At 40.1% G+C, this 60,948-nt stretch overlaps 1 protein-coding gene across 3 annotated transcripts; it reads right to left on the bottom strand.

Annotated features, from left to right (window-relative positions):
- Positions 1–5,154: 5,154 nt before the first annotated feature.
- Casd1 (CAS1 domain sialic acid O acetyltransferase 1) lies at positions 5,155–45,840 on the bottom strand. 3 transcript variants are annotated; one of them, XM_075953919.1, is made up of 18 exons: positions 45,203–45,838; positions 38,580–38,676; positions 37,929–38,049; positions 33,871–33,915; positions 32,346–32,408; positions 28,512–28,556; positions 27,968–28,091; positions 26,621–26,835; positions 23,282–23,704; positions 22,204–22,293; positions 19,248–19,367; positions 17,944–18,100; positions 16,650–16,729; positions 14,304–14,405; positions 12,598–12,738; positions 12,025–12,102; positions 7,414–7,506; positions 5,155–6,570 (listed from the first exon to the last, which is right to left on the bottom strand). In XM_075953919.1, exons 1-18 carry the CDS (start codon positions 45,756–45,758, stop codon positions 6,313–6,315), a joined length of 2,808 nt encoding a protein of 935 aa, XP_075810034.1. In that variant the 5' UTR covers positions 45,759–45,838; the 3' UTR covers positions 5,155–6,312. The 3 variants fall into 3 exon arrangements, with proteins under 3 accessions (XP_075810034.1, XP_075810035.1, XP_075810036.1); XM_075953920.1 differs by lacking the exon at positions 28,512–28,556 and having other exon boundaries at positions 45,203–45,839; XM_075953921.1 differs by lacking the exons at positions 12,025–12,102; positions 12,598–12,738; positions 14,304–14,405 and having other exon boundaries at positions 6,161–6,570; positions 45,203–45,840.
- Positions 45,841–60,948: the final 15,108 nt, after the last annotated feature.

Raw genomic sequence — 60,948 nt, 5'->3', positions numbered from 1 at the left:
TGCAGGGTGAACTACAACGCAGATTATTGCCTTCAAATTCAAGGGACATCAGGGGCTTAGTAAGGAGTTGCTATCAAGATGATCTTTGCTGGGTTCTTGGTTAATATTCTGATGCAGTGTCCTGGTGAATTTTGTCTGTTTGATTGGATTAAGAAAGGCCTAGAGCATTAGCGAAGAGCACCTTAGAGTATATCCGTAAAGGGCACTCTGAGAGGTGACCTGAGTGGGGAAGGCCACCTTTGTTTTCTGTTTGTTTTTGTTTTGAGATAGGGTTGAAATAAGCACTGAGTGGCCTTGAGCTCCATCCCCCCTTTTTTGAGACAGGGGTGCTCTGTAGCTTTGAAACGAGCCCTAGAACTAGCTCTTGTATACCAGGCCTTGAACTCACACGTATGCACTGCTTCTGCCTCTCCAGTGCTAGGATTAAAGGCGTGCACCACCACCACCTGAACTCACTTTGTAGACCAGGCCAGTCTAAGACTCACAGAGATCTTCTTGTCTCTGTCTCCTTAGAGCTGGGATTAAAGTTATAGCCACCACACTCTGCAAAGACCCTGGTTTGAAAGTGGAAGACACTCTTCCTTGGAGGGCAGGGCTAGGGCACGGGGAGAAAGCCAACTGTGCAGTCAGCATGTTTCCTGGTCCACTGAATTGTGAGCAAGCAGCTACCCCAGGCCTGTTGGCAGGGAGTTCTTGCTGCCCTGCCTTCCCCGCCCCGTGATGGGCTGCATCTCAAAAGAGGAATCAAAAGGAGTGTCTCCTTTAACCAACCTACTTCTTTGATATTTAGTCACAATGACAAGAAAAAGGAAGTCGTACAGATACATTTTAAGGGACTGGATGAAGTAACAACATGAATATTCTTAACATCATATTACTAACGGTTTGCTACAGCCAAACCCGTATACAATTTGCACTACTATGTGGGATTCACTGGACTCTTTGCCTGGGGTTCAACAACCCCGGGGTTCCAGAGAAAAGTTCTTAAGATATTGGGCAGGAGCGACATCTTTTGGGGGAAACTTAGAGATTAATACTCTTGCGGTAGGCCAAGATTCTCCTTAGTAAGAAAAATAATATTGAATCTGTGCTCTCACATAGACAGATGGGCCATTTAGTTTCCAAATTTCTGCTAAATATAATCTAGTCTTAATTAATTTTAGTTTGGAAAAGGTTGAAGGAAGCATAAGAAAACACAGTGGTTATTAAGAAAAATTGCCCTTCTCGCCAGTTCCCAGAAGGATCCATAGAAAGACTGTATTTAGTATGCTGGTTTCCTGATGTTCTTCCAAGTTAAATTATTTGTGCAATATACATTAAGGCATGTGAATGAAGTGGCCTTCTGTCCAGAATTAGCAACCAACTGGAATCTAGAGACAACTTGGTATTTCTACACCAAAAGAGCCCTCTATATGCTCAGGGCATTAAATTTCTCTCAAATAGTCATGTTCTGCAAATTTATAGGTTGCATTTTTTTTTCTATTTACGTCTTTTGGCATGTTTCAGTTATAATTTCTTATGTAGTGGAATTTAGAATTAAGTTTTAAATTTTCATATACTAGAACGTAGTGATTCTGATTTTAACTTTTGGATTCCTTTCATGGCTCATTTTTCATTTAGAGACAGGAACTCTGAGGTTAGTCTTTATCGCCAACTGGACGGGCTTTGGAATCACCATGGAAATGGACCTCTGTGAGTATCTATGGGGCATTCCCAGAAGTTTGATGGAGGTGGGGAAACCCACTCTAACGTAGGTGGCGCCATCCCATGGGATGGGGGCGTGACCTCTGTTTCCTGACAAAGCTGCTCCTGTTCCTGCCCCTGCCACCATCCTTGTCCACTGTGGTGTGCTATACCCTCCAGCCATGAGTCACAATAAATGCTTTCCTTCTTTCAAAAGTAGCCATTGTCAGGCATTCTGTCACAGCCATGAGAAAAGTACCTCGTGTGAACTCATTTATTTGAATGTCCTTTAAATAAAGTAGACTTTTACATTGATCTATATATTTTTTCATTTTTTCCATATTGACATAATTGTAATTTAATAATGTGCTTAGATAACCAATTACGTAAGTCGTTGAACAGAGAAAGCAAATGCATATGTGAGTTTGAGTTCAGATAAACTATAAACTTCATAGTCCTTAGGATAGAGATGATTACTCAATCATGATATTGGGCAAGGGACGTGGAGAAGTGGGAATAAGGGGGTCAGATCTGGGTTTTGGGAAATGCAGTTTAGATGCTAAAGATGTGGAGAGGACCCCACACCAAGACTGGAGGAATGGCTCCTCAGATAGGAAGAAGACAAAAGCAGAAATGAGAGGTTTTATGACAGCAGCTGCCTGGGGACAGGAAAGATAAAGTCAGCAGTGATAATGGGATTTAGCAGGCAGGGGCTCCTTGCGTATCCCGACAAGAGCAGGTTGGGCTGTAAGAAAAGTGAGGGCCCCGTTCTGGGAGTGCAAGACAACAAGAGGAATCTTGCTTTAGGACGGGAGAAATAAGGCCTACTTGTCTTAGATAATGGCCACTGCTTTCTCTTATTCACTGCCCCCCCCCCCATGTTCACTGTCACTCCAGAGTTGCAACTTCTATGAAGTAACCGGAGCCTCGATGGTTAATGTGTAAAGAAAAGAAAGGATTTGGTCTCACGGTGATGTTTCCATTTCACTTATTAAAGGACTTAAGAGGTAGGCAAGCCAAAAGAATGAGAACAAGGCGACCTGCAGAAAAACAACAAGCATGGCTTTTCAGGTGCTAGGATTCGTACCTGAGAGATGGCGGCAGCGTGGAGTTTAAGGACTCAGTTTGTCCATGGGAGTTAAAATAATTCATCCATCTGCAATAATTCTAGAATTAAAAAAGTTTCTGTATTTTGAATAGTATTTTATGAGAAAAAAACGTGTAAACAATTTTTACTATAATTCTCTAAAATCCAAGCACCACTAGATATTAGTAATTGAAATCCTAATAGATGAGTTTTAAAAATAATTAGCTTTAAAGATTTTTGCCTGAAACGATATACTTCTAAATAATCACAAAATTATTTCTAGTTTTCTTTTAGTTATTCTATGTTTAGTGTTTGTGTGTGTGCACGCCTGCATGCACAGTTCTGTCCTACTGCTTGGGACCTCAGACATGGCCGCAAGCCCCTCACCTACTGACTCATCTTACCAGCCCCAAGCTTCTTTTTAAAATGTTTATTTGTCCCACTTTTACTTTTCAAAATTTAAGCAGATTACTAATTAATCCAATTAAGGGTTTTATAATAAATACCCTTATTTCTTTTGAAAAATAGTTCTATACTGTTTCATGGTTTTTCTAGGGAATTTAAGAGTATTTTTAATTCCTATCACACATAACACTACGATAAATTTTGTTGAATACAAATATTTACCACTGCTTTAAAAAAATGTATGTCTAAAGTTTCTACCAATCCTTACAAAACTACCCAAAATATGACCAAACTTATACATTCTGGAATAATTAATTATCAATATAAAATCTTCAGGTAACTAGAACCCATCTAGATCCTTAAAAACAAAGGAAGCTGTTAAGTTGGACAATAGGAAATAGCTATTTCTGTATGTCAAAAATATTAGTATATTAATATGCAATTTAACATTTAACATAAAAATGTCAATTTAGTTTTTCTAACATTTCCTAAATTGACAAAAATACTAACCTTCAAAGATGGGGAGAAGGGGTTCTCTCTGAGAAAATTGCAAGAACCTGTGATAATATTAACTCTTATTTAGTGTCTATCACATGAAGTTCTGTCCTCCTTCCCTCCCTCCCTCCCTTCATCCACCTATCTACCTAATCGTCACCATCCATCTAACCATCTACTTATAAAAAATCTGTAAAAGTTGAAAATACTGATATGCTTATTATTAAAGTTAACTTTATCACATCTAAAAGCTTTCTAGCCTTGAGAAAATAAAGAATTTATGGAGGAAAAAAATGTATCCATTAAAGAAATTGTAACGTTATGCTGTGATGGAATAGTGGCATATCAATATCATTTATTAACTCACAAAAACAAACAATCCATTCTAACACAGGGAGATGGGCCATGTGCTTGGATACAAGGGGAAGATTTGCCACAAGAAGCGGGGCGGGCATGGAAAATTGAGTAGCGAAGTAGCTTGGAGGCAGAATGGTTTCCTGCATGCGATTTTGACTAGAGACAATTTGAGTTTGAGAACTGTCCTCTCTATTTGTTAGCATACAGAAGCAGTTTTATGAAGATCGGCATGCCCAGCAAGTCAACATCTACACCAAGCAGAAAGAACACTTTCTTTAGCAAACACAGATGCCACCCTTGTGGCAGCTTCTGCAATGCCCCCTTATCCAGAAGACATGCTAAACCAAGTTAAATATGATGGATTTCAAGTATAAATATATATAAAAAACCCATTATGTTTTTATTATATTCTTACGTATAGTGCTATCTAAAAATGTCTTGCAACTTAAAAAATGCCATGAAGAAATAATACTTTTTCGCTTAAGTTTTCGGCTTGAGTTCAAACAGAAGAGAAAAACTTCGGCACCAGGCATTCTCTTGGGCATCATTACTGAAAGACATAGTCGCCTGCAAACCACAGAAAGAACTGGTCATCTTTCTCTTTCAATTGCTCCATCAGCAAGACTTCTTCAGGTGATAAAACGTACAAGCTAAATTAAAATGCTCTCTGCTCATTGGCAAGCTACATGAGCAAGAGGAATGTGAGCACAGTGCTGGGAAGGTTTTGATTTATAACTCTACGAGTCTCTGCTTACAAGGCTGCCGTCTAGGAGGCAGAGCAATGAATCATTACAATTGTCTATCTGGGAAATGTCAAAAGATTAAGGAAGGGCAGAAGAACAGAGAAACAGGGAAACACATTTCTGTCAAATAAATATTTCTCAGTTAGTGGGAATGTATCAATAGCATATAAAGTTGGAGAATTATGAAACTTTTAAATAAAACATAGAAATAAACCATAATTCTTAAATTTCCTGGTTGGAAGACAGATTGCCATCACAAGCCCTGATAACTAAATTATTCACACTCAGCTAGAACTTGGTGATTTATCTCTACATATAAAGGGGTTGGTAAAGAGGATAACTGAAATAAAAATCATTTTAAAAAAACACACCCAAGACTTGCTATTTTGCCAATACAAAAATAAGCATCCACTGAATGTTTATTTACTGTTTAAATTACTCCTTACTGTCACACATTGTGAACAGAAAATACATCTTACCACACACAGGAGAAAAGCAAATAAGTGCAATCTTTCATACATTAAAAATCATAATCAGATCTGTACAAGAGATAAATAAATGTATACGTTTAACAGTTAGGTTATAAAAAACCAACTGAACAAATCATTCATTATCCAGAGTCACTATGGTACTTACAATTCTAGGTCATACATTTCAGTCAAAGGACTTGAAACTTCACTATGCTGTACAGGTTCAGATTGATAAATATTTAAAAAAAATAGAAGGGAATAATAGGCAGTAACCAAAGGGCTATAAAGGACTTTCCAAAGATGGGAAATAATATACAATACTTAATTAGTGGCCAGCAAACATTTGTGGATACACAGGGTAGCTTGTTATCTTGTTAGAATTAAGGGAAAAGAGATAGAAGAGTCTCGGATTGGAAGGAACACTCGGCCTTTTTAAAAATAATGATGACCTCCACAATGACCAAACCTTGTCACCGATATTTAGAATTTAGAAGAGCAAAATGTACAGAGCTTTAGGCTTACACACCTGAAAACCACAGCTAGGAAAAAAGTCACATCTGAAACACACAGCAGATATGAATACAAACGAGTTAATGACATACTGATTCTCACTCCACATCACTGCAGGCGTGACAGAAAGGAACCCTGCGGGCCATTTCGGTACTAAGTTCCATGAGCACAGACACAGATGGGACAATTACTACAAATTTAGGGAATATCAAACACTCAGTGGCATCACTAAGCTAATTAAATTACATATATGTTTACTGGAAAATCGATCATTTCCCTGCCTTCATATGTCAACTATAATCACCTATGAACGGAGACACAGGTCCAGTAGAAAAGTCTTTCCTACATATACTCCTGTCTGATGCATCCTGGTTTCACACTGGATATATGCAGCGCTGATATGTACAATCACACGAAGTTAACAGACATCACAAAACTATCCCCTTGCCAAATGTTTATATTTACAGAGTCATTAATATTTCCAGACAGATGATTTCCCCTCCAGGCAGTTGCAAAGTAAGCCCAAAGAGTTTGGTGTCAGGATCTTAGGAGCCGAGAGTCTTCATTTGTCTTGAATGGAGGATAAGAGAAGTAGTCCACAGAAGAAGGCAACTGTACACGCCAGCCTTCTGAGGAGAGAGGGGTTGTCTTTAGGGATAAGGACCTGCGCTAGGTCAGTAGTGATTTGAGAAATTTCATGGGCCACACAAACAAAGATGAAAGTGCTGACAATGATGTTGAGAGTAGGGTTTCCAGGGATGAGTACCAAGATGCCCCTCGTGTCTGCGGCCAGCCAGATGTGATACTGACAGATAAACAGCTGGAAACAGAGCAGAGCAGAAACACTTGACGTTAGGTGTGCACAGAGCTTTAGTGAGCAAGTCACAAATGTCCCTAATTTAAACATGTGGTGATGCTTTACTCTCGGAGGCTTTTCTGACCCATCGGGTTCTCATAATGGCTCGGAAGCCTGATGTGCAGTTTGTTGCTTTATACCGTCCCTCTTCTAACGGAGACAACGGAAAATGAGAGAATCCTGACCAGGGAACTTGGAGAAACTTACCTGCCCTTTTTAAGAAGGTAACTCCATAAATATACTCTATGAAGTATCTATTATAGCTGTAATATGAATTGTGTAAAAGCATTTTATTTCAAATAACAAAATTCAGAATCTGCAGAGTGTGCTTCACACCCCGTGGCTTAAATTGATTTTGCAGATAATTTTATCTTTATAGCTCAGACTGTAATGAATCTGAATATCTTCCAACAGTGTCCAGTCATATAAGCCTTACATTTACTACAATAAACATTAGAGAGCTGAATTCCAGCAGTATTTAATTATGGAGAAGAACAAAAAGTCAAAATCTCCCTGGTGTGACTTGATTTCTATCTGGTTGATACTTTTCTGCTTACTTCTTACTTCTTAGTTGGACTGAAAAGCTTAGAGCAATGTGAAGATGTTCTGATAGTCACTGACCTCTAGTTACTGTTAAATAAGACTTAAAAGCATCCCAAATGCTTTATGATTGTTCAAATTTATGTTCAAATACATGGGACATAACTCTGATCTAAAAGGAGTACATCAGATTTGCACATTCACACACACATATATGTACATGTACACTTGATTGTTTGTGATAAAGCAAAATATTAGAGTACCAACCTCTAGTGAAATTTTTCCAAACCAAGCAAAAAATGAACTGTAAACAGAACGAGCATATCCAGGGATGTTCCTTATCAGGATGAAGGCTACAATCTATAAAAGAAAACCAAAAAGGTAAATATCATTGCATGTTTATTTAAAAGAATAAAGTGATGACTTCATTGTTTATATTCTTGAATTTGATATATAGTTTTAATTGATAAATATTGGCAGGATATTTTGGTTAGAGTGCATACAACCTGGGTTTCTCAACACTTGATCTGTACACTGAAGCGTAGTGATGGTTTGAGGTAATGTAAGACAGAAATGTTTTACTTTATGCATAACAGAAACATATTAACCCTTTGCTCCCCACCACCAGATTCTCTATGGTAAGTTGATGTACTTTTGCTCTATTCATAAAGTATCTGCCAGGTCCATGGCCACTCTTTTTCTTTGGATATGAAGTCCTAAAATGGACTGACTCACCGATGAGCTCATGGCTGGGGCCTGCATGGAGGAAGTAGGTCAATGAGGATATGAAGAGTAAACCTTGTCCCTGAACCTTCCTCTCTATTTCTGCTTCCTAGCCACCCCGGGGCAAGCAACTTTGACAGACCACATTCATTCCGTGGTGCTCTGCCTCATCACAGCCCAGAAATGCTCAGGCCCACAAACTCCACTGAAACCTATTAAGCCACGAAGCAAAGCACGTCTTGCCTCCTTTAAGTTGGTTTTCTTGAGTATTTTGTCACAGTGAATACGATCCTTCCTGCTCTGCCAGGGATGTGTGTATGGGAGCAGCAGGGCCATGAAAACCATCAGGTGGCCTCCACAAGGCCTGATAGGTGACATCTCACACAGCATTCCCACGCAGTAGCTTTCTCTCTGGATTGTTACTCCAAAACAATCTCCGGTTTGGAGGCTTCTAGCTGACACCCTTTCCTGCATCTTTTATGTGCAAGGGGGAAGAGCCTTGCATTTTTGAAACTTCCAAATCACAGTCCTATAACCAACCAGTTTATTAAGTACTATCCTTAAAATTCATCTTCCTTTCAAAGAAGCAAGACAGTATGCTTTTTCAAAAAAAGAGAGATTACATTTTCATCATTATCTTTTAAAAATTTACTCTTTCTTTTAAAGATTTATTTATTCATTAGATATACATGGTTCTTCAGGCAAGAAGGGGGCACCAGACTTTACTACAGATGGTTGTGAGCCACCGTGTGGTTGCTGGGAATTGAACTCAGGACCTTTGGAACAGCAGGCAGTGCTCTTAACCACTGAGAGCTATCTCTCCAACCCCTCAAAATTTTACTCTTATAAAAGGGTTGGGACATCCATTTAAACTTCAGAAAAGAACTCCTATTGAGTGATGTTTATCCCATGCCTCTGTCAAAGGATGCAGACATTCTCTGGAGAGATAAGAATAAGGAAGTGAAAGGAGGTATTTGGTTATCTGGCCAGAAGAGACTCTCAGGCATTTAGCTGCAGGATACTTGGGCAATAGCATCAGAGAGCTACCAACAGGGCCTGTTTGTGCCAGTTCTAGGACTTGAGAAAAGGCACCTAATGCTTCATCAGCAACACAAATGGGGAGGAGCTTTAAAAAGGAGACATAAGCATTAATATGAAAACATGCATGGGTGTTTATTGAGGCACTCACTGGAGATCTTTAAAAAAGCTTTCTACAGGGTTAACAGCATTGCACATTCAGAGGTAAAGTGCCATTATAACTAGCTGTCATGTAAAGTACTGGACATATGGATGCATATGTATGCAGTCCCTTAGGCTGCACAACTGGACATCCGGGAAGAGCATTTTCTCTCCTTTGATCTAGGATCCACCATTCCCAACATTTACTACATCCCTTTGTCCTACAGAAATGCTGTACTTTATCATGTTTGATAAATAAGGAAAATAGAAAAGTCAATGAAATAATCACCATGGAGAGCACAGTTGAAGTTTGGGAAGTCATTATTAATGTCAAGTGAATATAATAATGTTTAAATTTGGGTTAACATTAAAACTTCCTGTTTGCTATTATAATCATTTTTATACATTCTTTATGATTAATTACCTGTTCCATAGCTAGTCACAGCTGAAAATTCCTATCAAGGATGACGGGCAAAACCACAAAGCTCAGATTCAAAGATTGGCACAGGCTGGGGTTACATTCAATGGTGATGTACTTGTCTGGTGCCTGCCAGACCACACACACACATTCTCTCTCTCTCTCTAATAACATACTCACACAAATTCTCTCTCTCTATATATATATGCACATATATACATATATATAAATATATGTATAGAATGAGAGGAAAGGAGGTAGAGAGAGAAGGACAGAGAAATAGACAGAGGGAGGACAGAGAGAGAGAGAGAAATGAGGAAAGAAAAACTCATGAGTTAGGCTGAGAAATATTTTAAATCAAATACTAGGAATTGTTGATGTGGCTAAAATCTTAAAATAATCCCCTTAGACATAATGTATGTACTTAATGATTATCTATTTATCTCTCTGTCTGTCACCTGTCATTCTCCCAGTTTCCCATGAGACACATACATAGATCCTCTGTCCACATCTAAGGAACAAGCATGCAGTCTGGTCAGAAGAACGTTGCTATAGCATCTGAATTTCTTAGATGCTGTTGACATTTACGGTGTGGAACAAATATCCTTAAAAAGAAGCAGTCAATAAAACTAATGTTTGCTTTAATTTATATTCCTAGTCCACTCTTCTAGCCTACCAGGGAGAAGCTCGGCTCTCACAACAAAGGTAACCAAATAGACAAGCATGAGGGGGCGGCTAAGTAGGAAGGAGCTGATGTTATTCTGCTTGCAGCCACTCTCTGATTTCTCTCTCTAAACTGTTCTGCCTGGTATATTATGAGTGTTAATGTTCCTCTCATCCGGTGAGTCACAGCACTGACATTTCATAAGTTGTACAAAGAGCTATCGGTAAGCAGTCCTCTTGTCTGCAGAAGCGATAGAAATGCCAGTCAAAGACAGCGTTGGAAACTTGATTACCAATCATGCCTAGAGACTCTCTCACCTATTTGGTGCTACAGAATACACAGAAGCTGAGAATAAATCCAACAGTCCCTACACTGAAGAACACTTGGGATCCAGGAGAAGACACTCCAAAAACTCTCCATGCCTCTCCGTGCTAGACTACTTATTCTTCAAAGTTTAAGACGATTTCCTTCAAAAACCTTGCCCTTACATCAGTGAAAGTTAGGAAGAACGCCCACACTTTCAAAGCAATCTATACCTACTGTCCCCACACTGATGATCATGCCCTATGATGACCTGCAACTGACCATTTGCTTTGTAGAGCCGGCTTGAGTCTTCGCCAGACTCTGCTCCCCTTACAGGCACTATTCCCCACGTTTCTACATCTTGGCTCTCTGAGTTCCAGGCCCAATGGCCTGTTTTATGTCCCTTCACTGTGCCTCACTAGAGGGCCTGCCCAGCTGTTTGTTCCGTCTATTTTCAGGGAAATGATCCATGATCCATGATCCCTGACCCCATTTGTTTGTCTTCCAGCTATGCCATATACAACCCTCTATTAAATTCTCATAAAGTATGAGATACTTGCACTCATTATTAATTATATATACATATAATATAACATAATTTGTTATAGAATATTATCCCCGCCATAAGAGTAGAAAATGTGCTGGATCTTGTCATCACTGGAATATCTAACATGCAGAATCAAAAGATTATTAAATGAATATAAAACATTGCTAAATAAATGAATTAATGTTTACTGATCCACATCTCCATCAAACCGTACATTTCTTGAGGAAGGGTGTCATCATATTTAATACTGAATCATTAATTATCAATAAGGTATTTAGCAAGTAGGCAATAAATAAAATTAAATAAATTCAAGTAAATATTAATAAACGCAGTTATGAGCAGAGAATTAAAATGTTTTGTATATGATGTGCATTTTTGCAAATATGAATATGTGTGTGCATGGGAAAGAGGTTGAAATTGGGTGTGTTGCTCAACTGCTCTTCATTTTCTTCTTATGAGATATGTGTCTCACTGAACATGGAGCTCACCAATTTGGTTAGACATGCTGGCCAGTAAGGCCCAGGGATCCTCTAGCCTCCGCTGCCCAGAGCTGGGATTTTAAGCACATGTTGTTACATCTGACCTTTTACATGGTGCTGGGGACTGAACTCAAATCTTTGTGCTTTGTACGGTAAGCATTTTACCAACTGAGCCATTGCCCTATTCCTGGAATTAACATTTTCCAATTACAAATGCTTGGCTGTATAATTTTCAAACATGAGATATAATAAGACTTTGATAGTGATTTTAATATCTCTATTACTGTAAAGGAAGATAAAATTCAGATGGTTAGGTAATTTCCCTGAATTTTCTGGGGTTTGAACTTTCATCTCTTCACTTCTGAAGACTATATTTGCACAAAAACTTTGAAGTGAAAAGTTCTCTAATCAAGATAATTCTTGGGAGTGGAGTGTGAAAGCCATGATTTTATCACCTGGGAGACCGAGGCAAGAGGGTCATGAGTTTGAGGCCAGTATGGGCTATAGAGAAAAATCTCTAGAGAAAAAAAAATCTGTCTAGAGAAAAATCAAAAAAGATAATTACCTGTACCACAGAAACAGAAGGGTGGAGCTCATTACACTCGGCTTTGTTTTTACAACTGCTAGCCCAGATGGAATAGGTCTAAAACAAGAATGTACAGGTCAAATCACAAAATAGCTGACCCTTAAAAGACACAAAACAACATAGCAGCTCCCTATGTGATAAAGAAAATCATTAGAAGTTTTCTGTAGGCTTTCTTCGTTTGTTTCAGGAGGACCAACTGTCTAAGCATGAGAACATGCCTAAGAGACAGGACAGAGATTTGGCGCATCTGGGAATCCGGCCGTCACCAGACAGTGCTGGCTTTTCACATCACAGAGAAGATGATATAAGTTTTCCTAAACTGATTGTAGCTTTTGAATTCCAATCTAACTAGACTCAGCTACTGCCCATACTTTACTTATATATGTACATTATATTTAGAACTTATATCCAATTCAAAACAACACAGTAAAAAATTTTAGTTTTTATTTAAATCAGTTGATTATATTTCTTTAAGGTTTTTCTATCAGCCAATTTTCCCTATCCTATCTATTAATAATTTAGATAATTAGAAACTTACATTTTGAAACTTACCAAGAAAGAGACTACTGAAATAAACAATAGAAAGTTGGAAATTTTGTTTGAAAACAAAGGCTCCCCCTTCCCTTCAGAAAGTATTTGTCGTCTCTGCAAAGCCAGATAAATGAAAGCAAACAGCATCCCATGGAACACCACCTGCAAACAACACAGGGGAAAGTTGCTTTGAAGAGTCACTTCTCAAACACTAGCAACAATGCCTGGTTATTTAAAATGTATTTATAGAAGTAGGTGGGCTAGAAGCTGACAACTTTAAAGTTGCCATGAAGAGCTTAAACTGTAAGAACAAACTTTGACAGTCAAATAAAGCCAGGACTGCTCAAAATGCAAACAGGAGAGCAAGCAGCCTAGGCAGCGGGGAGGGAAGACCACTGATCTTTTCAAGTGTTGGAGACTGAGTCCAGCGCCTTTTACGTGAGGAACACAATCTGTTCCACTGGCCTACACCCCTAACCTCAACAATTTAAACATACTAAGCCCATACAGTCTCCAAAACATTGAAATACACTGTCCACAGCTTCCTTTAATCAAACCCAGCAACACCACTGCTAAATCTTAAGCTTAAAAGGAAACTACTCTCAGAACCCAACATGGTGGAGCAGAAAGCACAAGCTTTCAAAAACAAGACATAACTAGGCATAATGTGACTTGTCACTGAAGTGGCCTGGTCTTTGCATTCCTCTGCTGCCTCCCACCCCCATGTCCCACATAACAAAACCCTCTTAAATGTCGAAAATGAATTCCTATGTGGAGTTTGGCATTTGAAGTGAGTATGTGGAAAGCAGTCAGGACATAAGGGTGCAACCTTTATGAGTGGGATTAGTGCTTTTAAGAGACCCCAGGGAGCATTCCTAGGGAGGGCTGCCCATGGCCCTCACCCAGCACTAAATCTGCCATCACCATGAACTTGGATTTGGCTGTCTCTGGAACTATAAGAAGTATGCTTTGTTGTTCAGCAGTCACCCAGGCTATCGTGTTCTGCTTTAGTTGACAAAACAGACGAAGATAAGCACATCTGAGCAGATTGCATTGGAGACTTCAGCGGAGACGCAATAAACGACAGATGTTAGAAACCAAGCATTGCACTGAATAGTTATCGAGAGAGCATATTGAAAGATGGCGAAAGAGAGAGAAAAAAAAGCAAAGGGTAAAGTAATTACCATCGACTGAGTGCTCTGCTAGACGGTCTGCACTTTCTTTCCAGGTTAAGGGCATGGAATAGGCCAGTATGTTGTGGTTGCTGCTTTAATGTCTATCACCAAATCTATACTGCACAACTTTGTATAATATAACCAACCCCATTGTATAACAGTAATCTTAGATTTGAGAGTGGATTGAAAACTCTTGGCAGCTCAGGGTATGTCCTTCTCTAACACACACTTCCCAAAATCAACATTTCATGAAACTTAGGAATGAATACTGTTCTGATGCTGGAATATATATGTGTGTGTGTGTGTGTGTGTGTGTGTGTGTGTGTGTGTGTGTGTGAACAACTGTCAGTCAAAGGCTACTTTACAGACAACAATGAAAATATTTTACATGCATGTGTGTAGTCTACTTTAACTTACTCTCAACGTGTTTCTTTGTTCTAAAACTAAGCAGAAATAAACAGAAGCACAACTAATTTCCTAACAGTATCATTTGAGGCAGAAAGATATCATAAAGTAGATACATACGAAAGATATCATAAAGTAGATACATACGTAACGGTCTAACCTCCATCTGAACCACCATTCATACACATTCCCATTCAGCTCAAAACATTTGGAAAGTGGCCAAAGAGAAAAGATCTTCTCAAATGCACCCTATGAAAAGGAATCCAGACAGTTAAGACAATGCAAATCAATGTCTGCTCTGCAATTTCACTGAAAGATACAGATTTGTTGATAGAGTTGCACAAAGCACATGTACATTTGAAACTTCTGTTCAATTTATTTCTAAAATACGGCTTCATTTGAAATTCACTTAATAAATTTACTTTAGCTATGGCAAATAAATATTATTTAATTAGTTCCAAATTTATTTGTCCTTCACATGAAAGCTACTAAAAAACAAAATTTTGAAAAAACCAAAAACTAGTAATTAGAAAACCATTTTATTGGGGAGTTAGGATTTAATACACAAAAATGCTCATATTTACTAGTCAGACACAAAAATACAAAATGTTTTAGCCAATATGATATGAATAACCAAAAGAATGGTTAAAGTGAAAATATAATTAATTTTCCTCTAGCTGTCCCTAATTATGTCTAACGATTAGAACAGAAACAGTCCCCTGGATTGCTCACTCAGTCAGTTATCCCAATGCTATTACCGCCTTTGAAACACAGTTTCAAGTTTTACTCTGTCCAGTTATTGAATGGCACCCTCTTATTAATCTGACAGCCAGGAAAATCTGGGACTGAAGGGGCAAAAGTCTTTAGGTACATTCCTGCACACTAATGAAGCCCTTCAAAGAGAACAAATCCTCGGTATTGACTAAAGAATGCCAGCACCCTCTACTAAGGAATGTCCTATTACTAGACCTACTGCAACAGCACAAAAAATGATTACTGAAAAATAATTACTAAAACCCAAAGAAAAACATCAAGAATTTCTTTACTTTAACAAAATGCAACTGTTTCCATCTTAAGCACAACTTCAACTGCACATAAAACAGAGTTGTATCAAAATCTACTCTGCAGACAATGTTGGTTCATTCTTATCAAAAGTTGATAAATAAAGCCTCCTGGATTATACATATATATAAACACATATATAGATAAGAGCAGATAAATAACATAACATACTAAATAAAAAACATATGATCTTGGCCACCTCATATAAGAAGGATATCTATATATAAATGCATTTGTAAATTAAAATTTTACAAATAAATTGAAATTTATTATTTAATCACCAATAAAGAAGTTTTATTGGGTATTGACATTCTGTGAAGATTTTTTTCTTTTTTCTTGTTCCGGAGTCAACACTGACCCAGAGCTGGGGAGGTTTCATTATTCTCACTAACTATTTAATAATGAGTCAGCTCCCTTTTTTTCCATTTGAACGTACATATAGAATACTGGGTATTTGTTGGTACGTATTTCTTTATGCATTTCCCCATTGTTTTATTATTTTATTTATCTCACATGGAAAAGAAATCTGGATGCCATGCCAAAAAAAAAAAAAAAGTCTCAAATGCTTCTAAGTATGACAGTATGAATAGAAGACCTAACAACCCTGCTCCAACCCCGCCCCCAAAGGCTCTGCAGAACCAGCTCACAGAGCACTCCACACACAACAAAGACACCTAACGGGAATTTGCACTTAACATAGCTTTATGCAAAACCTAGCACCGTGAGTCAACTGCAGCTTATGTCAAAACTATAGACATTCAAATTAAGATATTTTATTCTGAGTATCATGCTACCCAAATAAAATGTCTGCCTGAAGGATTTAACCAGCAGAAAACACTGCCATTCTGCTGAATCTACAGAAAATCTAAACCGTGAGTTTGAGACCAGCCTGGTCTACAGAGCTAGTTCCAGGACAGGCTCCAAAGCCACAGAGAAACCCTGTCTCGAAAAACAAACAAACAAAAAAAAAAAATCTAAACCATCAAAATATAAAGTCAGATGTATAAAAATGACCAAAATCTTTTAAATTAAATACACAAAACATCGCAAACCCTCTACACCCAAGTTCATTTTATTAACTGTCTCAAACTTACTTTGTTCATTTACAGAAAAATCCAGTTGCAGTGTGGTACAATGAAGAATGCACAAACCAAGCTGCATATTCCTTCCAGAGAATCATCGTGTAGAGTATGTCTCATAAGAGGTATTCAATAAACATTTGATTGATCAAAGTCAAGGTAAATGGACCTTGAACGATTGCTCTTAAAACAAAGTAGGTGGGGGCTCAGAAGAACGCCACTGAGCAGTCAGACACAGAGTGACACTTTCATTCCAGTCATTAAAAACAAAGCTTAAGAAAGGCTCTAACCCTGTTCACACACTTTGGTAGACTTAAACTCTAAATCTACAAGCTGAGAAGACTGTACAAACCTGAGAATATGCCAAGAAGCAGATGCACAGCAGCAAAAAAGCTAGTTTCAACAACAAGCCGAGATGCCACAGACAATTTCCTAAAAGAAAATATGCAACATGCAAAACAATATAATTTCTGTTAACAAACTTTAATGTTCTTGTATCCTGCATGTTCCTCAAAATAACCCTTGCATATAGTATATCTAAATGTTTCTAGGGGCACTAATGAAAGGTAGAGCAAAGGGGATCAGCGGAGGATTGCTGTGAGGAACGGGGCTGCAGTGTGTGGCTGACCGCGCACACGCCTGCCACGTGTCTGCTATAGATACATGCGTAGAGGTGCCTCTTGGATGCATTTACATCCGTTCGCTACTGGATGTTTCAACAGGGCATAAAACTACGTTCAACACAATGCTCAAACCCATGTTAAATACTAGCTTAAGGAACTCTGCTTAATCATAAAGTTCCAAGAAGTATAAGCTCCCTAATGGACTAGGATTAACATAAAAGATATGCATACTTCAAAGTACATGTTCACGTCTATGCATTTTCATAAATGGCTTAAGTTTTGTAGGGAAATTGAACTCTAAATCTACAGAGTGTCCAAAGACACTTATGAATTTTAAAATGGTTCCACTGAAACTTCCCTGGGCACTTATTTAACAGAAGTCAATGAGAAAATATTTAAGTTGGAAGTCAGATACAGATTTAATATTAAAAAATTCTTTATTAAAGGAACAGAAGATTTCCCTTGAATGAGCTGGTCCTGGGAAAGAACTAGGGGAATATCTGTGCCTTACTTGAACAATCAGTAAGAGTCTGTGAGAGTTGGGAAACGACAATCTTACAGGGAAGTAACTGGGTCCTTTACATGTACAATCGGTTGATGATAATTCCTAAACAGTTGTGTAGAAGACAAACTATAAACTTTGACATATGAGGCTTTTGCAAGTAAATGTTTGCTCAAACTGTCCACAGATGTAAGAAACCACACAAAACAGGGTTGCCAGTATTGAAGTAGAACGTGGGAGGAGTCCGCAGCCCCAGGTGACTGCTCTGCCTCCCTTACATTCCTGCCGCTCTGTTGTTTGAAAACTGCCTTACTACGAGAGGGAAATACACAACAGAAATGTAAACTAGTATTCGGCAGTGTTAGAGCCTACCACGAGCTACCTGCCTGTATTATTATAGAAATAGTTTTAAAACAAAGATGCTAAAACCACACATAAGTTTAATGATCTACAGTCTTCAATAGGAAATGCAGTGCACTGAAAGAACATATTTATTAACATCGGTAAGACAGTCTATTTACCATTTGCCTTTTTTTGGATGATTTGTGGCCACAGGGCTAATGTGACGTATATGACCATGAACCACACGGTGACCAAGGGGACAAAGTAATAGAATTGATAAGGTCGATCCATTACGATACATAACACCACAACCAGGAAATTGAGACGAAATAAGACCTAGGAAAATGGAGAAGAAAACGGTTTTCATTCCCAATATACATGAAAAGCAAAGACAGACTTCCCTGAGTACAGTAATACAGCTAAGACTCAGTAACGACTATACCAGTATATTTTATCAATCCCCAAGGTTTATTTGTCCAGAAGTCACTGAAGAGTTTAATATAAAAAGCTATGCATTATTTTTTATTTTTATTTTTTGGTTTTTCGAGACAGAGTTTCTCTGTGGTTTTGGAGCCTGTCCTGGAACTAGCTCTTGTAGACCAGGCTGGTCTCGAACTCACAGAGATCCGCCTACCTCTGCCTCCCGAGTGCTGGGATTAAAGGCGTGCGCCACCACCGCCCGGCAAACCTATGCATTATTACACTAACAAAATTCCAGGAAAAAAACCAGCCTGCACTATCCTGTAACTATAGTTGTCATCTTTTTAAATAAAGGGAAAGAAATCATACACCAGCCTCTTAGGGATATAGGCAGAGATAGGATTGCCTCGAGAAAAAGGTGTCCATTCATCTCCTGCCTGATGCTGATTTACCCATTTGGGAAAAGATGGATAGGTGTCAGAGGCACAAAGCAGAATCATTTAAGCTTTAAAAAGTCCCTGTGACTTTCATTAGAACCATGTCAAATATGAGTTTCAATTCCCTAACAACATGTAGACTGAGCAGGCTCTCAGGAGTCCTGTGCCACTGACTCGATGACCCTGTGCAGAGCACTGGCCTCCAGAGCCTCTGTTCCCACCTATGATCATGAAAAATGGTATCTCAGGGTTGCAATAGCAGTAAGTAATGCTTAGGAACTGCTTAGCACAAAGCAGAAGGTCTGTAAGTATTAATCCTCTTCTCAGGCAGGGGAAAAAAGCACGTTCATTTCAGCTCAGTCGGTACGGCTCTACCAAACTGAAGAAGTCCACCACTGGGACCCTCTGATCACTGATGCTATTATATGTGCTTCTAGGTTGTATTTTCCTTCCATCACGATTAAATTACCTCAAATTACTACACAGCGAACACAGAAAAACAACCTGAAAGTGATATTTCATAAATCCGTATGATTCATGATCTCATAATGACCATATTTATATTTCTTAACAGGCAGACAGAAAAGGATGCTGAGTCGAAAGAAGAGAACTGACTGCATTCTTACCTGACAAACTCTATGGATTCCAAAGTCTCCTTTGACCCAAAAGTAAGAGAAATGCCCATATCCTGTCTGAAACAGATATGCAGCAACTAGAACCCGAATGTGCATGTACACCGGCAGGAACTGTGGACAGAACAAACAGGGAGAGTGTGTGATGGCGCAGCACGCCCGTCGAGACGGGATGCTCGGAAGTAAACAAGACAAACCCCTTACCCTTGGCAACGGCTAAAGCACTACTTATAATATTTAGTTTACTTAGCTAAACAATTAGATTAGACATGAAATCGTGACTAGAGCCTATCTATCTCTCACCACCCATCTTTGGAAAGTGTCTGTTTGAACTCCCTGCCACCCTCATCGCCGCCCTCTTCATCATGCCCAAGTCCTGGAGGTGCTCACGATGCATTGTTTTCGGAGAACTACATCTTCACACTAAAATACTGCGATGGGGTATCTGTCAGTCAATTATCCTTAAGAGGCGGGACCAAGCTAGGGCGTGGCTTTCTGGGTGCCTGGAGAAAAATGCCCTGTGGCCCTGCTGCGCTCTCTCTCTCTGTCTCTCTCTCTGACTCTGTCTCTCTGTCTCTGTCTCTGTCTCTGTCTCTGTCTCTCTCTCTCTGACCCCCTACCGCTTTCCACTCTACACAGCTGAGCTTGGACTTCTCGTTCCTGTTTCATGAGCTTGCCCCTTATAATAAAGAAAAATATAATCGCTCTATCTTTTAGCTAAGCTGGTTATTTTTGACCCAAGATAATTCAATAGCACTGCACATTTTCACCACAGGAAATGTTACCATATTTCCAAGTATTTAGGAACCTAACTTTACACTGCCATTCCACCTTTAGGAGTGCAACTCCTATGGCTACGATATAACCAGTGCATTCCTTGACAGTCCTTAAACCCACTAAACGTCACGAGCTCGATTTTACAGCCACCTGATAACTCTGCAACTATCCAGCCTTAACAACGGAGAGAGCCATTGCAGGACAATGTGAATTTCCCAAGTGATTCTGTGGGGAATGAAATAACTTACATGTATACCTTAAGGAGACTTCAGAGCCTAAAATGCATGCATTTTGGAATGTATCTCTTTCCTTCATAAAGGCTACTTTACTTGAGAACAAAGCCTAGATCAAACCTTCGAACCTACAATCTATCATATACACTTCTGCAGAGCCTCTACTCTAACCGAACTGACAGAGACTCTCCCTAAAACTGGTCTTGTCTATGCTTCCTTGTCTCCTATCTTCTGTTGCCTGTCAGTACATCCCTCAGCTCTCCCTCTAAATGTGTATAGCAGAACAGGGACACACAATTAATCATCACAAATGATCTGCTAATCTAAAGTATGTCCTTCCAGAGCAGCGTGGGCTTTTTTTTTTTTTAATTGTGAATGAGAATGTGTTGAGAGGCAGGTTAAAAAGATGTATTAAATGTTGGGTTGCTAAACGATTACATGAGAATGCCAAATTGCCTTCATCTTTTCACAATCTAATTCCTTTCTGAAGTCACTGAATTGAGGAATTTAATCTGCCATGAATTTTTCCTACCTAATTTCTTAGATAGAAATATCACCATTTAATATGTCAGCAATTAATTATGTCTGTAAATGGCATGTTCTTAAAACAAGCCCCTACTCCCACTTTTAACTAAGTCCTTATTCACAGGCCAGAGGTATTTCTAGGTTCCTTTTTATTTCCAGAGAATTCATGGATTTATGCCACAAGTCCTAAGCCATCTCCCCTGACTGAATTTCTTTCTCGCTCTCAGCTTCACTATCTGCAGCTCGAACTTGCATTGGCAGGGACCACAGGAATCTCACCACTGGTACAAGCTTATAGCACAGCCAGAGAATTCCTGAAAGGAGCACAGTTTCATTCCTTTGCTCTGTGCCTTCAAATAAAACATCCATAACTTTCAAAAATACAAGATAAGGAAGAATACAGCTTTTTCTTTTTGAGAAAAAGATCTAGTAATACTACTTACATTACTAATTGCTGCTGTGCAATCTTAAAAATACATCTCTCAGAGCACTCTCCTCTTGTCTGAATTTACCATCATTCAAACACTGAATATTTACAGATGAGTTTTGTGTAAGCAAAGGAGCAATGAAACAACGTGGTACTTCACAGATTACGAATGAATTCCCAACTTTAAATCTTCATACGCTTTTCATGTGAGTCGGACTCCTCACTCTGAGAACCTCTATGACAAGGCCCTGTCAGGCTTGCCCAGGAAGGCTATAGCTGGAAGGTTAAGACACAGGAGAACTAGAGTTTTTCTTAACTCTCCCATATCCGAGGCAGTCTAGATCATAAAAATTCCTGAGAAGAAGGAAAAAACTAGAGCCAAAAAGTTCTAAGTTTTGAAGTATTTTAAATATAAAACTCGTAGGGGCTGGAGAGATGTCTCCGTGACTGAGAGCACTTGCTGCTCTCGCAGAGGACCTGCGTTTGTCCCCAGCACCCACATCAGGCAGCTGTAACTGTAACGGCAACTCCTGGGGACCCAAGTCCTCTGGCTCCCACAGGTGCTTACACTCATGTGCACGTGCCCAAACACAAACACACAGCTAGACGTGGTTAAAAATAAATGTTGAAAATTACTTTAAAAATGCAACACTAGTTAATTAAAACACTGTGAAGGACAGACCACAAATTTGATTTCTTTTCATAGTCATTAACCTATTCTAAATTCTTTGCCTTTTACAAAGCTTCCTGACAACTTCAAATTAGCGATTCAATAAGATAATGGAAGATATCGGCTATTTCTAAAGAACTTAGTGTAAATAAATACAAAAATCAATCATTGCTTCATCTTTTTCAAAGAAGATTGATTTTGCTTTTAAAATGAAAGATTTTCAAAAGACCTGGGGGAAGCACGAGGAGGCTGGGTAGGAAATGAGAAGGGCGCTTAGGCAACACCACTATCTATATGCTTTGAAGGTAGATTACTTACTGTACTCGCTCCCGAGATGTGATAAATCAGAATCACAAGCTGCATCCAGCCTTTCCACTCATCGGTTTGTTCTCTATTTAATACTTTAGTCTGCATAAAGGAACCAAAGACTGCTTTAAAACCCATTGGGAAGTCATTATTTGAGCGGGACATATGAAGAATGTAACATCTTTCTGACAGTATTTAAAGCTAATGTCCCTGTCAGAGACCCATGGTTGGGGTAAACAGCCTCTATTTCTCACTAAAAGACACAGTAAAACTATCCTAAACGTGACATCAACTTGAAAGACAACTATAATGAGATCTTGAGGGGTTCGGGTGGTCCTTCCGGTTCTAAATGGCACAGAAACGACGACAGATCTATTTATAGGTCTAAAAGTGGCATCCACAATCTTCTTTACAAAATTTTAGTATTTCAGAATTAAAAAAAAAGATCTCACGGTTCTTTTACACTTCACTGACAGAAAATGTTCTATTATTAGAACTTACTTCCCTAAGCACACTCTCACAGTATGATGAAGAAATGACTGGTCATCCTCATAAAGGAGCTGTCTTTATCAGAAGGTTTCAAATAATATACTTTTGTGGAAAACTTAAGACATAATCCTGAACAATGGACACACTTCTAAATCAGAAAACCCAGAATGCCATGCGCAAAAGCCACACCATTATAGAAGCCCTAGTATGTGTGCACACATCCAATAAGTACATAAATATAAAACAGTTCTCTCATAATAGAAGCATTTCCTTATATATATTTACATTGGAATTGACAATAAATAGCATCTAGTACTTGAAGGAATCATTCTACTTTCCCTAGCCACAAGCAGGCAAAACCAACGTGAGTCATGAAACCTTTTCCCGGGGCAAGCTTCCATCTCTTGGCCTGCTGATGTTTCACTGTGTTTCAAAGGGGTGGTTAAGAGTCTGGTAAGTGAACTGCAGGGCCTTTTTTCCTCATCTGTGAACATGCTTGTAAACTCTGGCTTACAAACAGTAAATCAGTGACAATAGCTCTTTAATGCAGGTTCTGTAACGAGACAGGAGGATAACATGGGCTAACATAAACGATTCTTACCTCTTTTGTATTTTCATTGTAAAATATTCCCAAAACCAATATGTAGATAATAGGAATAAAGAATGATGAGTGTGTATAAAATTTGTTTTCCTTCATAAACAAGTTTGCACGGTCACACATATAGAAATAAGCCATAATCAGGCCAAGTTTGCAGAAAGACTGTAAAAGTGTCTCTAATGAAGACACAGGAGTATTGAGAAGAGTCTTCTTTTCCTCACCACTTTCCAAGTCAGTACATGGCTTGTTCTTCCGGTGAGCATTACGATGAATGGCGTAGAAAATTAAATACCCAATAATGGATAAGGTGAAGAAACAAGCAGCTAGCTTCTGTATGAGCGTGAGAGGAGGCCGAGGTTGACAACAGGAACCGTCCACAGGCTTCAGAACTTTATTACAATACACATTCATGAGGATCATTGCACTCTGTGAACAGACCAGTTCCTTCGGTTATTATCTTGTTCGTGACACATTTCATACTCCACTTTCTGCTGTGAACACTGCTGAGATTTTGACATTGAAACCCAAATCTCTTGTATTTTTTAGACTCCCTTCCCAGACACACATGCAAGTGATGGTATTCCTGCACTCTGTAGGAGCTAGTTTGGGTGTCTAAAACTTCTCTGGTTATGGTCATAGGACGAAGCTTGTTTTATTATGTGACCCATGGCACTTGGGAAGCAACACTGTCTTGCTATTTATAATGCACTAACACGGTTTTGTTCTTTTAGAGAACAACAACAAAAAACAATGAAAAATAGCAAAAACTCACAGATTCAATGACTGCTAGTAGATCAACTAAAAAAAAAAGGAATACTGACAGATAAAATATACCAAAGAATTTTAATTAGCAGACTTCCAAAACCAGAATAGTTAGGATCAAGTTTCAGTCTTGACATAAGAATGCAATATAACTACTACTGAAAAAAATAATAATTCTTAGCTAACAATATTGGCAATGTGCCTTTTTATTTAATTCACAGCTTATAGATAATTTGAGTACAATTTTAAGATATCTATTGCTAATAAAATTGAAATGCTCAACAGTTTGATTATAATAAACTTATTGAGGCGAGCCATCAAGATTATGTCTAGTTAAAAGATTGGTCAAACTCTAGGTTTACAGTGTGGGCATCTGAGCGACTCAGATGCTGGCACAGAGCATAAGCTGTCAGAGGATTCAAGTGTTTAGAAAATCCTATCAGTTTAGCCTTTGGACCAAGGAAGTTCTCTAGTTGGTGCTCTCAGGAACCCTGGTCCACAGATTCTCTTACAAGGTCTGCAACTCTCTCCAAGTCTTCAAAGACCATTATATATATATATAAAGAAATGGGGTTATGCAAACACAGGCATTTTCCTGCAGAAGGACGGTTACCACAACATTTGACATGAGCCCTTTTGATACCTGATAAAAAGTGCCTTTGCAACCTAATCCTAAAGGGAAGAAAAGAGGCTTCATAGCTACACTACATCCAGTTCATGGACTAAAAAAAGGAACATGAGTTATTTTTTTCCTTAAAATTTAAATTCTTCCTTACAAACACATTTAAGCTTATGGAACTCCTTGCTAGATCTTGCTAAAATAAAATAATCATCTAATGCCAAAACTTTTCAATTATAAGAGTATGGCAAGATAAGTATGTGATTAATTCTTCTCATATACCCACACACCCCTGAGATCCACTACTTTTTAGAAACTCAGAAGCCCTTCAAGGGTGGGTCCCTATTGCTGAAGACAATACACACTTAGGCACAAGACTCTGAAGATTCAGCTGAACCTGACCCTCAAGCCTCTCTCCTGTAGTCTAGCCTGTATGGTACCTGAAAATACAACACAATCTGCCAAGAGAGGGAAACAACCAAACAGTTCTACCCACCTGCAACATCTGGGAACCATGACAATGACCAGCATGGCGAGGTAACTAACTGTAAAGGTGCATGCACTAAGTGGCCTTCACATGTTGGTGCTAACCAACAGCTGTATAATTGGTTGTAAGCCTTCTCAACAGAAGGGAAATCATGACTGGTACTGAAACTAAGCCAACTTCCCAAAGCTAGTAAGGTCATGGTCCTTAAAAAAAGAATCTACTACTAGCACTTTGGTAGACCAGCATAATTCCTTAGTACATTCTAAATCTTATCCTCCATACCCGCAGATAAGTGTAGCTCCCACCCCTCACCAAAGAGGCCTCTCTTTACAGAGAGGATGTAAATGGAACAGACGGAGACCATGACAGAAAACCACAACTGGACACACTTCAGAGATGCTTGAATCGTAGGGAGTCCAACTACAATGGACACATCACTGCCCCTACACCTATGGTTCTGGCAACGTTGTGGAAGAAGGGGTAGAAAGGTTGTAAGAGACAGACTACCAGGAAATCTGCTTGGGGAACAATCTTTTCTTGAAAATGTGGTACAAACAAGACCGGACCAAATCAATGGACATATTGATGTGGAAGGGTGAAAATTTCGTGGGGTCCCATTCCTAGACAAAGAACTACAGATAATGATTGCTGATAGAAGGAGAATTAAGTCTCTTCCAGGGATGAGCCTTCTTATTGGTTGTCAGCCCTGAAAACATATATACGTATATATACACAAACAATAAAACAGACTTTGCAGGTTGTATTTATATATTTGTGCGCATACACGCATCCATTTATGTGTGTGTGTGTGTGTGTGTGTGTGTGTATGTGTGTAGCAGTAACAATAAAGAAAAAGAGGCTACCGACTTTGAAGTGGGGGCATATGGGAAGGGCTGGAGGTGGCTCCTGGGAGGGGCCACAGGGAAGAAAGGGAAGAAGGAAACTGATGTAATTCTATTTCAATTGAAGACATATATTTTTTTTAAAAAAAAGAAATCACTCTAAATCTTTGGTTCCAGCATACAAAGTGATTACTTACAAAGTTTTTCTTCTCACTTAAAGTTTCTACGTCAGGCACCCTAATCTGTACCTTGAATAATGCAGTACAAGAACCATAAGGTTATAAAAATGATTTTGTATCTGAAAATGTGTGCTCCCCACTGCAGTTGAGTCTGCATAAGGGATGGAGAACATAAAGCAGTCCTCTGTGCATGCTAAGAACTCAGAGCTTCTCAACTGTGACTGGCACGCTAGAGGAGGATTCATTTTCTCTATTACAGCAGCGGAGTCTTCAAGTTTTGGAGTATAAGACACTTCTTACTTACTCGAGCCTCATCTAGATAACAGAAAGCAAAATTATTTCTACATGTACATTTAGACAGCATGAGTAATTAGGACTGTAATCCTGTTTTATGACTCATGGGTGTTAGCAATTGAATTCAGTCTCTCCTCCTGTCATCTAGGTAACTCTTACAGTTTCTCTGCTGGATTCGGGAAGGTGTAAGCCATCCAAAGACTCCATGATGGTTTCTTGAGCAATTAGTTTGGAAACACTGAACAACTTGACATTGGACTTGGAGTTTCTGGCACTGCTGTTCAGAATGCTGACTGCAACTTCATTGTAGGCATCTATCTTCTCATTCGTGATCATTTTCCTGTTTTCACTCAAGAGATCCTCATAAACGGGATCTGCACATGGGAAACACATTTCAAAGTAACACACTTCAAAGCTTCTTAGTGGTAAAAGCAGGCCACACATGCTACTTAGTCCACATTCCATAGTCTGTTCTTAAACTCGAGGTAGGACCAGGTACTTAGTAAATTACTTCTACATAAAGCTGGCTGAAATTGGCAATGATTTCCTATCTTCCATTCAACGTCTGAGCCAATATCGTGCTCAATTTATAAACCTTTTATCACTTCCCCACGTATACTGTTTAGGGAAAACGTTTTCGTGTTGCAGTATGGCCCAAGAGTTTAAAGTTCTTGATGCAGATGATAAGAAACTACAACTGGATGATGGAAGGATGTCTAATAAGGAACAATAACCAGTCTGCTTCTGTGGTCCCCGTGCAATTCCGGGAAGTCTGTTCAGGCAATCTGGAAGTAATACACAGGCCCAGGTCTGTCCATTTCCATCAACTATTATCTGTTAATTCTTTCTCATTTTCATGAGAGAAAGGTTTGTCATGAGTCTATAAGTTGAACAAAGATGGTGCAACAGTTCCTTACTACACTTTCTTATCCCTTCCAATTTGGAAATAAACGTAAGAGTTTTTGACAAAGATATTGAATTGCTAAAATATCCAAGGCATTTCATATTGTGTGGAACATTAAATAATGGGCACTCAATAAATTCCTGAAATGAGCTGACTTAATGTGACTTTCATACCCAGTATAAACTAGATGATGTCAATTTAAAGACAGGGCGGTTTCCAAATATCTTTACTTCTAATGATTACAATATTATACAAAGAGGGTCAATATTTTCCCTGCATTTCTTTAGCAGTGAATGTGCTCTGCAGAAAGGAAAACAGTTGACAAGAAACCTCATTTGCCTTCAGGGTTTATCTCTTCACTGCATTTTGAAGCCACTCTACTGGTTGGAGGATATTTTTTATTTATTTTATGCTTTCTATATTTATAGGTTTATTCCTTAAATTTAAAAAAGAAAGCAAGACCCTCTAGTTTATTCTAATCTTGCAAACATTATTTCAAAATTCACTCTCAGAAAATAGCAATTTTGTCTCTTGAAAGAGGATATAAAACCTATATCTTAGAATATATATAAAATGACATTTTTTCATTATTCATTCCTTACCTTGTAAGACCCAATAAACATCGCTAGTCTTTGCCAGCTTTTCTAAGAGTGGCGCTATGGAGGTGACGTTCATTCTGTACTGCGTCAGCGCTTCCTCGCTACCATTGTGAATCTTGATGGACCACTAAGAAGCAGCGGAAGGCAAGCATTAAGACGGCACTTAGCACAGAAAAGTAAAGTGTATAATGCACCTATTGTAACAATAATTTTAACACAATTCTCGTTTTAGCTAATACTAGAATTTAGTCAAATTATTTAATGAAATACATGCTCACAATTATAAAAATTCACTATAAAACAGTCTTTGAATGTCTAACACTCAATATAATTCTAGATAGAAAATAATACTGCGATTTAACATTAAATTTACTCAGTTCATTCAGACCTTTTTATTAAAATTCATCAGTCTGGTTAATTATAATAGAAATGGGAATTAAAATATAAACACAATCAAGAACTGTATTTAATGTAAATCAGCTTTCTCTTAGCATGTACGTAAGAGAGAAGAAAAGGTCCCGCTGTAAGAATGCAGACAAGAACTTACTGTGGCTGCGCCTGCGACAATCACATGGGGCTTCGCGACCGAGTCCTAAAGGAGGAAAGCTTTATAGCCACACTACATCCAGGTCATAGACCGAGCACAAGCAACACCAGCTACGGTCTTCCTTATACACCCGTGTCCCTTACTTTACGTCTACGGAGGCCCTTGCTGGAGTACTTTTACTACATGATAGATCTCTAACAGCTAAAAGCCTACATGGCTACATGGTTACACTGCATGGAAAGATACTTACGTAGTTAATTCTTTATAGTGTTCTTAGAAATACACACACACAGATGCACACCCACACACACATGCACACACCCCCCACACGCACACACACACACACGCACAAACACACACACATATGCACACACACACATGCACACCCCCCACACGCACACACACACGCACACACACACACGCACAAACACACACACACGCACACACACATGCACACACGCACACACGCATGCACACACGCACACACACATGCACACACACATGCACAAACACACACATGCACACACAAGCACACACATGCACAAACACACACACATGCACAAACACACACACACACTACTGAAGCTGAACATGACCTGCTATCATTCTGAACTCTGAATAAATTGCTTAGAGTGAAGCCCCATTGCATTACGTCAGTCAGTGAGGAGGTGTTCACAGAAGCTACAGGGCACACAGTGCATGAGAGAAACAAAACACAGGGCCAGTGCTCTAAGCAAATGCAATCTGTTGGGAAGGCTAACTCTAACATGAATTTAACAAAATATGCTGTTAACTATTAAAGATCACATGTGGGAAAGAAGGAAAACTCTCTAGAAACAGTCACTGGCTGTGAGGTGCACTATCTGTAAAAGTTACGTCATGTATTAGTGCAATGGAGTCGACAACATATACATAGTACTGAGTTTTAGTATCTTCTCTTAAAACATTTCATTTTAAAATACAGTCTTAGTGCCTTGTGATAGGCAGGGATGATATTGAACTTGTGCAGTAAGGGCCCATTAAAAAAAATAGTAAGTTATTTCTCAGCTTGGCAGGAACAGTCAAAATGCCATTTTTCTAAGTTTTGGGTTTGATGCATCTTTAGAAAGATGAAAATAAGCACTATACTAAAATCCTCCTATAGAACAGACAACTGTTACTTCTCATCATGACGCTGACGCAGGCTGAGAGGGCTCTCCCTTCAGGTAGACAAGCCCATTTCTCACGCGTTTCCTTTTACAGCACCATACTTCTTAGAATCATTCTTTCCTTCTCTCTCCCCTAGGTAGCTCCCTTTTTTGGTCTTAGAGCAGTGATCCTGAGTCTTACATTCTTCCAGCTCATCCTCTTGCCCTCTTCAACATATAGTTTGACCCTCCAACTTCATTCAGAAATAAGAACACACAACCCCCCAGCCCACGTCCACAGCTCCAACTTCATCTCCATATTTCCCTCGCCAATCTTCCTCTGAGGAGCAAGTCCAGAAATGGACTTCCATTTCTCAACCCTAGCCTCATATTCTTTTCTTGACTGAGTTCCCTTCTCACTTCTATAGCTCTGATCCATGCATGAGTCATCTCCTTCAAAACTCATAATAGCATTCCTGTCCTGTTTCACCTTTCTTCCTTCAACCTGCAAGTATCAAGTCATCTTTATTCTCCAAACCATCTTCCAGCCCCATCTCCCATCCCCCAACCTCCTGTACTTAAAAGCAAACACTTACTTGGGAGTATAGTCTTTCCTCAGCAGGACAGTTTCTCTCTCTTGTTTAAATCTCATGTTACAGGGTTTTAAGTCTGAACATGGTCCATCCATTTCAACTGTTTTAGTGCCCAGTGATGAAGTCTGAACTGACAAGTCTGCAGTTTCATTCATTAATTACCTAGTTAGACTTAACTAACTAGGTTAAGCCTGTCTGCCTGTGAAGACTCCTCCTTGCAGTTCAGCCCCTTCTCTCTTGCTTTTCTTCCTTCCCCTTCTCCTGCCACTTCCAGATAATTCTATTTCCCACAAATTTTCGTCTAGTCTCTCAATTTCCTACTTATTCAATTTCTTCTGTGCAAACCTCTTCTCTCCACCTTAATCCACACCAGAACTTTCCCAAACTACCCAGGTAGTTTCAGCTTGGCTTTCCACTCACCTAAGGAATCCAGTGTAAACAGACAGTTTCTTCAGTTTAGGCCACTTCCCTAGCCTTCTCCACTATACCTCAGCAATCGACTGTTTACCAGTTTCAATAGATGTCTACTACCCTCAAGACATAGAATACATTCAATCCAGTGTCCTTACCTTTTGGAAATCCACTCTAAAGTATTTAAAAGTAGTTTATTTTAAAAATAAAGTTAATGTAGTTTATACTACTACTCTTCTAGTATCAACTTACCCTATGTATTAGCAAGTCTCCCCCAAGAAAAGAACTAACACCAAACACACATAAAGAAGTACTCACAACTGAGCTCCAGACACACTAAAATTGCTGCTGCCCCCTGACCATTCTTGGTACTATTCTTAGGTACCCTGAGTTGCTACTGGTCCCCTGTAACCGTTCTCAGCTGCAGTCCATACATCTGAACACCTACCTTAAACAAATGAATTATAAATGGTGACTAGGTTCCAACATGACCCTAAAAATGCATATCTCATCCAAAATGTGGTGTAGACAGAAGTTCCTGTCCCATCTAGACCTGAGGTCATACAGTCCCAAATCAACACACAGATATTAATTATAAGCTGTTTGGCATATTACTCAGGCTTATTTCTAACTAGCTCTTAATACTTAAGTTTACCTATAATTCTTGCCTATGTTTAGCCATGTGACTTGGTACCTTTTCTCAGTAGGGCATTCTCATCTTGCTTCCTCTGCATTTGGCTGGTGACTGACTCTCTGCCTTTCCTAGTTCCAGAGTTCTCCTAGTCTGATTGTACTGCCTAGACTTCCTGCCTGCTACTGGCCCATCAGTGTTTTATTGAATTAGTATGAGTGACAAATCTTTACAGTGCATAAGAGCATTATCCCACAGCAGTGTGGTTCATTTTTAAACATAATACTGAACAGTGTTTTGTTCATGCCAATGCAGATGCCTCTGGGAAATGAAGGCTTCATCCAAAGCCTGGTATTAACTTTGTGGAGAATACTGCAGAGACTGTAAGATGGACTTACAAGAGTCTTGAGATTCTCTGACATCAAGAATATACTTGCTCTTCTAATTAATGTACACATATTATAGGCTAGAACATACTACTCCTATCTATTACGTCATACACGCAATGATAAAAAGAAAGTCTTTGAATGTAAAACCAAGAATGTCCCCTTTAGTGCCTGTTTATGAATAAGAAACCCCAGAAAAGTATCAAGAGAGTATGTGTTATTCTGTGTGATTTGTGTTTATTTATCTTCAAGATGAGGGCTCACTACATAGCTTAGCCTTGTACTAAATCAATCAATCTCAATCTCAACGGATGTTACTATCCTCTCTCCCTCTCCCCCCCGCCCCACACATTCACACACGATCTGAACTCAGTGCCTAACCCATGCTAGGCAAGTTCCTGGCCCCTGACTTACATGCCCAGTCTCTGGCTTCATGTTCTTGAACCTTCTTTCTTATGTGCGTCACCCTCTGAGTTTGAATTACCTAAGTGAGAGCAGCAACAGAGGACCCTATACAAGGAGAGTCTAAGTATTACCTACCTGTTGATAATGGGGCAGGGATATTTAATAACAGTTACTCATCATCCAAGTACACAAATCAGTCCCACACCGATAAGGAAAAACAATGTTCTCAATGGCTTGTTAAATTTGCTTATAGACACAAAAGACTGTTTTCAGATACAGACCTCAGTCCACACCTTGATACACTGTTTCATAGAACCATTAACTTCTGGATGCCAAAGAAAATCCTGGGAGAAATGTTAGAAATAAAGAAAAAGCAAAAAAAACAAAACAAAAATAGACTTTTATTTCCATCATTCCAAATAAAAATCAACATTTTCTTACAGAGCGCTTAAAAGTAAAATGTCAGGTTGCCTAGGACTTCTTTTGTTATTTCCGTCTAGCCAAGCATTTCATGACAGTTCTTGTATCCATTCATCTCCTCTGCTCCCCACATTTGAGCAGAAAAATCCTTACTCAAACCCCAGAACTGTCCTCAGAATAAAATGTGGAATCCCTTGCACTTGTTGAGAAGACACAGACTGTGGCCTCTACCAGCCCCTCTGCCTTTCCCTCTGCTGCTCCCACCCTTTCTCTCCAGGACCCTCTTGGTTCCCTGTCAGCCCCAGAAGGCACCTGTGTGCTCCACGTCAAGGGTTTTTGCACATGATGCTTTTTCCCTGGGCACGGCTCATCCTCCTTATCCTTGAGGCCTTGATGAAAGCACCATTTGTCCATAAGGAAAACTACTTTCAGCTCCTTCCTTTGGACAGGACTTCTATCCCACTCTTTCCTTGCAATTACCCTACCCCACTCTCATTTATGTAGGACTAGAATGTCCTGGAACTTTCTAAAGCTAAGAACATGTTTTTCCTGAATCCCCAATTAATTCTCACTGTGATTGAGAATTCAGAAAACGTCCATATGTCTTTTTAAAGTATGTGATATTAATAATTTATTAATTTTAAATTACGAAGCAAAACACAATAAAGCTAAAGTGTCGCCCTCTTTCAAACATATCTATTTTTCAAAGGCACAGTTTTACTTTTCATCCCAGGCTAGCTTTGAAATTCATCCTCTGCAAGGCTGGGATCCCAAGCATGAGCCTCTAGCTTGGCTCCCAGAATTTCCTGATGCTTATATTGAAACCGATTCACTTTATCTTCAAAGCTCGATGTGACAAAAGACATTCTCTACAAGAGGCTCCAATCATCTTGGGTAGACACTGTCTCCTCCATCTTTACTGTGCATGAGGAAGCTGAGTCTTTTCACCTCTCTGAGGCTGTGTGGGTCTGATTCTCGACTCTATGGAAGACACAAAGGTCTGTGATCCCTGCCCCCCTTTATTAAAAAGGTATTTTTTCTTACATAATCTATCCTGATTATTTCTCCTCATGTACTTTTCCCAATTCCTCCCCACCTCCCTACATATATTTATTAATGGACATTAATCCTAAATTCACACTGGTTTCAAATTACTATACAAGATTATTGTTTCCTGGATAAAAATTTGAAAGACCAAAATTTTCCATTTTATTACATAAAAATATCCACAGACATTCATTCTACTACTTTGCTATCTGTACATATTTTAAAGAATACACTGAAATCTATTTACTATGGATAAAATGGACAGACTATTAGTTGATCTCCAAATAAATTTGCCTTTGATATAGCTTCAACATTTGACTCATTGGTACATGAACTTACCACTTTAACTGATGCAGTCTTGTCTTCAAAAGGAATGTTTTCATGCTGCCACAGGAAGGAGACAGCAGAGAAACATTAGTTTCTAAATTCATCATCTATCTCCTCAGTGTGCAGTTTGTTTCTTATGTATAGAACTTTTCCCTACATTGAGGTAATAAAGATATTCTCCTATTATTTTTTCCAAAGTTTTAACGTGTTGATCATTCTAAATTCACCTAGAAATTATTTTATTTGATGGTATGAGGTAGGGATCTAATTTCAGTTTTTCCCATGCATATTAGCAAGTACTTCCGCAAAATTAATTAAACAGACCTTATTTTATCCAGGACTCTTGAGCAGTGTGTGTGAGTGTGTGTGTGTGTGCTCTACTACCTATTAGTCTCTTTCTATGCTAGTTTGGCTCTACTCCATTATAGCATTACCCTTATTACTACAGTTAAGATAAAGCTTTATATTAAACAACAGATCCTTATTCTGAAGATTTGCTGGCATTACTGGTGGTATGTTGCCCTTCTTTATAAAATGTAAAATCAATCCAGCAGTTCCACAACAAATTCGATCAGGACTGATATTGAACCTATGGATCAAGCTGCTTAAAGCTGACAACTTTATACTAGGAGTCATCTCACCAAGGACACATCTACCACTGAGTCAGAGCTGTTTCTCTGTGTAACAACCCTAGGTGTGCTGGAACTTACTTTGTAGACCCAGGCTGGATTCAAACTCACAGATATCTTCCTGTTTCTGCTTTCCAAACTCTGGGATAAAAGGCATGCACCACGATGCTTGGCAAGTTATACTAGCTTAAGAATGTTTTTCAGCAAAGTTTTATAGTTCTTCTGCATACTAATATCCCATATTTACTGGTTGGTCTTTGTTCTTTTTGGTAGTTCATATAGTATAACTTTTAAAGTTCTAGCTCCAGATTACTGTTCTGTAGACCATAATTGAATTTGAATACCTTTGAGTTGTGCAAGTAATATTTATATATCCATCCTATCACGAGCTCCCCTCCTTTGTCCAAGTAACTGTGCCATGTGAACTCCTGAGTTTTCTTCTCTCCAAACCTTACATTTTTACAGTTTTTTTCAACTAGTACTACTAATAAAATGAGTAATGTGGAGTGACGTGGAGTAATGTGGAGTAACGTGGAGTAACATGGAGCAACGTGGAGTAACGTGGAGTAACGTGGAGTGACGTGGAGTAACGTGGAGTAACATGGAGTAACGTGGAGTAACGTGGAGCAACGTGGAGTAATGTGGAGTAACGTGGAATAACGTGGAGTAATGTGGAGCAACGTGGAGTAACGTGGAGCAACGTGGAGTAACGTGGAGCAACGTGGAGTAATGTGGAGTAACGTGGAATAACGTGGAGTAATGTGGAGCAACGTGGAGTAACGTGGAGCAACGTGGAGTAACGTGGAGCAACGTGGCTAAAACCAGCCATAGACTCTCCACAGTGGCCATCTAAGTTGAGGCTAAAACACTGCAAAAGTCAAGAATGTCCACAGCTCAGCCAGGTTTGCTAGTTTTGTTTGCTTGTCCCTCCTTCATTGAGAGCAATGAGAAAGTTTTCAATTATAACACACCTCACAGTTTTTAAATCTTCTTAGTGATTTGACCATTTGTCATTAGAAAGCAACTTTCTGTGTTGGTAATGTTTTTGCCTAAATATTTATTTTCTCTTGTTTTAATATAGCTTATTTTCTTCAGCAGGCATGCACTGACTACTCTTTTTGTAACTCAAAGTCTTCCCGTTCTTTATTTTAGGTACACTTTCCTAACTAGGAAAGTGTTCTTTTCAGAAAGAAATCTGGACATCTGTGCTCAGTTTAAATTTTTGGGTTACTTGTATTTATTTTTATTTTAAATAGTTTTACCATCTTGCTTGGTTTCTACCTTCTGTACATATAAGTTTTTAATGTATGAACAATCTTTGTAAAAACATATTTTTTTTTTAGTTTTTAGTGATGGTGGTATATGCCTTTAATCCTAGCACTTGGGAGACAGAGGTAAGCAGACCTCTTTGAGTTTGAGGCCATCCTGATATACAAAGCATGTTCCAGGACAGCCAGGGCTACATAGAGAAACCCTGTCTTGAAAACCAAAAAAAAAAAAAAAAAAAAAAACCCCACCAAACAAACAAACAAAACTCCCAAAAACTCAAAAACATTTTTACATATACACATAAGTGATGTATTTATGTGTATGTTACATCTGAGTATGTATGTACACATATGTGTATAAAATACATACTTTGCACCAGACTTGGGGAGATGTTCTTTGCTTAACTGTTTCTCTGCTGTTCTTTATTTTAGGTGTACTTTCCTATTTTCAGAAAGAAATCTGGAAATCTGTGCTCAGTTTAAATTTTTGGGTTACTTGTATTTGGAATTGGAATTTATACCTCTTAACTCTATTCAACAACAACAAACACAGGATAGGCAACGTCTGCCTCTGTGGTGTGTGGGAAAAGGGAATATACAAAATATAATCTGGCAAAGGTTTGCTCAGAAGTTGGAACGAGTTGTTTCCTTGATATCTGTATCTTTAGAACTGGGACACACTGTCTTTTCTTGCTTCTTTTAAAAATGTATTTAAGTTAAAATGCATCTTGTTTGATAATTTACAGAATGACTGGGTATCCTTAGAAAAATGCTGCAAACTTAAGTATTCCACTAGGAAATAAAACATTTCATATTGTATATCATTTTATGTGTGTAGAGTAAGCCATTGTAGTTTTCTCAATAACTGACAAGCTCAATATACTGACTTCCAGAAGGAATTCTAAACCTATAAATATTAAACTGTTTCTTTGAAATCAAATTTTGTGTGTATAAATATTAATGGAATATATGTTTACAAACACCAAACAATATATAGGTAATGTCACTGTTTCCTGTTATTCTTATGAGGAACAGTTTCTAAGGATACAGGACCCACTTTGTCACCACTCTGTGGACATCTCCCATTTCTCAGTTCTGCACCACCAGGAAAGTTCACGTGACAGGCAGATTCCCATGGCAAAGTCATGAGCTGCTCCTGTTGGTCTGCACCGTGAACCTGCATTATCCACCCTCTGCCACCCGCTCTCCCTGGATGGAACCACACGGTTTGAAGACAGGATAGAAAGACATATAATAGAAGGAGGTAGCGGAATAGCTCACTCCCCCCAAATTAGCTAATTAGTCCATGGGAGGATAGTAATCCTTGTCAGTTTTCACGGCAAGGTCTATTTTTAAAATGAGAAAGTCCTCATCAAAAAAGCAGAGATATATGCACTACTGTCTCTGTTGAGAGTTTAATACCAGTGTCAGGAGGGCTGCAGAAGGCAAGATGCCAGTGTGCACTGCTAACTACAGTATATACTGAAACACTGGAGCAAGAATAAATAACACTGAATGTTTAAAGTCTTTCACTCAATATTTGCATTATTCTACACTAAAATTTTTAAGGAGTTTTTACTCAACAAAGTAAGTGGAAATGCCTTTTCTTAGTTCAAAAAAATTAAGAAAACTAGAAAATCTAAAAAAAAAAAAAAATGGGGTCAATACCTGGAATTACATATAGCCACTCAGTAATATGTGGCTTCTAAAGACAGTTAAGTTGATACCCAGTAATATGGTGAACTGTGGTAAGCAGTGGGAGAAAGCAAGATATGAAATTATACTTTGAAAGATTATGATATATTAAATACACTAAAAACAAAAATATATTAATTAAACATTAGTTAATAATTCAAAACATATTAAATAGTTAAAATATGTTAAAAGCTAAAAGGAACTGTGTCAGGGTACTAACAAGGGTTGAGGTACTTCCTCCTTGTTTCCTTACTAAGAGGTTTCACTAACTTTCCATGAGAAAAACTGATTCTTGAGAAGAGTCTTGACAATACCTGAGCTGCCATGCCCCCCCCCCCATTACAGCAAATGCTCCTCGTTCCCAGCATCAAATAAGAAGGGTCATCTCCCCACTATCAGTTAGCACGCTCCTCCTGTAGATACCCACTTGATAGTGTCTGAACCAGCATGGGGAAGGCACGGGATGAGGGGGAGTTACCTTATTTCCTTCTTCTTTAAACTGGGGGTTAATTATTTTTACAAAAGAATAAAATAATTGACGGATTCTGGAATCTCCGATAAATGCAATGTGTTTATCTACAAGGCAAGTCTTTGCTTCACTGAAATTGAGAAAAAAAAAACATTAATTAAAACAAAGTCAACCTAACTGAAGTTGAAAGAACATGGTTTAATGTAAAACAAAAAACAAATAAAACAGAAAAGCAGCACAAACTGTTAGACAGCCAATCACACAACTTTAGAATTAGGTAGCCAAGTCTGTTTAACTTGCTAGCCTATGTCCTCATTACCAACTAACTCAATAAGACCCCATGCGTTAAACATCCGAGAAGCACCCTAACTCTACTGGCCTTTGTCCCATTGCTCTGTGCTGAGGGCTCAGGAATCCAGGTTACAGAACACATCCGCTCCTGACACATTCTGCCCTCATTACCTGTTATCTCAGATAAAGCTATTTGGTCCAAGCCCTTCCTCTAAAGCTGTGGGGCAGCTCCAGGCCAGGCCAGGCCAGCTCTCTCTCAGGAAGTCTCCACCCACCTGCAAAGCACTGTATCACCTTCATGTTTGCTTCTCACTACATATTAAGAATTATGCAAGGAAAAAAAAACCAAGCAATATGAAGACATTTTACCTCATTTTGTATTTATGCATCATACAACTGTGAGGTTGCCAAACTTTGTCTCCAAGAAATCTGCCACTTGAGAGAAGGTATTCACACGAATCATTGCCTATAACGGTAAAACACCATGGTGTTGTAAACATTAGTTCACTTATTTTTTTATAGTTTGCATATTCTGGTCTTATTCAGAGTCCTTGAAGTCAGGAAGTAAAGTTTTCTAGACTTCCTTATGCCTCCCAAAGGCACACAAGTGTTTCACAGAAGCATGGTACACATCAACATATCAACAAGCTAGAGGAAAAGAGCCACTTTAGCATTCCCACTTCCTGTAAGGGACTTCTTTTCTGTCTGTTGAAAATAATTCTTCTCTCATACAACACATTCCAACCGGTTTCCCTTCCTCCCCTCCTCCTAGTTCTACCACCACCACCCCTCTCCCCTAGATCTACTCCTCCTTCCTTTCCTCTTCAGAAAAGAGTAGGCCTCCAAGAGATGACAGCCAGACAGGACAAAATAAAATACAACAAGCTAAGGCAAAATCCCTCATATTGAGGCTGCACCAGGCAACCCAATAGGAGAACAAGAGTTTCCAAAGCAGGAAAGAAGGTCAGAGACACATCTTCTCGCACTGTTCGGAGTTCCACAGAAACACCAAGCTAACAGCCACAACATGTATGTAGAGAACCTGGTGCACAGCCATGCAGGCCCCATGCTTGCTGCCTCAGTCTCTGTGAGCCCAGATGAGCTCTGCTTAGTTGATTCAGTGGGCCCTGTTTCCTGGGTGTCCTCCATCCCATCTGACTTCTACAGTCTTTCCTCTTCTCTTCCACAGTGTTCCCTGATTTCAGAGGAGAGGGACCAGTTTAGACTCTCTGACTGTGGGTCCCTGCATCACTTCATCCGCTGCAGGAGGAAGCCTCGCTGGTGCCTACTAAGGACTTCTAACCCCTAGATGCTGTGGTCACCGTTTTGATGGTTTCTTCTAGCTCCACTTTCTTTCCTCAGACATCAACTCAATCTGAAATAAGTTTTAGGGCATTTTATCAATTTGTTTCTGACTGAGAAAAATAAAGCATAAAGGCTAAAAGAAAGCCTTTGGAAATGACTCCCGTTACAACTACACTTCTGCATTAGCATCTAGAAACCTGGTTAAAACCTAGGGTTAGAGTTCCTGGCTAGGATCCCTCTGGCTCTGTGTAAACTGGGAGAACCGTTCTACATCCTTTGGCCATTTTATTTTACCTTAACCAAAGACCCAGGACCCAAAGGATGAAAGGGGAGATATTTGCATTAACTGCAGAGTATAGGAAAATAGGAGTTAAAGTTATCTCTAGTTTCTTATTAACAGTTAACAGCACGCTAAAGTTGGTTTAATCATGTTAGGTCAGGCTAAGTACTCCAATAAAAGGACCAGTGCAGAGCTGACAAACACTCAGTATGGAGGCACTCGGGGTAAGGCTCAAGGAGCTCAAAGATGGCTGCTGTTTCTGTTTCCTTGGAGACTGGATCCACCCAGGGCTCCTGCACAGCACAGGAGCAGTCCACCGCTGGACTACAGCTTCGCCCTCTCACCTCTTTTTCTGTCTAGTATTCATTTGCCTCGACTGCCATAATACACAGCAGAAGGACAAACAGTCAACACAAACGCAGAAGGACAAACAGTCAACACAAACGCAGAAGGACAAACAGTCAACACAAACGCAGAAGGACAAACGGTCAACACAAACGTGCTGTTGCTACAGTGTCCTGAACACAACAGAAGGGAGAACTCCCAACGCTGCCATCTTCCTGGTGAAAACTGGAGCAAGTGCAGGATACCAATGCTGAGTTTTTCTAGTTGCAAATGTACCTTCAGCAAGTTTTTTATTTCAAAGATTCTAACAAGCTATACTAGAGATAAATAGTTCTTAATTCATTCCAATTTTTAAAATCTAGTTCTAGATACCCCCCCCCCAATTAAAGCACACAAATAACCAAAAATGAATAAAGGAAGGATTACAGAAAAACACAATTAAGCTATTTTCCTAAAAACATTCTTCTGCATGTATTATTTTATGATAAGCCTACAGCAAAACTATTATAAATTATAGTATGTTTAAAATGAGAACAAAAAATTGATATTTATTGCATTTCTACCTTTTCAGATATACATACAAAACCAACTTGTGAGTTAGTAACAACTACTTTTTAGAAAATATGAGTTGCAAAAGTGAGGTATCAAATCTGTGGGTATTCCCACCCTTCTATTTTTTAATAAAAGCCTAAACAAAAACAGTCGTTTTGATCAACTCTTGGTGTCTCCATGTGTGCAGATGGAAGTGACGTGCCCATAGCTTAAAATAGTTCATTTCTTCTCCAGAAATGCTTGACATGCAGAGTTCTTTTCATTCTTGGTACAACTGCCAACATTTGGCTCCTTGGGCCATCTACTGAAAAACAACAGGTCTAATGTCCTGAACCCATTTTAGAAAAATCCTATAGCAAAGGGAACTTGAAGAGATCAGTAACCAAGCTCTACCAACACGGTACTCCAGAGACACAGTCTCTCAGGGAACAGCGTTCTTTCATATGCCAGTGAAAGCCAGTTGGTGGTTGACGTTGCTAAATGTGTAAGAGTGGCCTTTTCACATTTAACAAAATAAAAATATCAGGAATAAGTACTCACACACCTAATTAAAAATAAATTAACATGATTTACAAACTTCTCTAAAACTCCCTACTCTAAAGCACATTCTCTTAGGAAGGAAATGCTTTCAGATGAAATTAGTAAATGTATACACAGTTGTTAAAATAAGACAATGTATTACTTTTTTATTTTTACAATATGCAAACCCCTTTCAACTATATCAAAAGCAAAAAAGGAATCTCTAATTGCTATTTTCAACTGTCTAATATAAATCTGATAGTTATTTTAATATAACCAACTTAGACTACAAAGAACTTGGAGAAATCAAAGTAGTAATACAACTTTTAAAGACAATTCCCAAAGAGCTGGCTCCCATGCTCAAACTATCTAGATGAATGGCTATCTTCTTCCTTTCTCTGTTATGCTTGGTATAATCTTTCTGGTTAGTGAATACAGACACTCCAATTCTTATGCATGGTATTTCCCAACAACAGAAAGGAAAGCAAGAACAAACCGAATAAATAAGCACACCAAGAAACTAAAAACGCCAGTAACAACTGAAGAAAATCTCCAATAGGCTTCAGAAGTAACAAGTTGCTTTTCAGACTGAGTCGCCGTACAGTTGTGTTGCCTGCCATCAACCCTAAAAGCGCCAGCTCATACAGCATGCGTTCATTACGTTCCATAGAAGAATACGTCTAAGATCCAGCAAGTTGATTCTGTGCTGAAAGCATCACTTAAATTTTTCTTTAGAGAGCTGAGCATCCTAATCCTAACATTTGAAAGCAGAGGCAGGGAGATATTTAATGTTGACATTTCATATGCTTAGTGATGGAAAGAAAATCAATTTCAAAAAACTTAAGACATTGAAGTACATTAATTTTACCACTTTAAAGCTTTCCCAGCCTCTGGTCAGAAATCATGTGTTTACTCCAGAACCACACAATAACAGACATTTTAAAGAATATATTTTAAAAACTCATTCAAACATATCATAAGACATATTAATAATTCAAAAAAACTCTTCTTCCTAAAGTTGAGATTAGAGCACAAAATTTACTTAGAATCACAACTGAACCAAATGCAGAAAAAAAATAAGAGAAAATAAATTTTGGATGTCTACTCACCAAATAGGTGTTTATGGAGTTCCTACTGTGTGTTAGGTTCTGGCTATTTAAAAACAGTTAAGATACACTTGGAAGCTCAGTGTGTGTGTGGAAGAGAACAACATCAAGTCTTGTAAGTACAACACGGTAACCATGTACAAGTTGCTCTGGAAGAGACTGGTTCCTCCTTATTCCTAGTACTGTGAAGGTAACGTTTGAGTCAAGCATTGAAAAAAGGCCCCGAGAATTGTAATTTAAGGGAAGAGGGGCTATTGCAGGTAGAGAAAAGCAGCAAAAGCAAGAGTACTTTGACACTGTAAGCTTAAAGCTTAGGAAGAATGGGGAGGATATTAGGTAACAAAAGCAAGCCTTTTGAAGTTCTATACTGCAACTTCAATATTATCACTTGGTCGGAAAAAGAAAAACAATGGGGAAACTCTTTACTGGTAGTAAATTAGTACTTTTAAATTATCTAGCATTAGTATTTTAAATTAACGTCATCTTCCCTAAACCTTCCACCAAGCTCCCAGAAAGGCAGACTATAACATAATGGCACCAGGCTCTCTAACTAGTCCTAAATCATAGCTCAGCCACTGACAAGTCGTATATTCTCAGGCAATTTACTTAACTTCTCTGGTTTCGTCTTTAAAATGTAAATAATTCTCTAATTCACAGAATTTATGACACATTTTTTCATAGCAGGAAAAAATGTTACCAATTAAACTTTGACATGCCATCAAAGTTTTAAAGACTCTTCTTGATTAGAGAAATGTTAAGGGGGGGGAGATGAAATACTGTACCTCATAGACGCTGTAGAGATGAAATGAAGTATGAAAACCTTAAACATTACCTGCATACAGTAAGTGCTCAATTTAATGCACAGAACTGGGAAGCTTTACTTTCCAAAATGTGTAATTCTTTTATGTTGAATAACTTTCAAACCAAGAGGTGTGTGTATGTACGTGAGTGTGCATGTGAACTCATTCTACCTAGATGTGTAATTCTTTTATGTTGAATAACTTTCAAACCAAGGGGTGTGTGTATGTGAGTGTGCGTGTGAACTCATTCTACCTAGATGCATGTTCACACCCACACACCTAAGACCCTGATGTGGACTATACCTCCACCATCCATCTAAGATAGGAAGCCGTTTCTTGTTCCAAAGATTTCTATGTGGTTCAAGCGCATGTTTATATGTGAAAGGCACTGCATCTGACATGGGTTTGGCACTGCCAAGACATGGGTGGCTAATATGGTCCTGGTAAGACGTTAATTTTTCCCAAACGGACTCTGGTTCAAGTTCTTGATACTGAGTCTGCGCAAGTGCCCAAGCCAGGGGTACTGCTTCCCATTCAAGGCAGCGGGGAGGCCATGAGCCCCTGCTGCAGGAGGCTTTCCAGTCTCAGATCGCTACATTGACTCAAAGGGCCCATCCTACATTCTAGTTTCTCTGCTGATGGCAGATCTTGATAAGATGCAGTATTAAAAATTAGTATTCCACGTGATCGAAGACAACAAGGAAAAACTGTACGCAAGCTAGCTGTTTCTACTTAGGACAGCAGCGAGGAACCTCAGCTCTGCCGGCGTCACAAGCACAACCTGAGCCGGACTACAGTCAGCTCATACCAAACCAGCATAAAATGGCTTATCATATTTAAAAGAAACTTGTTTTCCAAGTTATCAAAAGTCAGTGCATCAACACTCTTAAGTGTATTTTATATATGAAAACGTAGCGTTCTTGATGGCGGCTGTAGACGAACCAAGGCTTTCCCAGGTCATCTGCTAGAACTCTGTAGAGGACTGGATGAGAATGGCCCCAAGAATATTTATAACATAGCAATCCAGTTATGGCGCTAAAGTATAGGATCTGATAGACTCAAGAGCAGACAGAAACACAGCACTGAGTTTCACCAAAATGGCCTCTACTTTCAGAGACTGCCTGAGACGAGGAAGGAGCTCAGATTCTAGGACCCCAGTGACTGCAGAGTTTGCCAAAAGGGTTGTACAGTATAAATGGGTACACCTATCCACACTTGACTAATTATGTCGGTCACCAAGAGCTGTCCAGATAATGGCTTTGGTGGTACCAAGTGTCAAAAATAAAAGACCCTATATTTCCCTCCTTCTCTTACTGTCTGTCCTGGTGGCATTTTTCATAAGGGTGGGGGGTGGTCAATCAAAAAGACAAGCAAGTATCTCTTAATAAATGAAGAATAATAGTTCCTTTCCAGCTTGCTACCACTCTCTAGACCCATATTGAAGGCCTGCTTTCAAAAACTTTACTACTTGCTTCGACTGCCCGTGTCTTGTCAACTCCCAACTTCTTCAAACAAACAAGCAAGCAAACAACAACAAAAAACCCAAAACCCTTGCCTCAGTGCCTTTTATTTGTAAAAAGTGTGCAACCCAAACTCTTGAAAAAAAAAAAGTGTATGGAAGGCTGGTGACACCTCCCCTTTAGCCAGAGTGGCTCCTCTGACAAGGACAAGCAGGGCTGCCCAGGCAGCTGGGTCCAACCCTTGGGACCGGAGGCTGCAGGCAGGGCAGCAGCCAGACCCCGTGGGCGCCCGGTGTGCGACCCCAGCGTCCCGGAGGCGGCGCCGCGGGCTGGTCCGGGGGGCCCCGCGCCCGGCCTCCCCCGCCTGAGCGCGGGGCCGGGCGCGGCTCCAGGTCCCAGCCCCCAGGGCGGGCAGCTGGGGGCCGAGGGCCGCACGGCCCGGCCTGGCCCTGCCCCGGCCCCGGCCCGCGGGGGTCGCGCGGGGCACGTGGGGCGCCGAGGGCCCGCGGGAGGCCGCAGGCGCGTGGGCGTGCTGCGGCGGGGGGCGGCCTCCCGCGCGCGCTCCGCTCGGGGCCGCGGCGCCGCCTCCCCCGGCCGGCCCGGGGCAGGGGGAGGGTCGGCTCACCTCGGTAGCGGCGGGACGCGAGGTGGCACGCGGCGAGCAGCAGCGCGGCCACCAGCGCCAGCAGCTTGGCGCTCCTCACGCTGAAGTAGTGGTTGATCTCCCGCTTGCCCAGGGTGTAGGCCAGAGCCGCCATCTTGGTTCCTCCATGACAACAGTGCGCGGCGGAGCGGGGAAGGGGCGCCGCGCAGGGGCAGCACCGGGGCGGCCGGCGCGGGAGCCAGCCGAGCAGAGGCCGCAGGCTGCCTGGCCCGTCGTCGCCCTCGCCGCCGCCCGCCGGGGAGCCCGAGCCCGTGGCGTCGGCGCGGCCGGCCTCGCCCGGGCCCTCGTCGGCCTCCCCCCAGCCCCGCCGCCGCTGCTCCGCCGTGCCGGTGCCCCAGGCGCCCCGGCCGCCTGTCTCCTCCCCTTCCTCCTCCCCGGTAGCCTCCTGCCTTAAGAGCGGCTGCGCCTGGCAGGGGGGTCCGGATGCCCGGGGCTCCGGGGTCACCGGGCCCGCGCGGGCCTCCGGGGTCACGGGGTCACGGGCGCCGGCGGGCGGCGGCGGCGGCTGCACAGACATGGGGGGTGTCGGCTCTGGGGCTGCCTCCTGGGGCACTGGCCGCTACCTGAGCCCAGGTTGGGGCAATGGAAGTGTTGTTCCGGAAAGTACACTCCCTACTTCCCTATCACACCCCTTTTCTGAACTTGCTGCTCCCGGGGCCCGCCCAGAGTCGTGGGGGCTTTAAAGCCACGCGCGCGACCAACCTGGCCAGTTCCCCTGGACCTCAGATGGAACACTCAACCCAAGAGTAGGGGGCCTCCCCTTCACGATTTGCTCCCCCACTGCCATGGCTCGGCCCTCTGGAAACTTTCATTGACCCATTGGTCCCCTTGCAGTGGGTGTAGATGCTTAAGTTAGTGCAGGTGTCCTTAGGAGAGCCCCGTTCTCCTTCCTGTTTACACAGAAACTGGCCAGGGTGGCAGATTGGTTTGTCCTGGTTCCTAAAACTTGGTTAATGTTTCGTGATGGTCCATAAAAAAACCAACGTCTCGAGATGCGTTGCGGGCCAGAATGGCTGTTGACATTGTGGTTAGCAGGAGAGCCAGTCAAGTCGGAGGTGTTCTCTCCCGTGTTCGTTAGCCATTCTGAAACTTGCGCTCAGAGGCCCCTCTGTGAGCATTCTAGAATATGGAAGAGAGAAGGGACTTACAGACCCCGTCGACACATTCCCCTTCTCCACTGAAGGATCTTTCGAATTATATTTCCAGCCACCCGAGTTTCGTATCGTGAAAGATTCTTGTCGCTTAAATGAAACCGCATACATCACTGTCGTAGGTATGATGTTAATAAGCAGTAAGGTTAAAGAAGTGCACAAACATTTAGGCACTGTTCGCTGCAAATGGCCGCTTAATTTTGGCTGTCTTTCTTCTGATCTGAGCTTGATCACATGCTGGCAGAATTGAATCAGATACGGTAACAAACCAGATAACTGGGCTAACAATATGGGGCCTGCCAGTCACACCCTAGACAATTCTATGATGTCATCAACAGTAGATGAGAGTTTCTGAACCACCTTCAATAGCCAGCGTTAGCCCCCACCCCACCCAGGTTGGTATGATGTCTGGCAAAATCAAACCTGGGGTTGTCCTTAATTGCGGTTACCAGAAGGCTTTCTAAAATATTAGAAATAACTGGGAATGAATCATGTCTCTAATTCTGCAGGGTAAGAACCCGAAGGATCAGCGAAGCAGTGGAGCAAATGCTAGTGACCTGTCTCTTCTGTTCCTCCATCCGGAAAAGGGCGTGATCCTCTCTTCGCCCAGCCGTGCTATTTCCTGTCTCCTGTCTGCACTGTCCTCTGAAACCTCTATGGTTGATTTTGGTCGGCTAGTGTAGCTTCCAAAACTGTTGACCACTCTCTCATTTGGTATCTATCCAGCAAATTTTCTTTCATCTCTAGACCTGGTTTGTTTGTTTGTTTGATTGATCCCTTCTTCTTCTTTTTTTTTTCTCTTTTTTTGTTTTTTCGAGATAGGGTTTCTCTGTGGTTTTGGAGCCTGTCCTAGAACTAGCTCTTGTAGACCAGGCTGGTCTCGAACTCACAGAGATCCGCCTGCCTCTGCCTCCCGAGTGCTGGGATTAAAGGCGTGCGCCACCACCGCCGGGCTGTTTGATCCCTTCTTAAGAGCCCTAGCCGGGTACCAGTTGTCAGGCTGCTTCCAGTGTTTCTATGGTCTCAGCATCAGCTCACCATCAGTTGGGTCCCTGTTACTCTCAGGATCCTTAAACACACATATGCATGCACACACGCACACACGCGCGCACGCGCACACACACACACACACACACACTCAGAACTGTGTGCCTTATTAGTGTGTCTCTGCCCTCTATAGAGCTATCCACTGGTTCTTCCAGCAGGATAGTCTTGGTTGTTGGCGTTTCTAATGTAAACTCATCACAGGCCTCCTTGTACTGTCTACTTCTAGCCTACACACCTCGTCGTTTCACTGTCGATGGAATTATCCAGGCAAGTGTTTGTACTGCCCTCGGTCTCCTCTACGTAACCCTCAAGTCTGTTATCCCGCCCATCTCCTTGCTGTGCCTTTTCTTGTCGAATGCTAAACTGATAGAATTACGTCTCCTGCTCAATTACCTAACCCTAAGGTATCTAGAAGGTTCATGAATCCATAGTTGGGTACTTCCTTTCTAATAACATTTTAAGGAGCCGGGAGAAAAGAGGAGAAGGGGGAGGAAACATCTGATGTCTCTTCCAACTGTTAATCACTTTAGAACAAGTTAACAAATTATTCTTTTTTTTGTCTTTTCCATTCTTGGTCAAAGAAAGTTTCCTCACTCCCCTTTCCCAATGGTGTTCCTTTTGTCTGTGACAATGTCCCCCTTCACAGGTTGCCAAGTGCTCCCTGTTTTCAGATACTCCTGACTACACCACGCAGTCTTTTCTCTTAGCCATCAGACATCTGAGAGGAACACATAATGGTCACTCTCTTTGGGACTTAATGTTTTTGTGAGTAGCGAGAGTGGACTCAGTCTCCCTATACGGTACCAGCTGCACTGAGCATGTGATCCCACTATCTCAGCCTCCTGGAGGCTAGGATTATAGGCACTAAACAACAATTCTTTTAATTCTTTTTTAAAATTATTTATTTATTTTTATTTTGTGTACATTGGTGTTTTACTTGCAGGTATGTCTGTATGAGGCCATCAGATCTCCTGGAACAGGAGTTACAGACAGCTGTGAGCTGGTACCTGGTTGTTCCTTATTTAAACACCAGAGAAATGAGAAAGTGACACTGTATCTACTGTTTTACTTAGACCACCCTTAAAATACCAATCAGGAGGTTGGAGAGGTGGCTCATCAGTTAAGAGTGCTTGCTACTCTTCCAGAAAACTACAAGCTGGTTTTCAGTAGCCATGCAAGTCACAACCTCCTGTGACTCCAGCTCCAGGGAGTTGAACACCCTCCTCTGGCCTCTGTAGGCACACGCAAGCACACACAGACACTCACAAAGTATTCTAAACAAGAATATATGTATATGTAATTATATATTACATATAATGGTCACTAAAATCTCTTAAATTATCAAAACTAAAATTATCAAAACTACTTGAAATAAGAATTTACATCCACGCATTGCTAAGGATGGATCCTACTGTAAGTGTGAAGCACTTTGATATGAGAGCCCCTGCTGAGATGAGGCCATCAAAATTAGGTCATCTAGAAACTAAGCTTCCAAAACATGAATGAACAGATTCTCTACTCTTTTAGCATGCACAGATGCCTCAAATTACATGATAATGTGAGTATAATAGTTGAACAGTACATAGTTTTCATAGATAAATATGTGCAAGTTGGAAGGATACATGCCCAACTCTTTTATTGGTATGAGCATGCTATCAGAGAAGATGGAGTAACTTATGAATCAGCATGTTCTCTTCCTTTGCCTTCCCCAAACTTGTTCTTTTTCCCCAGAATCTTGCTTAGGCACAAGCCATTGCAACAGACTTCTGCTGGCTCCTGTCTGATCTTTCACTTTTAAAGTCTCCCCTCTCTTTCTCTATCTTCTTTATCTCCTCCTTCCAAGCCCCCCCTTTCTTCTCCTCTCTCTTCTTTCTGTAATTACTACTAGAATCGTTTAACATAATTGGTCTTGTCACTTCTCTACTTTAAAACTTGTGTGGTTCACCAGGGAACAAAATGAATTTCCAACCTTGCGACATGTTTCAGATGTCTGTGACCAGACCCAATTACTCTCTCCTTCGGGCTTGTATTTATCTTCCTGTTCAAGTTGAAGTGTGAAATGCCCTGAGTTAACTGTATGCTTTAGTACTTGGTCCAAAACAAGCCAGGCTGCTGTAGGAGGTAGGAAAGTCTTCTGGACAGGAGCCGAGCTGGCCAACCTCGGACTGTAGGTGTTGGACTTCAGGATTATAGGTTGTCTTCAATTCAGACTGTAATTACTTCATGATCCCCAGAGATGTGATGAAGCAGCTTCACGGGTCTGCTGTCCTTTCTCTGTCACACTGTACTGCATTCCTGAACCATGAGTCAGTACTCTTTTCCCTTAGGTTGTGTCTGTCAAGAATTTGTTCATAGCAATGAGAAAAACAACTAATTCCATTGCCCTGGCTTGAACTATTTTTTTTCTTCTCACCAATATATTTATTCTACTTTTAAAAAATGTTTCTCTTTTGAAGGTTCTGCTTCTTCCATTCCTTTGTACCTCTACCTCCTAATGGAATGGCAATCTCTACCTCTTCAGCTCTCATAGCACCATCTTCCTGTTTGTGCTTAGGAACCCGTTCTGCAGAAAGCCCAGGCCAATAACAACAACTGCCTCCCTTGCCTGTGATACCAAAGGCGTGGAGACACCACCAGTTCTGTGTGGAGGGAAGAAACACTCCAGTGCCCCGGCAATCCCTCAGTTACTGTGTCCGTTGTCTTCTTCAGCATGCCTTTGACTCTCAGTTTTATGTATTACAGCACAAGGAATTAGTCCTTCTTAAACTATGTTAATTATTCCTTTCGTATTATATTTTATATTATGCTTGGAAGGCTAGAGTCTTCCAGAAGCACAGATATAGAAAGGACTGATGTGGGAAGGAACTTGAGAGAAGTTACTACAATGTTGCCTTTAAGAATTGTTGTTAGGAGGCTGGAGAGATGGCTCAGCACTCAAGAGCATTAGGTGTTCTTCCAGAGAACTCAGGTTCAGTTCCCAGTACCTACATGACAGCTCACAGCTGTCTATAACTCCTGTTCCAGGAGATCTGATGGCCTCATACAGACATACCTGCAAACAAAACACCAATGTACATAAAATAAACATAAATAAATATTTTTAAAAAGAATGAAAAGAATTGTTGTTTACATCCAGGCGTATTAAAACTGAAAAACACCCGGTACTTGGTATAGATCCATATATGAAGTTCTGCCTCAAGCTCTTACCTTTTCCCCACCCAGGACAGAAGTCCACCAAAGGCGTTTCAGCTCTTTCCAGCTTGCAGGTAATCTCTGAGGTGAAATCAGCAATCCCCCACCGATGAGCTTTTTTTCTGCTTTGTTTTTGAACTGGAAAGAAAGGTGTGGTCTGACAGTTACTTTGTCCTGAATCTCCCTCACAGACCAAGAAAAATCCTTTCTGTGGAGTAGGTGGTTTCAACTGTCTGGGAATTTCAGTTTACTGCTTCTGAAGAGGCGTGGTGTCCCCTGGGTAGGTGAACAGGATGGTCTCACATTGTTTCTGATAGAAAAAGAAGAACCATTGGATTAGATCAGAGTGTGGCCCCTGAAATCGGCAAAAGAAAGTTTTTAATGACTTGCCTGACTTCACAGCCATTTAGCCCAAAAAGGAAAAGCAACGATGCTTAATTACGTTAAACTTGTGCAGCTGCAGTGTCGAAACGGCCCTCCACCTCAGGGGAGTCTAGTGCAGTGCTGTTAGGAGCACTCCGGCCTTCCACTGTGCGGTGGAATACCTGCAAGCGTCCATAAACAAATTAGGATGGCTTTTCCTGTGGAGCTGTGTCCCTCCCGGGGACATGTGGAAATGCATTAGGTAATGTCTGTAAAGCACTCGAAAGGTAGCCACTGTTTCCTCAGGGATGCTTCATCTCACATGCTTCCAATTCCAGCTAGCACACTGATAAAGAGTAGTCAACTGAACACTTAGTGGGTTGCATGGGATGACTCAGGGAGCCTTTACACGACGCCCAGAACTCACGATCAGGCTGCTCATCACCAAGTTCTGTCTTTCTACCTTGTGACATTTAGATGCCACTTTCAGTCTACAGGAGCAGCAGCTGTAACGTCGTGGTCCTTAGGGGAAAAAACTTTACTATGGGGGTAGAAGAATGTGGTAAAAAAAAAAAAAAAGAGCGTGGGATTTTTTGAAAGAACATTTGGTACCTGACACCTGGCTCTCACATTTAGGAGCTAAACAATCTGGCAAATGGCTTTACCTGCTGAACTCCTGCTCTCTTATTTGTGAAAATGGAGACAATAGCACACGTCACTCAAGGCTGTTTGCGTGTCTAGGTGAGGAATGTATAGTTCTCGACAGTTTAATGATGCCCAATGAAACTGCCTTCTTCCTTCAGAATTCGTTGCAATTAGTCAACTCAAACGCTATTGTTCTTAAGTCTTCCCTCTGTCTGTGCAGGTCCACATGGATCTCAGAGATTGACTGATATTAACAAAAAGTAGCCAAGTCAAACACACACACACATTCAGTTAGATTGTAAAATAACCTTTGGTTGAACCTTAGAAACCACCCCCCAAACCAAAACACACTACAATATTAAAGTTCTCACTTTTTAATAATTTACTTTAAAAAAAATCTTATTTTTTTTTAGTTTTCAGTACTTTTGCTTAATGATCCAAAGTTGATCATAAATAACCTCTTGAGATTATGTCTTTTGGGCACGTGCTGAAGTTTGAACCCAGGGCCCTGCACATAGTATACAAGGCTTCTAGTAGGAACTGTACCCCACCTCATTGATCACACACAGATACACAAAGGGCAGGGGCACAGACAGAGTCTCATATTTCGGCTGGTTGTTTCTACAGGTCAGCAAGAGGTACTAATGAGATGTGCCTCTTTGAGCAGTCAGAACCCATCCACTATGGAAGCCGAACAATTAAATTCTGGCAGATAATTTCATCAAAGAATATTGGGTTGGTGATTTAAATGTCTCTATTATTTTTCTATCTATCCAAAGACCAGCAAAGCAAGCTCATCAAGATGTTGCCATTTAGATTCTAGAGGATCCCTTTCGCTTGAAGTCTCCAAACAATTCAAGGCTGCCAGCTGGCCACCAAACAGTGTTGATTCTCACTGTGAGGATTTACCAGTAAAATTCTCAGGTGGTCTTGGTAAGTATTGTCCTATAACAGATAAGCTCTCCAAATCTTATTAAATGTCATTTATTCTCAAATATGACTCCAGGTGTAATCTTTTGAAGTTCCTTATTGGGGTGTAATATAAGATTTTAAAAGGGTGTGTGTGTGGTTTGTGTGTGTGTGTGAGTGCGTGTGTGTGTGTGTGAGCAATCATACCACAGTGTGCATGTGAAAGTCACAGAACAACTTTTGGGACTCAGGCCAGGACATTGAAAGCAGATCCTAGGTTCTCAGTGTTGCAGCTAATCCCTTTACCTGGTGAGCCATCTTGCCAGTATCTCTATCAATCTATATCTGTATGTTATCTGTACTTATCTATCTCTATATATCCACCGTCAAAACTGAACACAGCAATATTCTCTTTGAAGGCGAAACACATGAGTTTGGTTGTAATAGTCATTTTCTTTTGGGCCACTAGCCAGCTCCCAAATCATCACATGGAGATTTGTTATTAGTTTTGAATGCGCGGCCTCAGTTTAACTCCCATTTTAATCTGTTTTTCTTTATCTACATTTTGCCTCTGTTATGGAATAATCTTTTTATAGACAGTTATGATGTGTCTCTGATTGGATTAATAAAGAGCTAATGGTCAATAGCCAAGAAGGAGGATGTAAGGTGGGACTTGCAGACAGGGTAAAGAGAGCGTGGGAAAAAGCTGACGTTGCCATTCAGATGGAAAGGGAGCAAGAGATGAATATGCTGGGTTGGAAAGAGGTGCTGCCTTGTGCTAGAGTGTAGATAAGAAATATGAACTAATCTAAGATGTAAGAGCTAGTTAGTAACCTAAGCTGATCATTTATAGTTAATAATAAGTCTTTGTGGTTATTTGGAAGCCACCAGTGGGACACAGCTGACCAGTAGTCCCAACGAGAGACCCCACCTACATGTCTCGGAGCTTTTTACCTTTCTTTGTTTCTGTATATCTTCTTTTCCAGCTGTCTGCACATCCGGCTGGCAGCTGCCTGGTTTCTGGCCCCCAGCATGTCCTTCTCATTCTCCCTTCTCTCCTCCTTCTTCTCTCCTCCTCTCGAGCCTAGATTTCTCCTCCTACTAATTCTCTCTGCCCACCAACTCCACCTATCCCCCTCCTCCCTAGCTATTGACCACTCAACTTTTTATTAGACCAACCATCTGGTCTAATAAAATCATCTTTTTATTAGACCAATCATTTAGGCAGGCAAGGTCAAACAAATGCAACACATCTTTACATCATTAACAACGGCAGCAGAAACAAATGTAACACCTTTACACAGTTATAGTAATATTCCATAGCTTAAACATATAACACATCTTTACATAATTAAATATTCCGCAACATTTGGTTTTTTCCCTCTGGGAGTAAGAATATATTATGGAAAGTGGGATCCCTCAAAGATTTCTAGATGGCCTTATGGGTAGGTAAGGTCTGAGATATGCAGATGAGAAGTATGGTATTTGTGAAATGTATCATATATTTTGACCACTGTTGGGCAATGCATACCACCATGCAGAAGTAACTTTTTAAATGTCTAGAACAATGATTCCGGGTCTCACCTCTGTCTTTAGGTAAAAGGATGAACTTGTTAGATTTTTCCAGTGACCCTGTAAAAGTAATTTTAAAATCTTTGAAATTTATTTTTCTTAAATGAGAATATTATCGACCAAAAGCAAAATCAAAAGTCGTCAGGGTGATTCAGATCACCTATAAACAAGTATGCTTAAGAAACAAATGTATTTATCAGAGTGACCACACAATATTCTAAACAACAACACAAGACACAGAAGAAAGAAAGAAGTCATAGATGGGTAAGATTAAGGCTGTGTTACCTGATAGCTTGACAAAGTCAACATGAGACACAGGACTGGAAGAGATACGGAATGTCTTTCATGTAGAAAGATGATGTTAAATGTAAAAAATAAACTTTATTACCTATGCAAAATAGTTTTGGAATTTAATATGAAACTTTCTAGTTTAATATTAATATTTTGATGATAGTAATAATAGTAGTAATGATGATGATGATGATGATGATATGGATCCATGTATTTTCTGCCTTAACTCTTGAGTTAATTTACAAATAAGCTCATCAGAAATTTTGCCTGAATTTGAGTATACTTCCTTGTTTCTTTTCTAACTCATTATCTGCAATGAAAAATAAATTTTTCTGCACATCTACAACTTTGTGTTTCTATTATATCTTGTATTATACAAACTTTTCAAAATATATCTTAGAAAACCTACAAACTTTACTTCAAGATAACCCCCCTACGTTTGAGATGGGTCTTCTTATGTATTCCAGGCCTCAAACTTGGAGTCCTCCTATCTCAGCATCCTGAGTGCTGAGGTTACTTTGAACACCAGCATCACTGGCTGTCTTCATTCCCTGGAATTTAAAACTACAATTCATGACTTTTTACTGATAGCCGCACTTTTCTTTTTTCTAAGATTTATTTGTTTGTATGTGTATCTATGTGAAAGTATGTGCACAGGATTCCACATGTCCATGGAGGCCAGAAAAAAGTGCTGGTATAACTGGAACTGGAATGAAGATGGTTTGAGCCACCAGGCATGGATCCGGGGAACCAAACACAGGACCTCTGCAAGAGCAGTATGCTCTTTTCAACTCCTACTTGAACTTTGCTATTATGGATTTACTATAACCATTGATTACTCATGCACATGACAGCTTTAAGCCAAATTAGTTTCTATTTCTGACAGGAAACGTTGAGTTCAAGAAATGTCTGTTCTATACAGCCTGCAAATTTAGTGAAACTCTTGAATAAGCACATAATCCCTCAGAGTCACGAACATCCAGTTTTCATAATGTTTGCAAAGGAAATACAATAATTATTATGGCCGATTACTAACATGAAACAATTGAATAGATTTAGAAATTTGCTACTGACCAAATTTTAGCTTCTCTTTTGCTTAAATACAGTGTTCAGGTTCTTCCTTGAATCATTTAATAGTTCAGATGTCAGTTTCTGGACCAGTGTTCCTCTACGCATCATTAAATATCTTTAGAACTACCCACCTCCTCTGTCCTACAGAAAAATGGTTACAAATATCTCTAAATATGTTAAGTAATGACCTCTCCATAATATTTTTCCCGTGCTGTGATTTTTCCCCCTATGTCCATTATTAAATGTATATGCCTTTTCTCTTATAGACAAATAAGCGACAATAGAAGATCTTAAATATAGATCTTGCTTAAGTTTGCAAACTTCACCTTAGAAAGTTAACGTGTCAGTACCGTATCATCTATATTCATGTAGTTGAATGGTTGGGGTTAAAATTTATGTTAAGTTTTTTCTTTGTTTTCCAATATCGTATCAATTTGATTTCATTGTTTTAAGTTTTGACTAGAAATATAAAACTCTACACAAATAAGTAACTTTACTATTTCTATCAGAAAATTTTTAAATAGTAATTTCTAGACATAGTTTGCTCATCTAGCCAAAGGGACTCATATAAGAACAACAGACTGCTTACCTAGCCAAAAAGTTAGCTTTATTTTAAAAGTACGAAAACTCACGGAAGGGGGAACTATTAAATGAAGCCTGATTTAGCTTTAACACTGATCAAAACAAACAAACAAACAACAGAAAAACAATATTCAAGTCAACAGCGCTTATGAACCTACAGCTTGTGACAGCACACACAAGACCTGTGCAAGCCTAATCCAGATCAAATTCCAACATGAAGTGGGGAGTTGGGTATGAGGTTTCACCCCCAGCTGAGAAGCTATTGGTTATCCTTAGTATCGAGTAGAAAGGGTAGCTTTCTCTAGAAGCTCCTGTTTAGTCCATCATATTCAGTGGAAGGCTGCAGATCCAAGAATATTTGGGCAACATGCCTTGGCCTTGGTGAAAAAAGGAGAAAAAAGTAGGGAGGACCTGAAGTCAGGTGAGAAAGAAGGGATGGAACTTGGGAAAAGTTGTGAGGAGGGAGGGTGGTTATGACAAAACAAAACAAAACAAAACAAAAAAACAAAACAGAAAACATTGCATGAAATTCTTAAAGAACTTAAGAGAAAAAAAAAGTTACATGGGGAAGCTGCCTTTCCTTGTGTCTCTCAGTCATCAGTGATAGTGTCCTAGCCTGCCCTCCAGCTCAGTTAGTGTCCTGTCTTGACAAGCCTTCCTCAACCATTTATGGAGCCCTGGTGCCCAGGGTGCCCAGCCGATCACACCCTCCTCTTCTCTTCCAATTATATCTCTCAAGATGGAGCTCTCTTTTTATTTTTATTTTTATCTATCTATCTATCTATCTATCTATCTATCTATCTATCTATCTATCTATCTATCTATCGTCTGTCTATCTATCTATCTATCTATCATCTATCTATCTATCTATCTATCATCTATCTATCTATTATCTATCTATCTATCTATCTATCTATCTATCTATCTATCTATCTATCTTTCATCTATTTATTTTGGGGCTCTCTTTAGTACATCTAACACATTTAGCTTGGTTCACCAACAGGAACTGCGAGTTAAGAGATGTTTTCTATGTTGAAAAGTCTGTGACAGTGTTGTTCAGTGAGAGGAAGCAAATCAACCACACCATCAAAAGCAGAGAAGACTTATACAACTGTTTTCAGTTCAAGAGTTATCAGACAAGCCCCATCTGTATGAGCGTTGTCATTACAGTGTGAACTTGTGTTTTTTCTATATTCCCACTTCTGATTCTGAAGTCTCCCAAAGTCCTAGTAAGTCAAGTTCTGTATGCTCACTTTATCTACTTCCTAAGAAGCCTGCGAAGCCCGCTTGCACTTTTTTCATGAACCGCTGAGAGCGCAGCTCTTTACAACGTATTGTTTATTCCCATATTTCAGAAGTAGAAAAATATCAAGTTTATATGATGAAGGTAAAGATTTTCCACAACTAAAGACAAGCTCACCTACTGAGAGTTTGCTGTACTGGTTCACAGACTCAGCTAAGTTAACAACCAAGGCACCCCTGGAAAACTGCCATGCCAGATGGCACAGAGATTTGTTACTCTAAGCAGACACACAATGTTTTCTTGGAGCAAGTTGTACTCACAAATAGAAGAATAAATAAATTAGGAAAGGGCTGACAAACTAGATTTTTTCTCATCTCTCATCCAACAGAAACTGATCCATACTATTTGCATTGAAATACTACCCAATATTATACCATAAAACTAGATCCACAAATACTGCATCATTAATGAGGAATTATTTCTTCAATCCAGAGTCAAATGTACATGAGAATCTCTATTGACTATGAAGCTAAGACAGTCCTGGGGCTCTGATATTCCTACCTCTTCTCAATGAACTCAACTGTGGTACTAGACAACACAGGAACATGCGAAGAGTCATAGCTTAGAGCCAGAGAAAATAAAATTTCCCATAGAGTACTGAGGAAAAAAAGATTTTGAATGTTTAGATATCACATTAATCCAGGGTGTGCCAATCTGTCACTGTTTAATACATTAAAAAATTCTGGAATTTTTTTTTTATTGAGAAAAGGAAAAAAAAGTTTCCGCCTCCTCCCAGCCTCCCATTTCCCTCCCTCTCTTCCCACCCTTCTCCCGCTCCCCCCACTCCTCTCCCCCTCCCTCTCCAGTCCAAAGAGCAGTCAGGGTTCCCTGCCCTGTGGAAAGTCCAAAGTCCTCCCCCCTCCGTCCATATCTAGGAAGGTGAACATTCAAACTGGCTAGGCTCCCACAAAGCCAGAACGTTAAGTAGGATCAAAACCCAGTGCCATTGTCCTTGGCTTCTCATCAGCCCTCATTGTCCGCCATATTCAGAGAGTCCGGTTTTATCCCATGCTTTTTCAGTCACAGTCCAGCTGGCCTTGGTGAGCTCCCAATAGATCAGCCCCATTGTCTCAGTGGGTGTTAAAATGATCACTGAGTTTATGGCTCAGGTGTAGAGAGTGTGCTTGGTAAACATAAAGCCCCAAGTTTTGTTGCCGCAAAATAAGGAAGATGAAAACTTCCATAATTGTATAAAAAGGAAACACATTAAAGATTTTGTTTAACAGACTTCATTTAAAAGGTGAAATGTTACATGTTCAATGGAGTTTTCTTTTAATTATATGTCAGGAATGTTTAAACAAATGTGCAAATAAAAGTAAAACTGGTCCCTTAAAAAGGGCAGGTGGGAAGTAAAAACAAAAATCCAGCTCACTCTCTATCACACAAGGATTAATCATTCATAGATGTTACTATGCAGCCAGTTAACTGTGGTTTACAGTTGTGTAAAGTAAGGACAGTGAAGGACAGGAGCCATACACCTGAAGGGCTGTGATATGGGATGTCCTTCTGTATATGGGTTGCTTTTATTGGTTGATGAATAAAGCTTTTTTTGACCGATGGCTTAGCAGAGTAAAGCCAGGCAGGAAATATGAACAGAAATACATAAAGAGAAAAGGCAGAGTCAGGGAGATGCCATGTAGCTGCCAAAGAAGAAGAATGCCAGAACCTTACCAGTAAGCCACAGCCTTTGGTGATATACAAATTTATAGAAATGGGTTAATTTAACATGTAAGAGCTAGCTGGGAATACTCCTGACATTGGACAAACAATGTTGTAATTAATATAGTTTTGTGTGATTATTCGGGTCTGATTGGCCAGGAAACAAAAGTGCAGTCTCTGTTTACAGAACTGTGATGACAATGCAGTGTGATATTATTTATATAGCCACGGTTGTTCCCTTATGTTGAGCTGGACTTGCTTTATGATAGGAAGTGGTAAAGTAGATTGTGTGCCACTTTAGACAAGAAACTACACAAACTGGTAATGTTGGGGATGTAGTAGTCATAAAATAGGCTTTAAAGATCATACTTGGCCAAGGTTGTTAAAGTCTTGGTGGATTGCCTCCTATAGTCTAGACTTGCATGGTGTTGAAGACGTTATGCAAAGAGGTGTGAAAAAATGTCAAGAGGGATGATTTGAAAAGAAATTCCTTAATACTGAAAACAAAATGTCTTGGGTTGGTGCTGCCATCCACTCCACCAATAGGGGTTCTGTCTGCTGGTGGCCACCACAGCAAACAGTGTCATTTCAGCCTCCTTGCTGCTGGGTATAGCCAGGCTTTCCCTTCAGAACTGACTGCTGTGTAACTAACTGTTGCTTATCCCTTGTAGTGAGTTACTTAGGGAAGTCGTAAAGCGGACGAAGGACTCACTCACTGCTCACACCTTTTTCACGGCTATAAATTTGACAAAGAAATTCTGAGTTTACAAAATTATTATTTAAAGAAATTGAAGAAACATTAAACTAGTTTTGAATGTTTTGGAGAAAAGAAAATGATGTATTCAAGCATCCTCTTCATATTAAAGATGTGAATGGACATCCGATTATCTCTTTACAGTTACGTTACTGCTTTGCTGCTTAAAGGTTATTTGAAACAGAACTACTAATTTGATGATAGACTAGTAAACGTGTGGTTCTAGTTATCCAACATTCCAATATTTTGACTTAAAACAATCTTCTCTATTCACATGTGAATATTGGGTACTACTTTTTGTCCTATGTAAAGAAAGAAGGGATGGAGAAAGAAAGAAGGAAGAGAGAGAAGGTCAACGACGAGCAAGAGGAAAAAGATGGTAAGAGAAAAGATAATTCTGGATGATTGAAGTGAAAAGAGAAAGGACAGGAGTAACAGGGGCAGTAACCAGCTCCCACTTAGATCTGCGTTGGTTTCTCATGCATTGTGGAAAAGTGACATTGCTCACTCTTTTAGCCCAAGGTCCCCCCTTCTTCCTTTCTTTAGTCTTTTCCCGTACACTGAATAATTACAAAGTCCTCAGCCTACAGTATTCATTCATCTTCCTTATTCTAAGAATGGTGAACAACCGCTAAGGGCAGCCATCTCCTTGTGATTGCTTTGCTGATCGCTAACTTCTGGCCAGCTCCCCTCTCTGGCCCCTTCACTCTCTGTTAGATGTTTCTGAGAAAATGGAGAGAGATAAAGAAGCTACTGCATGGACTGAGTGACTGGTACCTAATTCTCCTCTCCATGATGTGAGTTGGACAAATGTCTCCTCAGAGTCATGTGAGCATTGCTTGGTGCCCAATACCAAATGAGGGGAGCCGTAAGACAGGCACTCAGAGTTTGGAGGTCCCTGTAGGAAGTGGAAGAGCATCTTGTTTTCTAGTTTATCATATGGTTATGCTCAGACTTGGGGAGCTGCCTCTGCCATGGTAGCTGAGGAAGGAGTCTGATGAATGACAAGACAGAAGGAAACAGTACTCTGCTTCCTTGGTCTGGCAAGGATGGGAGTGTCCCCAGTCCTGACAGACACCATAGGTTATAGTTAGACTTGAGCTGACTGTCTGTGCCAGAGTCGATGAGTAAATAACTGTATGCTAGGTACTATTGGAGGTCAGGAGTA

This window comes from Microtus pennsylvanicus, chromosome 19 (genome assembly GCF_037038515.1).
Source record: "Microtus pennsylvanicus isolate mMicPen1 chromosome 19, mMicPen1.hap1, whole genome shotgun sequence".
In the NCBI taxonomy this organism is placed as follows: Eukaryota; Metazoa; Chordata; class Mammalia; order Rodentia; family Cricetidae; genus Microtus; species Microtus pennsylvanicus.
This window is presented reverse-complemented; position numbering and strand designations above follow the sequence as displayed.

Coding starts and splice junctions, on each gene's coding strand:
- Casd1 (XM_075953919.1), bottom strand. CDS start 45,758: ATGTCTGTGCAGCCGCCGCCGCCGCCCGCCGGCGCCCGTGACCCCGTG. Junction 38,050..38,579: donor ATGCATAAATACAAAATGAG/GTAAAATGTCTT, acceptor TCTCAATTTCAG/TGAAGCAAAGACTTGCCTTG. Junction 19,368..22,203: donor ACATCTCGGGAGCGAGTACA/GTAAGTAATCTA, acceptor TTCTGTCCACAG/TTCCTGCCGGTGTACATGCA.